Source organism: Lutjanus erythropterus, chromosome 2 (assembly GCF_056507025.1).
Source record: "Lutjanus erythropterus isolate fLutEry1 chromosome 2, fLutEry1.hap2, whole genome shotgun sequence".
NCBI lineage: Eukaryota > Metazoa > Chordata > Actinopteri > Lutjaniformes > Lutjanidae > Lutjanus > Lutjanus erythropterus.
Window position 1 is genome coordinate 42,859,019 of NC_139318.1, and position 72,089 is coordinate 42,931,107.

A 72,089-nucleotide genomic window follows, 5' to 3' on the forward strand; every position below is an offset into this window, starting at 1 on the left:
ATTAAAAGTTGAGACTTTTTGAGATGTCTTTGCTATGAAAACTTGACTTTAATTAAGCCAATAATGTCTTTGCTATGACAACTTGACATTAACTATAACAGCATAACCTGTCATTGTTTTTGTCTCAACAACTTGACATTATCAAAGTTTTGTTACACTGTTACATGTGGCTGGTTTTGACAGTGGTCATCATGAGACCTTCATACATGTGTCGTGTTTTCCATGACCTCGAGTGAAATGGTACATTTTGGACTTGTTATAAGGCTGACATAAAGTTTAAGTGCCCCTCCCTCTTTAATACCTCAACAGCAATGTCTCTCTCCAGAAATCGTGACCCGGTCACTCCAGATAATCCACAGGACTTGTTGTGAGCAGTTTCACATGGAAACTATTCTCCTACCAAACTACACCCAACCGTATCACCATGTTAGCTCGCCCAGTGGCACTAACGTTACAGCTCATACAGTTGGGTTACCACCCATCCTGTATGATATAGGATTGTCCCATTTTAAAAAATAAAAAGCTCTGTCCCTTACTGAATCAGTCCGGAATAAAATTTGCCCCATATTTTCATGCACACCCTACTCTCATGCATTCACTACATTTTCACGTTTGAATCAGAATTCATTTGAAGAGAATGACACCTAGCATTTTCCATTGACTGACTTTTTATTTCCTTTATACTCATATTAAGAGTAACAGGGAACTTTGAAAGTGATGCATAAAACACACAAATTGGTGCAGAAAAATTCATCATTGCATATGTTTGTTACAAGGCATATATGCTGCATACTATTCCTGCACATATACAGTACGTACTTTTGCACTTTTTTTCTATCATATTGCAGTATTGTTATTTATGTGTCGGGTGTCTTTCTTTTAAAGTGTTATTGTTATGTTTAATATTTTTTTAACTTGATGTTTGATGTTGCTGGAGGATTCGCAGAAAAAAAATTAACTGTATGACTGACTGTTTGAAATGAAGTTCCTGACACAAAATCTTGATTTGCATCCCCTGCTGCTGACAAGGTGTCCACACTGAGGGAGAAAGGGAGGGCAGGGAGAAAAAGGAACAGTGACAGAGAAAACACAAGACAACCTTTTTTATGTAAATGCATGTGTAATACGTTTTGCTCATTCAGTAATATTTTATGTTAGCATAACTCGGGAATGTTGATGATTTTAGTTTTCTCATAAGCAACCAAATCAGTGAGTTGGAGGCTTACATGTAACCTAGGTGTATGAATGTGTGTTAATCTTACATAGCCATAAATAATACCTTATCACTATGCATCCTTCAAACAGCTGTGGAAAAATAAATTAAAAGTAATTTAAAAGTAATTTGCATCTTTCTTTCCCTCGCTGCCAAATGCACGCATTAGCCAGATAAAGATCTTTACGACACCTGGGAATGGAAACACACCTGCCTTTGTCCACAGGGGCCACCAGAATCAACACAAAATTAAAGTTCCTTGGAGCTGCTTAAAAGAACCAAAAACGCGAAAGGCCCAACATAGAACCGGTGTTTGGTTTCTTTGTTCAGGGCTACTGCTGTGCCTCTATGGACGTGAATCCACACTGTCTGTAGATATAAATGGCAATGAAAGGGAACAATTCTTATTTTCAGGTGATTATACACAAATGAAAACATGCTATAATAATATTAACAATATTATATTCCATATCTGGAATATTCAGCCAATAAATCCCTGTAAATCCTACACACCGGACCTTTAATGTTCATTATGGGTGTGAAAATAGAGGCTCCAAATGATTCCAGGAAAAAGAAAGTGAAAAAAACTTCAGCGGCAACATGCTGTGTTTTTATTACTTTTAATGCACTGAGAAAAAATCACCTGTTGCTCTCCCCTTTGTCATAAAAATGTTACATTCTGTGTCAGCTTTGTATTAATTTCAGACAATGTTGCAAATTAATTCTGTGTAGGAGGTCACAGTACAGGATGCGAGCATGTGTGTGTGTGTACGTGTGTGTGTGTACTTGTGTGTGTGTGTGGGTGCATGTTGAAGGGCATTAAAATATTTCTATCTGTAAAGATGGCACTTTGTGGTGGATTTTTCCTTTAACAGCAGAAGAGTAAGCCGAGAGAAAGCAGGCGAGACAAATTAAAATGATGAAAAGAGGTAGTCGGGCTACCCACGCACGCACGCACGCACACACACACACACACACACACACACACACACACACACACACACACACACACACTCACCTACACACATTATGTATGCTTTCTTTCAATCCAGAAAATTAAAAACAGCAGGCAAGCTGGTAAAATACACAATCGCATTTAGATTCACACACAAGCACAAACACACACACACACATTACACGTTTAGATGTACATGCACATTCAGCACACATACACACAGTCTGGTAGGTTATTTTCACTTCAGTGCAAGACTAATTTCAGTATGTGCCTATAAGTGTGTGTGTGTGTGTGTGTGTGTATGTGTGTGTGTGTGTGTGTGTGTGTGTGTGTGTGTGTGTGTGTGTGTGTTGGGGTGTGTGTAATGGATTTAATGATGTCATTGTATGATCACACTAATCTGATTACAGTGTAACAGGTTTGATGCTTCTCAATTTCTTATCTGTCTGCTTGTCTGCCTGTCGTGCAAACAGGCAGCCCACTCTCCTTCAGTCTGTCTGTCTGTCTCTCTGTCTGTCTCCCTGCCTGTCTGTCCATCTCACGGTCGGGTTATTCTTGAAGAGAACTAGGTCGTGTGACGTGTCGTCCGACCACATCGGAAGGCAAAAGTGTTTATTGCTGTTTCCAGACAGCCGCACTTGCAGGCAGAATATAAAAGCCTGTTATCATCGAGAGAGGAGAGACACCATAATTGTTTAAATATGGGGATAAAGACGCACATTTTCAGACAGTCTCTGCTGGAAGACATTCATAGCGTTGTAGTCGTTTGTACACACAAAAAGAGACAGAAATACTTGTTTAAAGAATGACAAAACAGAGCCTAAAGAGAGACTTTTAAACCCTGCCTACTTTCTCATCTGAGCACACCTGTCCAATCAGTGTGTAATGTGGGTGTGAGTGTTGGATTGTGGGATTTGGGAGACTACAAAAATTACTAGATGCATTTATGTTAAAGCATGCTGGTCCCTTTACTGCCGATCCTTCTCATAATTTCTGCCCGCAGGTGTCTCGTGGGTCTCTCTCAGTAAACGATGTTTTTTTCTGTCTGACCTTCTGATGGGCTGAAATGTAAATTACCGTCTGTCTGCATTTAAATGTAAGGAAAGTAAATATAATTGAAGAATGCATTTAAAAATGCAAAGAGTTGGTGGGGGTGTGTTGTTTCAGTCCAGGAAGTTCAGTTAAAGAGTAATAAATCTATGAGTCTGAAGAGTTATCAGATGCAGAAACTCTGCACAGAGGTTTATAATGTGTCTGAAATAGCTGCCTTATTCACTTATTCACTGTTCCCTGTTAGTTTACTCCAGAGGTGGGACCAAGTCCCAAGTCAAGTCCCAATTCCTAAACATTGAGTTTTCTGCTCTAAACAAGTCAAAATGTGCTATTCACCAAATGTAAAGGCATTTTAAAGGTGCTATATGTGACATTTATGCTAGAGGTAGAGCACCAGCATCTCAGACCAAAACAAATGCAGTTTTTTTTTTCAATAAAGTTGGAGGGAAATAGTGTCTGAATGCTCACAAAACTCAGATCAAACTGTCAAACTAGGCAGTGCTGATCAAATACAGATCAAGATAATGTTACTACATCACCTATTTCTCGCTTAAAATGTTTTCAGAAATATATTTTAGTGGCTATTTAGTTGTAAAGACTGTAATCAGGCCGCCGTCATTCTGCAAGGAAACGCCAGACCCACAAAAGATCTCTCGAGGGCGATCATTCTAACCCAAACTATGATCTTTCCCTGACCATATCCGAGTGTTTTCTGTCTCTAAAACTACCCAGATATTTTAGTGCACTGTTTAGCTGTCACTCACCAGGTTGCCACGCTGAAAACAAATGCAGGGAAGACAGAGAGGGACTCAATACATAAGCATGCATGCGCACATGTTCGAGCGTGCGCACTTGGTCGTCCTGGCTAAACAGAGAAGACTCAAAAACAACAAAAACCACAGAGAGTGTGACGTCATTCTTTGCTAAGGAAGACAGTACTGCACTATATCTTTACATAGCAAATAGTTGTTTGCTGGCATCTTATGAGGATGAATGTTGTATTTGGCACCTTTAACAACAGAGCCTTGACACACTGTCCTTTGTGACGCTCTCTGTAATTTTTTGTCACATTTCGCATACTGCATTTCATATTTTGTTAGTCACTGTATGGTTTTTGTTTGCAAAGAAAATTATCTTTAGAATACTTTTTAGAATATTTTTTTCAAGACTGGTTCAAACCAGAGACTGTGAATAGAAATAGACGACATGAGATTTCCACAAAAGTGAAGCCAAAACATCTTTATCTCACCCCCTGTTGCCTGGCTGCAGTACAGGTCATAAAATCTGCCTCCCAAACTAAAACATCAAATAATTTTTTCCCAAAGACTCTATTAAAAAAGGGGGTTTCATGCCGTGATAGACAGCTGAGCTCTGCTGTGTGGGCAGGAACTCGAACGCACAGCTCCAAACACTGATCATCACTGCACAGACTCTGGCTCCAAATGACGTCTTCGATGTAAGATGGCAAGATGGATGTTTTGGCTTTATTTTTGTACAGTAGAAAGAAGTGGAGACACGCCATCCAGCTTCATTTATGTTGGTGTTATGTACGTACATAGGCAGCTAATATGTATAGCTAATATTTGCTAAATTTCTTTGGGTGGTAGTAAAAAGATTAATTTTTTTAAAGTATAATTTTTCAGACTTGGCTGCTGCTGCTGTGGACTGACAGCCTCAATGCACGGGGTGCACGTTCCACCAACTGAACAACAGGGGCGCCACAGGGTGGAGAGATTTCTTCAGAGTTTTGGTACAGAGGCAGATTTTTAATGTTAGCTAGCCAGGTTTCACTTATCATATCTTACCTTTCTTTATGCTTCCTTTCTAAGTGCTGATAAAAGTTTGACGTGGTCCCAGCTGTCTGTGTAAAATGCTGCGCTGCAGAATTTACACACTGCTGTGTGATTTTTCTTTTGGACGCTGTTTTGCAGATGAACTCTTTGTGGTTTCGGTAGTCAAATTTTATTGCAGAAGATTTGTCTGACATCTCCTCCCAGACAGCCGCAGCTTCTTCTCCCACACAACCAGCAACAGTGACAAAAATTTCAAATAAGAAAATGAGTCAAGTCATTGGTTGCACTTGACACAGGAAGTTTTACATCCATTGAATCGAAAGCGAGTACAAATACAATCGCTTCCAAGACAAGAACAAAGCCAATCTTGAATACTAGAACAATAAGCTGTTGAGTTGCAAAACGGCGATTTTTTAAAAAACTTGTTTTCTGTCCCATGGTGATTTTTTAGGGCATTATTTAGTACTTAAATCTGAGACTGTATTTTACAGCTTTGACAAAGGATTAGCATCATGTTTGGCAACTTTGCATCGCAGCAATCATCATATAAACAGTAGATACACAATGGTGAAATTGCAAAGGATTGTGTGTTTGCATGTCTTTGATTCGTCACTGCAGTGCATCAAGATGATGATGCATTGCATTACTGCAAAAGGAGAGGCCTCGTTGAAATGAATGAGGACTGCACAAAGATGATCTGACTGCAGCTTTATACCCCACAACAAAATGAATGCCTGCCTGTCTTACTTTTGGGTTGTCTGTTTTGTGGCTGCCTGTCTGTTTCTCTGATTAAATGACTGCATATTTCACAGTCTAACTGTGCTGCTGACTGTCTCACTGTCTTACTGTCTGTCTTATTTACATCATACTTCATGTCTAAACTCTCTGCTTGTCCCTCAAAAGCCAGTCTGCCTCACATCAACTGCTTCACTGCCTGACCATCTGTCTTACTTATATCATCCTTTTATGCTTTAGTAGCTGTTGTCTAACTTTCTTGCTTACTCATTTTCTGTCTTGCTGTCTGCTTGTTTTTTTTTTAAATAAAAGTTTGTCTGTCTTGCTGATTGTCTCACTGTCTGTCTTATTCACATCTCACTTTTCCCGGTTCAATTATGACTACAGACAAAATGAGAGCATACACACACACGCATACATGCGTAGGAAGGTTTCTTCAGAAGTCAATATTGTTTTAGCAGATAGAGAATATTCTTTCATCCTAAACAGAAAGGAAAAAAGTCCCAGTTTAAAGGCTGAAACTGCAGCACTGGATAAGCCTATTACAGCCTGTGTGTGTGTGTGAGAGAGAGAGAGAGAGAGAGAGAGAGTGTGTGTGTGCGTGTGTGTCTGTGTGTGTGTCTGGAAGGTTTTTTGGATTCGTTGATCAGTCATCACTGAGCTAAGACACACCACACCACACACACACACACACACACACACACACACACACACACACACACACATATATATGCACACAGCAAGTAAAGCCTGTGTGACTGATAGGGTTTCCTAACACAGCAGATCAGACTGTGTCTCTGTGTTCTGGCTCAGTGTTTAGTCTGTATGTGTGTGTGTGTGTGTGTGTGTGTGTGTGTGTGTGTGTGTTCGTCTGACATGTTGGTTCCTTTTCGTCCTTTCTGCTCAATCATTTGTTTGTTTTTTTCTTTTCCCATTTCTCTTTTCCTTTCTTTCTTTCTTCTCATCTTCCATCTCACTTTTTTCTGTCCTTTTAGTCCCTTCTTCTCTCCCTTCTTCTTTTTTCTTTCCTTTTTTTATCGCATTTCTGCCGTGTTTCCATGCACCCTTTTCTTTTCTCATCTCTAATCTCTTGCTCATTGCTTTTCCTCCCAGCTGTTTTTCCTCCTATCTGCATCTCCTTCTATTTTCTCCTCCTTCACTTTTTTCTGTCCTCTTATGTCTCCTTTCCTGTTCATTCATTCTTTCTTTCTCCTTCATCTTTCCTTCCATCACCTCCTTTTCTCTTCTTATTATTTTTCTTTCCTCCTCTTTTATTTCTTTTCATTTCATTTCATTTGTTTCCTTGATTCCTTTTCTTCTCTCATCCCTTGCTTATTGTTTTTCCTTTTGTAGTTTTTCTCCTATCTACCTCTCCTTCTTTCTGTTATCATCTCATTCACTTTTTTCCATCCTCTTCTGCCTCATTTCCCCTTCATTTGTTCTTGCTTTTTCTTCTTTTCTTCCATCCTCTTCCTCTCTCCTCTTATTCTTTTTATTTCCTTCGCTTGTAATTTGATTTCTGGTGTGTTTCCTTCCATCCTTTACTTCCACCCTCTCTACTCCATTGCTTATTGTGTTTCCTCCTCGTTTTCCTCCTATCTGCCTCTCCTTCTTCCACTTTACACCTCTCTCTTTCTGTCTGACACTCAACTCTCTTTCCTCCACACCGCATCCTCCTCCCTCCGTCTCTCTCCTCCTTCATGCTCCGTCTATCCCCCTCCCTCCCTTCCTCCCTCCCTCCCTCCCTCATTATTCGGTATAATCGGTTGTCTAGACAGAAACTCCCCACACAGATCACACCTGAGAGAGAGGGAGAGTGATGGAGGGAGCAAAGGGAAAGAAAGAGACAAAGAAGGAAATGAGACAGGAGAGAGGGAGGAAAGAGGTGATAAAATGATTTGGCTCTTTTTTTTCCTCCCCTTAAATCCTCCAAGTGTTTGAGAGGAAAAGCTGTCTGAGACATAAAACACACTGATTGAAGGAGAGAGGGAGGGAGGGAGAGAGGCAGGGAGGGTAGAAAGGAGCAATAAGAAAGACTAAAGGGTCTGGCAAACACACACACACACACACACACACACACAGGCCCTTGGAGAAACTGTAGCTTGACAATATAAAATACATTCATTAGGTTTGTTCACTACCGTCTAGACTGGTTGATTTTCTGATGAGTGTGTGTGTGTGTGTGTGTGTGTGTGTGTGTGTGTGTGTGTCTGCTTTTGTACTTCCAGCTTTGTGAGGACCCTTTTGCCAGACCTTCAAGTGAGGACATTTTTGGAAAGTCAGGACTTCTGACCACATTTAAGGGTTAGCCATGCTAGCGCTACTGCTTTCAAGCTAGCATATCTAAAGGAATAGTTCACCCAAAAATTGAAAATTCAGTCATTATCTACTCACCGTCATGCAGATTAAAGGTCAGGTTTAATTATTTTTAGTCCACAAAACAGTGTTGGAGTTTCACAGGAAAACAGCTTTGCAGAATCTCTCATTCAAAGAAAGTGAATGGTGTGACTGTGTGCAAACAGCATGTAAGGACTTTAGGAGACTTTGAAAACTGGTCACCACCGTTTGGGAGATTCTCCAACACTGTTTTCCTGTGAAACTCCGGCAGTGTTTTGTGGACTAACAAAATAAACCTGACCTTAAATCAGCACGAGGGTGAGTGGATAATGATTGAATTTTAATTTTTGGGTGAACTATCCCCTTAATGCCACGTGACCACTATAGTCAAAGTCATGACGCTGAGTCTTGGTAAGCCTTTGTTTTTTCTTTTTGAAAAATTAAGCATATTTACAGTATGGGATTTACTTTCAATATTCTAAGACAAATCAGCAGGCACTAGTCCAGCAGTTACTATTAACTCCGGAAGCCTTTGTGATTTTAAATGGTGGGTCCATTATTTATTTATCTTTTAGATTTTTATATCATTCTGTAGCTTCCCAGCAGTATTCATTATATATTCAGCGCTGTAACCTACGTCACTGCCTTTTGTGACGGCTGAGTCAGCATTTGCATTCGAAAAATCTGGAAAAGAATGACAATGGGGTTGCTCTTGTGAGCACAGAAAAAAAAAAACTTGAGCTCTTAAAAACTACGAGCGCTGCAGTGGATACTGATGTGATCTGGTAAGATGAAGAATGAAGAAGTGCAGCAGGCTCAGTAACAGTGTTAATGTGTTTTTCTCTTTGCTTTGGGCAATTTTACTCATTTTCAGAGGTAGGTGTGTTGAATTATTCTTCACTATTTCCTCTTTTCTTCAGTACTGTAAGTAGACAAGGTAGTAAACTGATTTAAAAAAAAAAAAATAGCCAACCAACACCTGTGCCCGTTGGCCACCTGACCCTTACTTTGCAGGTCATAGCGGTCCATCAAGAGTCTGCCCTAGCAGGTTATTAGCTTAGCTTAGCGTAAAGACTGAGTCTCCCTCAAAAACTTCCTCCCACTCAGAGGTGGGAGTAAGTCTCAAATGTGCAAGTCACAAGCAAGTGTCAAGTCTTAGTCTCAAGGAAGTCCCATGTCACTACGGTGAGAATCAAGCATTTCAAGTCGAGTCCCTGCCCTAAGTCAAGCAAGTCAGGTCAAGTCATTGCTCAGGTAAAGCAAGTCACAAGTCGAATCATTTGATATCATGACAATATTCCCCAATTTCTGCAGTTAAATCAGTTCAAAGACAGCAGTCATGAAAAGTCAAGTGTCATTTCCAACTGTTGCAGCCTGATTTCACCTTATTGATCTTACTGATATTTGACATTTTGTGGCTAAATGAACGACAGTGGAGGGTGGGGCTCTGACATCAGAGTAAAGCTCTGTATTTCTAAAGGGCTCTCAAGTGAAAACAGAAGCATGGCACAAAAACTGACATCACATTGTGAAGACTTCCCGTCAGGAGGATGACACCATCACTCCTTGACCAGTTAACCCATCTGTCTAACGTGCTTCTCATATGATAATGACACACTGCTGTCCTGTTCTTACTGCAACTTAATCCTTGAAGCCAAATTTTATTACTTTTGGATGTTAGCTCCCTCCGTGATAGATAGCGTGTGTGATGACGTGTGCTGGTCTGTCTAGAAAAATGCAAATATTTAATTTTTAAAAAGCCAAGTCCTTTGAAGTCGTGTGTCTCAAGTCTAAGTCAAGAATACCAAGTCATTTATCAATTTTAGCCAATCAAGTCCTCAAATTTGTGACTCAAGTCTGACTTAAGTCAAGTCATTTGATTCAGATCCCTCACCTCTGCCTACAAGCCACTCTAAAGTTCATTAATTGACATTTTGCATACTGTTTGTTTCATCAGAAAAAAAGAGGGTCACCTCTCTACTGAACTGCTGGTTCATCATTCATATATAGAAAAGTCTGAAAACAGTGCAGAACTGAAAACACTGAACAAGATACATATAAGAGCTGTCAGAGTGACCAGACTGTGTCTTTACATCCTTCTCTCTTCTACTTTCACTCACTTTTTCTGTTGACTTAACTCACTCATCTCTCTGTACATCTCCGCATCCAGCTGATGACTTTGATGACTTTAACTACATCTTGAGCCCCAGGTGGAGGTCTACATCAGTATCTATTGAAATACAGGCAACATGATGAAGAAACTACAGGTGCACAGTGCCCCCTAATGGTCTTTGGGTGTACTGTACAATTATTTTCTACTTATTTTGCAAGACTGATCATGCAGCTTCTCTATTTCTTACCAAATATGACCACTTACTGTTAAGAAAGCTATTGTTGCTGTTGTTACAACTACTGCTACTGCTAAAGGAGCTACAACTTTAGTTACTAATTCAGGTTTACCAGGACAGTGACCCAGGTTCTGAATTTAACTTTAAACTTTAAAAGCTTGCAAGATTCAACTGAGCATCTCAAACTTATCTTAAAGTAATTAAAGGAAATGTACTTACTGTTACTGTCCACTTTTTTGTCCTGACTGACTGCCTTAAAGGGTTGAATTCAGTGTGTTTGGAGAATGAAATGGAATGTTCTAAGATTCTATCTGATGTAATAAAGAGCAGAACTCACCACAGAGAACATGACTGAGAATCCCCTGGCAAGTTATATTGTTATGTTTTTATGGCTTATTTCTTTGTTTTTATTTGTTAAATATCTGAAATTGCATTGACTCACCTTTGTGAAAGAATGTAATTTTGTAAATCTTGCAAATGGCAAATAAAGTTTTATTGAAAAAAAAAAAAAAAAGAACATGACTGAGAAAAAGAACGTCCATGTTCAGTCTGAAAAAAGCAAATTCAGTTTTATTTTGTTTTGTTGTTTTTAACCTAATGGAAGTCAGTTTCTGCTTGCAATACTGAGGTTGGACCAGAAGGCGTCACTAAAGCGTTTTAAATGTGTTACCTCGGTGCCTCCCTTATATTTGTCCCCCCACCGAAGTCAACATCCTTGCTCCTCTGTAGTTCCACAACACGCATGTATCGCAGCGTTAGCTGTCTAAAAATTTCGGTGACATGAGCGCTGATAATAGTGTTGGAAATATATCTGTGCCTTTACGGAATCTACTGAACTCTGTCCAGTGTATCAGAGACCGAGTCAGAGGTAAATATAACACATCAGACATGACGCACCACTGACAGTTAGGTTAGCTAACGTTAGCCTCTAACCCAGCTGTACGCATGCTAGCTCACCTCAAGCTAAACGTGCTAACCCTAACCTTATCTTTAACTAAAGCTAAACGGTTAAAACCGTTATTTTTGTGTGTTCCGCTATGATTTTTGTTTTTAATTTTACAGAGCTAGTGTTTTCCGTTAACGAGTTTTATGTTGCAACGTCGCCTTCAGGTTTATTTACTAGCTAAACTGTTAGCAAGTTGTCAAGTTTCCCTCTAGTGAAGTAGTCTAAGTGAAACAGCTTCATAAATACTCAGTTGTCAGTGTAGTAACAACTTCTGTAGTAGTAATAACAGCTGCTTTATAAAGGTTTCATGTTCAGTTTGTGTAGAAAATATTTTAAAGAGGTGTGTATTCAAATTCATGGTCATTTTGGAGGCTGTAATATCTGTTTAAAGTGACGCTGAACTGTATTGCTAGGAGTTTTTTTTTTTATCATCAGCTACTTATTTATTCAGCCCTCTGGTCGAAATAGGCCTGCGAAACACTGAAAACACCCTGCATACATGAACTCAAATCAGCACCTCGATAAACTAGTTTTGCGATAAACCAGCTGAGGGTAAATTTAAAATTTGAGTATGTAATGCTGATAAATGCTACTGCCAGAATATTTGTTCTTTCTTTATTGTTCTATCAATTTATGTCATAAGCCACTAAGTTTTCTTAGTACATTATTTTTTATATTAAATTATATTCTATCTTATTATTTATTTCTGATTATATTATTTATTATACATTTTTTAATTCTTATTGTGACATTTATAGACTATGCCAAGGATTTTCTTATACTGTGTATTAATCTATTTTCATTTTGTTTGGGTTCATTTTTCTTCTTTTTTTCATATAAAAATTGGAAGCAAGGAGGATTATTTATTTTAAAGATTATTTAATTTAAGAATAATGTGTCAGGTGTTGTTTGTTTGTTTGTTTGTTTGTTTTTCTAATTGTTGTATCTGTAAGATGTCAAATGCAGGTAATTTCTCAGTTCTGAGCCCCAAATATATGCAGTTTACAAATGATTTAAAATGGAGAAAAACAGCAAATCCTCACATCAGAGAAGCTGGAACCAGAGATTGGTTGGCATTTGGGGGTGGCATTTTTACTTTGTTAAGGAACGGAAGATTTTAGTTATTTAACATAATTGTTGCAGATTTATTTATTTGTCGAATAGATAACTGATTATTTGAACTGTAAATCTGTCTTCATTTTCATACATTTTAGATATTACACATACATTTTACATGACAGAGGGAAGATTTGGCTAAACGAATGTTCATTTTTCCACTACAGATGGAGAGTCCAATGAGTCAGATGGAGCGTTCAACCTCTCCAACTTCTGGGACACTCTCAGTTGAGTATAATTTATTGTGGACATCCTCATGCTGGATTTATGTTGTATGTCAAACAGGTTGTCACTTTTTTTTAAATATCAAACACAACACACTATTTTCTGTGGCATCTCATTATTTATTTAGATAGGATGCAATTTCCAACAACTCAGGATTTTGTGACATATTTTATCATCAACATTAATTTAAAGATCAGTACCACCTCATCGTCATCCTGTTCCATCCAGAAACACATCAGTCCACCATGGAATTAAATTACCATCTCAAAGCCATTTAGCTGGACTTTTTAATATTTCTTTTCTGTTCTGTCCTCAGACCAGGCGGTTAAGGCAGTGTCCCAGGAAGCCACTAAACTCAGCCTGGCCTTCTCCAAACCCCCTCTGCCATCACAACAGGTCAGATTATTATAAGAATCTTTGCTGACCTTTTATTGTATTAGTTAGGATCCACAACAAGACACCTTGATAAAAGCAACATGTTGAAATCTCTTTTAAGTGTGATCAAGTTCAGGACACTTATTGGTTTAATATGGCTGCCATAAAAAGACCCATTGTCACATAAACATACTATTATATTTTTATAACATGTGTTTTCCCCTCCCTCCCTGCAGGATGGAGAAAAGTTAGCAGAGTCCATCATGAAGAGTGTCCTGACTCTGTCTACAGTGTATTACTGGCTACCTAAGAGCCAAGGTAACACCAGACTCTCCCAAAACAGTCCAGGAACCAGCTGGTTAGCTCTGCTTTAGTGACGTAGTCAGTTCAGAAGAACAACGTTTTCACCAGTTCTGCTTTTTTTTTTTTACTTAATTATATTATACATTATATTTAGTAAAGTATAGATTTATATCTTATATTTTTCAATACAACATATATCTAAAATATATATTTTTTCATTTAATTAGTGGAAAGATGTTTTAAATGTAAGTTTCCATTATATTACTTGAGTGCAGATTTGTATCTTGTGCTGCTTGCATTCATCCAGCAGATGGTGGTATTTGTTTTATTAGGCTAACACAGCACTGTGTAAGTCCAAAGGAGACGTACATAACCGCCGTGCTAATATTGAGACATCACTGAAGTGTTGTAAATGTGTCATCTCGTTTTTCCTCTGTTCTCATTTATGTAGTGTGTGCATGTGTATGTGTTTCATTTCGTCTGATTTCATGCAATGAAATGTGGTTTGATAGCTCAGTATTAATAACAGTATTATAATAAAATAGCAGTTTTTTTCTGTGCATACTAATAAGCAATCCTGCAGCTGTACATGTAGTCTGTCACAGTGAATCTCAGTGAAACTCAGAATAGACCTCCGACCAAACCTTTCTGTATCTGCTGAGTGAGATTTTGTCAGTAGGTATAAACTGGGCATATACATTCTATCTGTGACTTAAACTTCCTGTCTTTTCTCTTCTCTGTGTCTCAGGCGTCAGTCTGCGCAGACAGGTCAGAGACGCCACAGTCGATGTTCTGGAGGGAGTCGCACAGCTGCTGGAGGTCATACTGAGCTCACCGCTACAGAGGTACATGCACACACAAACATAGAAGTACACAAAATACGAACTGAACACAAAGGAAGCAGCTGTAGTTCATGTAGAACCTACAGTAAACTTTAAGACAGATTTGTTCTTTTTGGTCAGGAGTTTTGCATTTTTAAAGAAAAATAAGTATCCTGTACAGAATGTTCCATTTATGCTCCTGTCCCATCTTCTGCTCTGTTTTTCTTTAATCTAACTTTCTCCACCTCTCTTCCTCTACTTGTCTCTAGTCTGACGCAGGAACAGTTGACATCAACAGGAGGTGTGTGGTTGGCCTGTGACCACTTTGCCCGGTTGCCACAAGGTCAGTAGACTTGGCAGGATTAGTGGATTCATTACTGCAGTCAGATACAATTTGTTGTTGTTCCACTCCAAACTAACACCTTGCTCCTTTAAGTTAGTAGCAGATGTGTTACTGTAGCACTGTATCAGTGGCAGCAGTGGTTTTACCAGCAGCCTGCAGGTGGTGATGTTTGCCTGAAGTCAGACTACACACTTCTGTTTGTTTGTTTGTACCAGAGCTGAGTTTCATTGGACTTTATTTTACCACCTATTCAAAACATGCCTGCTGACTTGTATGATGTTGCAGATGACAGCTATCTGGAGAACTGATGAGATTTTAAGTCATAATGTTGAGATACTAAACTCATTATTTTGAGTTAGTATCACCCTGGCAGAAATCGGTTTCCACTGAGACCGACAGAGCATGGACGTGCATGAAAAACAGGTGTTTCATAGAGGCAAACAAAACATGAATCATCCTGTTTGTTACCGTTAACAGACTTCAGTCTGCAGCCACAGAATTGTTGAGTAACAGCAGACAAAGTTCATATCAACACCTCTGTCCACATTCACATGCAGCCTCTCTTGTGTTCGACCTGAGTGCTATCTCTCTCTCTCTCTCTCTCTCTCTCTCTCTCTCTCTCTCTGCTGGGAGTCATCACACAAAACAGCCGGGTGGTTTTCCAGCGGTTCACCAGGCTTGAAATCCAACCAACCTCTGGTTATGTGCGCAGTGTTTCGCTCGATGTTGCCCAGTCAGAATCTCAACAAAGATTCTGGTGTCTGAAAACGGTGTTGACAGGAAAAAGGCAGAAGGGAAAGTGGCGAAATCAGTTGGGGGCAGTGCGGGTGGAGCAGCAATGCCACTGTGGCTGGAGGAATAGGCTTTGTTTGTGGAGTATGAGGACAAACTGAACGGGCTCGGCCACCGTGAAATTCCTGCCCTGATAAGCCATGTCCGATGTGAAGAGCTTACAAAGAGCCACATTCTGTCTGAAACACGAAACTCTATCTAAAACAGTTTAAGCGATCGTGAGTGAGGTGTTTTACCTGCTGCTTGTTTTCCCGGTGAAGTGTGCTGCTGGCTGGGTGCAGCCGTGTGTGATAGCAATTTGCCGTTGTCGATGATGTCATTACGTTGATGAGTCCCATCTCTCTTACTGCTTCAGAACAGCCATTCACCAGTTTATTCGAAATTGATTCATATCGAACGTGTTGCGTGTCCAAATTGCACCACATTCGACACACACTGATCTTAACTGGGTCCCCGGTGCCACACTTGTCAAATTTGAAGTAGATCAGATGACTGTGTTGACATAAGTCTATAAGTGAAAGGTATGTATAGCCTTGAGCGTATAGTTTTGTCAGATTTAGTGCTTTATATAGTTTTTTAATTCTTTGATATTTATTTTTCTATTTTATCTCTATTCTATAAACATTTTATTGTCAGTCACTCCCTTCTCTATTCGTACTATTTGAGTTACTCTAATATGTGAATTTCCCCGGTGTGGAATCAGTAAAGTTTTTTCTCTTATCTCTTATCTTATATGTGAGAGACAGATCGACAGAAATTCTTTGCTTTTACAGAGAGATGAAAACCAGCAGTCAGACTGTCCATGTTTAAGGAGTCTGTGTGTGAATGAGAAAGTTTACTCTCTGCTCAAGTCCAAGTTGGGGATGAGTAAAGGCCATATTTGTGTGTGTATGTATGTATATTCAGTATGTGTGGACTGAGCTGCAGAATTATGCCCATCTGTACATGCCTGTGTATGTTTTGTGTACATTGCCAGTATCTTTATTTTAATTTATGATAACAATAACTTCAGAAGACGAAATATGTAACAACATTGAAATAAATGCGGTTCAACTGGAACGTGACACCTGTGCTGCGGGACAAATCGAGACAAAATATGCAGAGCTGCAGTTAGAGGTCTGGTTGTGCAGCTTATAAAATGAGAATGCCGACCTCACTCCAGACAGAAGTATGTTCAAACTAACGCTCAGTGTATCATTTGTATCTGTCGATCTTTTTACAAATCTACATCTCGACGTACATATGGCTTGAAACTGTCTGCTCCAACAAATCTCGTGGAGAACGAAACTCATTAATCAAGAAATCACACATTTCAGATTTTTAAAGATTCTGTCCTTGTCCTCTGTGACAAAGCATCACAGCATTTTGATCTTATTCACTGTATTTACATTTTGAAATAGCTATTATGAATTCTACGTAAGGAAAGCATGAACGTGAGTTTGTGGTAGATGCCCGAAACCACACAGAAATGCTTTTACTTTAATTTAATTAATTTTTTACACAATTGAATTTTTGATTCAAAAGAATAAGTACTGATGTCTAGGTGACATCCCCTTCCTATCTACCATCCCATCCTTGGTCAGTGTACATACATACACAATACAGTGCATAGGCACATACATAAATGTACATGTTAGTTTAGCAGGCAGTGCACTAGTTGCACTAGTTGCACAACAGTCATACCAGGAAACTCACAGGTGTGTTAATGACTGCCCCATTCCACTTACGGCAAGTCACTGTATTGTGCAGGCTGGTTCGCTGTCACCATTTCTGGGATACCCAATGGAACTGAGCCTTAATTACTGTTATTAATTCCACCTGTGTTTTTCCTGGTCTGACAAGTCAAAGTGTCTGCTGTGCAACCAGTCCATAGACCAAGACAATGGTAATTAAATATACTGTACATGTTGAGAAATCCATAAAGGCGAAACAGAAGATTTTCTATTTAATATTACATATTTAACAGCAAATAACAACTAAATAACAGTAGCATACTGTTGACCTCTCTGTCAGAGTCACTCTAAAATTATGGAGTGAATTAATTAAAACCTCAATTAATCACACATTTGTTCTTCAGTTATGGAAACTTCATTTCCTGTGTTGAAGCCCTGTAACCCAATCAACAGAAGATTGATAATGTTGACGTTCAGTTCATCATTTAAGTCAATCACAAAGTAAACATCCAAACATTAGCTTTTTCTAACTTCTCAAATGTAAAGGTTTGTTGCTTTTATCACGACTGTTATCTTTTTAAACTGTTGTGAAAGGCATTTTGCACTTTTTTCTGACATGTTAAAATCTAAGGGCTTATTTCTGTTCATTTGTGTGGGAAGTTTTGTAATATTTTCAATTACTCTTGATTTATTGATGGAAGACTTGTGTGTGTGTTCTACAGATAATAAGGCAGCGGTGCTGGTGGTTCTGTCCAGTCAGATTGGAGTTGTGAAAGACGCCATAGAGGAAATTGAACAGGTGCACACAGATACCCACATATCTTTTCATGAGATTTGTCGATGATAATAAAATATATAACATCAGCGGTCTTATACCTTTAATGGAGCTGCTGATTTATGTGGATGCCTGTTAAGTGTTCTTGCAAATATACTGAATATTATCCTTCCCCTCCCAGGCTTTATCGGAGGCCCATGACCCGTTCAGTGACGTCCTCGATGATGACCAGGCAGGGGACGAGCCGCGAGGTAACCAGGACACTTATTGGTCAGAGAAGGACAGACGCGTGATTGGTCCGTGCCAGGGGCTGATGAAAGCGTCAGCAGCGTGCCTGAGGAAGCTGACGTCGGCCGTGAAAGCCAATGGTGACGTCACGACGTCTCAGAACCTGGCTCAGCTCGACGACCTGGCTGACATCACCAAGGAAATCAGCCCAGGGTAGGAACATATATTTTCATTTTCACATTAAGCATGTCAAGACTGAAAAACATTAAATTACACAATTAAATTACTGTCATTAGTATAAAAGTCTAAAACTGTGTTCTTGGTTTTATTGGTGTCTGCCCATGAAACAGAATATAAACTTCAGCTTGTAAATGTGTCATAACCAAATTAGAAACCGGTCCAGCCACGTCACGATGCACTAAAATAGCTCAAATTTTTCTTCTGCACAGCGGTAACAAATAAAATACAACTGCAGACAGCATCCAGGAAGGTTGTTGTTCCTACAGATGTGCAACCTGAGACTTTTAGGCATGTTTTTATGCATTCATACAGGTTGTACCTGATCGTTTAAAGAATGCAGTTGGACCGTTGCATTACCGGTTCATTTGGTGACCGTCATCCTGCATCGTCGTGATCCACGTGGGGAAATCAAATTACGGAGACGGACAGAAGTTAATGTAGCACACTGATGCTTCTGATGTGTTTATTTATGTTGTCTGGTGTCACAAAGAGCTGATAAAGAATTATATATCAACTGTTAAGCAAATTGAAACATGTTATGAGTACTGCAATGAGTGAAAACAGGTAGAGACAGAAAGTCTTGACTAGTGGGTAATGATTCAAGTCTTATTACTGTGTGGTTGCTGACACAATTTTTAATGGACTTAAACTGACAAAGTACTCAGAGTAAGATACAAGCACAGTAGCCTCAACAGCTTTTGACCTGCTAATCAAGGAAAATACCTGTGCTGAAGTGCATGCATGTTGCCATGGTTACTAAAGCTTATACAGATCAGTTATAAAAACAGTTCCTGGACAGTTTTCACGTTCATCAGATGAAGTTATCAGTAGTTTATCTTTTGAAATTAAGCCATATTCACCTCACTGCTGTGTTTCGTTTGTTTGCTTTCACACCACAAGCGAACCACAACAGAGCTCAAACAAAACAAAAACAAATCTTTGCTTCTTGCTGTCTTTTCTCCTCAGTGTTGACGATCTGGCTCTCTGTCTCTACCCTCCTATGGACTACAGCGGAGTAGAGAGCAACGTAAGACGCCCAAACACTCGAACATACAAACACACACATTACCGTCATTAGTAATGAAACATAGTCAGAAGTTCAGAGTTTAAAAAAGTTTCCTGGATGGACCAGCTCTCAATGAAGCAACATGGAAATATTTTTTCATTTGCTTGAGTTTGATCAAATCTGCAAAGGTTCTTGTTTATTGTGATGTTTTTGGAGTCCAGAATTGTTGTGTCACAGGTTCGAGTAACAGTTTGAACTCATTTAAATGTCGTGCTGTTCTCAGGCCTGTATTGGCAAGTACAGCGACAGGTTTACAGAGGAGTTATACTTACGCAAACATCTGTAACATGTCAGTTGAGATCTGTATTGTCCTAGATGAGGAAATAGTTTTAGCAAGGAAGCATAAAATCTGGTACCCTTTAAAAGTTTTTGACCACTAGCAGTTGTTACATCAAAGGTATTGAGTGCTGATACACAGCCCCAACCATCAGCCACATAAACATTCACTCATTTATTAATCATTAAAATGCAATATTTAAACATGAACAAGGACAGAACGGCCCAAATAAGTTATGTATTTGAATCATTATCATCATCATCATATCAAAAAGGTGTGTCTTTACAAAAATGTAAAGATTAGACAGAATCATTTTGTTTTAGTTGATTAAAATTGATTAACATCTCCTGCAACAGCCTGAAATCTTTAGTTCTTCTGTGATCGTTTTAGCATGTCTTTGCGGTTCAGGCTAATTTGTGTGCGTTAGCGTTAACTGAAACTCCTCTTTGATAAAAATCTGGCGGATCAGGTTTGTAAGAGAAATTATTGCAGTGAAGCAAAAATTGTAGCAACCACAGTGAGCTGGTTAGAAGAAGAGCTTGAGGCGGCAGTTACCTTAAATTGGCGTGACCTTAAATTTCCAGCATGTCATTAAGGTAAGTAAACGCCTCCGGTTGTGGTGTTCCTTTCTTGTAGAGAACCAACCACTCCGTGCTCTTCTGGGGATGTGGTGCCAACTTTATCACACTGATGACTTAGCAGTTTTTTTGGAAGTTGTTGAAGCAAAATTGACAATTGTTCTCTGTTCTGTTCATGCAAAGATGCAATTCAGCTTCTCACTCTTGTCTAGTAGTATCTGGACATGCAGATAGATTTGTCATGGTTGAAAAACGACTTTTAAAATATGCAACAGCAGCTCTCTCTCTATTGTATAGGGATTATCTCTTCTGTAGAAAACGGTTCCAGTGAAGATTGTTGGCAGGTCCAGATATCTGTTGATTGGGTTCAGCCGCTCTCTGTGTCCTCTGTGACCTTATCAAACAGAGGCTCAACTGGCCAAACTTGTGTTATTAACAGAAAGCCAAATGTTGGGTGCAGTTACAACAGCTCCAGTCTCTGTTAAAATGACATTAAGTGATTGTGCCAACTGCACCTGGGAATAATTTAGTTTCATGTCTCAGCCTGTCAGTTACAACACAAACTGATGTACAATTTTCAAACGTAAAATGACTATTTTTAGTGCAGCTTAAAGTACTCTCCTCCACCCAATACCATTTCAAAACAGACCTGTTTCACTGTCGTACATATCACTTTTCTAAGTATATAATTGTATAAATGTGGATTTTTAAAATGATTTTTTCCCCTATAGGTGTCTAAATTGGCAGCTCTATTAAAGAAAGTTCTGGAGATCATCAGGTAAGAATCTCCCACAGTATTTATTTACTGTTTTTTTTCCTTTTCAATTCATAAAAACTTAGAGAAAGTTTTAAAAAGTTTTCAGTACATTCAGTTTCTAAATATTGGGCAACAACATCCAAAACCACAGGGATGGTATGTTCAAGTGTGACAAATTATGAAGCTGTCCCAGTCCTGAAGTTAACTTAAAGTGGATTGATGAAGAAAAAGATGAGTGGAGAGCCGCCCCTGAAAAATCAAATCAAGTCGAGTTGATTCACGTTTTGTCAGTTGAATCTCTGCACAAACTTTAACAAACCGATTGTCAGAATTAGGGCCAGTCTATACTGGATATTTTGCGGCTGATGCTGAAACTGATTTCAAGCAGTATTCAAGCTGATATTGATATTTTGGCTGATGTTCTTTGAACAAAATATAACATGATATATAAAATATATACATAAACAATTTTTTTGCAATGATCTGTCAAAAGTGGTTAACACTTGGGACAAAGATATGTGATTGAGGCAGGTTATTTTACAGTTTAACGCTAAACTTTATTGTTCAAAATGGCATCATAACACAAACTGAGCTAAATATTTACTCTTATTAAAACTGAATTAAGAAAAGGGGTCACAAACAACAACAAATAAAAATAATTTGCATTATGTTCTCTCTTTTTTTTTTAAAGTTTTTACACAAGCTAGACCAGATCTAGACCAGTATAGCTGTGTGAGTGATTGATTCTGGCAGGAAACACTTTAACTTTGTCTGATTGTGTGAAAATCTGATGTTTTTACAGATAACAAAGAATGACATTAAGACCTGAGGCTAATCGAGACTGAAGCATGAGACTCATGTAGGCTGATACAGGAGTTTAATGTTGAACTAACCAGATATTTTTATCGGACGACCAAATCTAATTTGTCTGAACAGCCCTAGACCAATCTGAGTAAAATTACCTGGAATCAGAGGAGTCGGTGGTGAAAGTCAGATGTCCTCAGAGAAGTTTGTTGGGTGTGCTAGGGGAGGTGTGATGTGAACTGTGTGGGTGGGGTTCCTTTGAACCTGAAATTCTTATCAGCAGATCTGATCACACAAAAAAACAAATCCTGACAGCTTGTTAGCTTCCTCTGAACCATCAGGAGTTACATTTTCTCTCTGAGACTCATCAGAAATTTGCTAATCAGTTTTAGTAAATAGAACAAAATTTCTATTACTTTTATGGTCTTCGTTTATCTTTTTCACAACCCTCCTCTCCTTTCCTCCCGTACAGGTCCAGTCATGTGTGTGGAGAATCACAGCTGACCTGGGTTCAGTTCTTAGAGGGAGTCGTTGATCACAACCTGCAAAAAGCCAAAGACCTTATTCAAGAGGACAGCTAGCATGCATGTGTTTCTGCAGAACTGGGAGTCTGTCTGTGAGGTTTTAACCACCTGTTCTATGGAATGAGTGACTACAGTGCTGTGTGTGTGTGTGTGTGTGTGTGTGTGTGTGTGTGTGTGTGTGTGTGTGTGTGTGTGTGTGTGTGTGTGTGTGTGTGTGTGTGTGTGTGTGTGTGTGTGTAGTACATATAGACCCTTTTACTGCTGATGTCAGCTGGATGCAAACACTGAGTAGTAGACCATATAACCAAGCTAAAGTTCCATCCTGCTTTTTTAAATGCCAGAATCGGAGTAGTAATGACTCAAAATGGATGTTTTACAGCATACAACCTGCCACTGCAGTCAAAGAAACAAAGACAGCTATGGGCAAACAAAAGCTTGGAGATGTGTGCAATCTGTACCAAACAAAAAATGTCAAAAAAGGAGATACTGTCACCTGTTCTTCTCATTAAACAGATAATACAACAGATGACGTTCTGCATTCACATTTCTCTCTTTAACTGAACTAAGATGAGCTTTAACCGCCTTTTTAACTCCGTAAAACACACTTCATTTAAACTTGACAGACAGAAACAAAATAAAACTCACCAAAACTGTCTTGGTAAGTGTTTCTGCTGTTATAACAATCACCAACTCTGGTTTGGTCGAAATAAATCAGTCAGAGGTGAAAACAGTCTGGCTCAACAGGCAGTTTCCTCCGGCCTGATGGGTGTGTACCGTGCTACTGAGTGCGTTGTGGAGTCTGTCACTCATGCAGACTGTTAGATTAGCAACAACAACAAAAAAAAAGCCTGGTGATCGAAACAGTGATCGACTAATTAGGTGATAGATGATGCATCCATTGAGTGAGCGAGTACAGGTCGGCCAGTCTGGTCCCACTGATTAATAAGAACTTCTTGAAGTAGCACTCGCGGTCCTGGAGAGTGAGCGACTGTACATATTTTGCTGCCGTCATGTATCGTTTCGCCTCCACCTAAGCCCCAACTGCAACAAAACATCATGTCTGTAAGAGATGAGCGTTTGTGGTTACAAACATGTATGTACAGCATATACAAATTAAAAGGAAGGGCTCCCATCCTTACATGAACTCTTCTGTGCAATTATGCAACTCTGCATACCTTTCCATGCCAGTGACCTTGTCTGACACAGTTAATCTACGTGTCTGTTTGCCAAATAGGGCTCACAACCTGTTCTACAGACAGTTGTGTTATAGTTTCCCAAATGGTTTTAGTAAAAATAACAAGCAGATCCCTTTAATCGTCTTAAATTTTGTCTTCAATCAATTGGTCCTTGAAGACAAACTGTGTACACAGTACAGTGTAGTTGTATAACTCTGTTTACACTGCCTGAAGATTTCCCACAAAGAGAAGCTCAGATACACTCAACAGCTCATCCCAAAATCAAAAATTTGCCATTTAATTGTCATATTTGTATATGTGTTGAAGTGGTAATTTTGTTGGGAGATGAACATTTTATACCAGCTGACTTTTCCGTCAAATGTTCACATTTTGTTTTGAACTGTTGGTGATCAAATAAAATCTCAAACTGAAAGCTCTACTAAAATACACTAAATATTTCTTTCAGGCTTGCTTGAAGTAATTTTAGGTTGTTGTAATGAAGTGTTTCTCAAACTTTTTACACTTTGTACCACATCTGAAAATATCAGGGGTGGAAATAACTAATTACAAATACTCAAATTACTGTAATTAAGCATTCATTCAGGGTGCTTGTACTTTTATGAGTAGATTTTCAAATCTGTACTTTTACTCATACTTAAGCATGCATTACACCATGTAATCCATTTAGTGACTTTTAAAATCATAATGAGTACTGAGAACAATTTGGATTAATATCCAAACCTTTCATCTGCATTTTAGTAGCCAATAATGTCATCTGATCAACCAAAACAAAATGCTGCAGCAGCACATGTTTGAAGTAAGGATTTCCAACATGGCTGCTTGAAATATTGTCCCCATGATGTGCACTTCTCTTCGTAATAATTCCCATTTGTAGGCACAGTTGCGGTGTTTGTGAAGCATTTTTGTTCTTTTCATTTTCCCTCCACTTCCTGCCTTGCCAACACAGTTTAGTTTGTTAGTTTTGATTATGAAGTTAATGTTACTTTTATAAGGTTGTATTTAGATAAGAGGATCTGAAGTACAGGTCGAAAAAGGAGTGAGTGACACATAGAATATAAATAAAATAAAACAGAATTAAATGAGATACATTCCAACTTTCCCAGAGTGAGAAACAGATAAATGCATAAATTTTGTGAAACTTGACGTTATGTCAAACAGCAATGTTTGACTAGCTTGGCTGAATAATTGAGTGTCCACAAGATCAAATAACATAATCATGATCCCAGAAACATCCAGGAATTAAATGAAACTATGCAAGTAAACCGAGGGGAGGGGGACGCACCTTTTTCCTTCCTTGTCTGTGGGGAGCCCCTTTGTCTCACCCCTGTATTAGAGTGTATAGGTGTACCTAATGAAGTGGCCACTGAGTGTAGCCTGCCTCCATATAGACAGATATAATACAACACATACAAGAACATCAAATGCACATAAAATGATGACACATAACATCAGATCAGGTTTCAGATGTCAGCGGTCGTGGTTTAGAAACTTCGGTGCAGACATACAAACATTCATCTTGTACTGTATGTTGTATTGACACTATGTTTAGCTGTCAGACTTTTATTCCAAAATAGATTGATGTCAGGCGAGCTGCCTCTGTTCTTTAAAGGGTGTGTTGTTGATAAAGAGCCAGGACTTCTCTGTCCACCCACCTTTGATAAATGAAAGATTAAGTGTGTCTTTGTCCTGCCTCACTTCAAACTGAGAGATATCCAGTGATCCTCTGTCTGTTGACAGTGAACAGACTCATTGTCCTGGAATTCCCACAGTGTTGAAACAGTCTGCTTATGAAAAATAAGTGTCTTTATAGTTGCCAGCAATCTGCCAACCTTTTTACCGCATTATTGCCTCCTTGTGGTCCGGCTGCACAACAACAAGCCTAATTTCTTTTCTCTTAAATTTGTTTATTGGATTTTTTTTTTTTTAACAACAACAATTGAATTATGTCAGAGGAGCCCCCCTCCAGCTAATCTGAGTTAAGTTTTTATTAGAAATTCATTATTAACCAGAAGTAATTAGTTTTTTGATGTGCAATTATGGTTGTAGTACCTTAAAACATTAATGCATCTATTTTAAATGCATTATTATAAATAATAACAGTAAAGAAGAATTGGGAGGAAAACTGAGTGCTCATGCTGAACTGTTCATATTTGGAGAGGATCTTCTAAATTTTGGCTGGACTGTGGAGAAAATCATGCCTCTCTTTGTCCTTTGGTTCAGCCCATGTAGATAGAAACTCTTCCAGGAAGAAATGGAGCACATTTTGCAATTATTGTGTCACCATAATGTTTTATTTGTCCAAACTGTGTCCAGAGTGACTCGTTCTCGTCTCGGCCTCTCCCTGTCATTCCCTGAATTTCCTTTTGAGTTCAGGGTGAACCAGTTTTCTTTTCGACTGGTTATGTAACAGTCTCAATTTAATTCTGACGCCTCAGTATGACTGATGGTCTATGACATCCTAACTGGACTGAATTTTCCAAAAATGTTCACATTCCCAACTAGAAGAGTGCCCTCAGTAGAGTTCCCCACCAGGAAACACATGGTGAAGCACCTACTGCAATGCCACCAGAACCGCCAGCTGAGATTTGTTCTACCAACATTAACATGAGCTCCACATACGTTGTCCTGAGCCGAAACAAGCTGGTTAAAGAGAGTGAGAAGTCAGCTGTCAGTGGTCGCATAAAACAGAGCAGTCAAAAATAGAATTACTGTCTAACAATTGTTTGTCTCCACCAACCAGTCAAGTTACAGTTTACATTCTGTCCAGACTCATATAATGTCTGTAGTGAAGACTTTATTTGATATGAAACTTATTATATTGACCTGAACAAAAAAGGTATTAATTTTTTTTTTTTTTTGTTTACAATAGAAACTCTCTCTAGGTAGAAACATGCTGTCTTCACTCAGATTCTTTGTACAGAAGAGTACAGAGGACAGATTGAGAGTTGAACATTATGATGTCACAGTGATGTCACCGCCTCATCATTCTATCCTGTTAGATATTTGTGTGTAATTTTGTCATAACTGGTGCATTTCGGGAGGTCACCGTTACCGTCGACCTTTGACTTTGGACTACCAAAATCTAATCAGTTCAGCCTCGAGTCTAAGTGAACGTTTGTGTCAAGTTTGAAGAAATTTCCTCAAAGCGTTCTTGAGATATCACGTTCGCAGGAATGGGACGGACATGAGGGAACGGCGACCTCGGCCTTCGACCTTTGACCACCAGAATTTAATCTGTTCATTAGGAAATTCTCTCAAAAGTGTTACCATAAAAACCTATTCATAAAAAAGGTCTTTCAGCATACAGTCATGAATGTGCACATAAACAATTTGGCTGATCAGTTCAGTTGTATTCAGGATTAACTCCGACAAGATCTACTGTCTGCACGCATGGACGTCCCCCCCATCTTATGCCTGGCAGGGTCATTAAAATGAATGAACCTGTTGACCTAGATCATGTTTTTACAGAACAGCAAATGTAAATTAAATCTAGTCTTCATGTCACAAAGTGCAGTTGATATTGCTCTGTTTGCACAATGTAATATTTTACTTTTAAAGTCCTAGAATGTAAAAAACTGTCAAACAGATATTGATGCCAACTAGTCAGCAACTCCTGAAATTTCTCACTTGCAAAACCTCCTGAGTCACACCATGTTTTTGGAAGTCATAAAAATCCCCGCCCATACCATCATCCCACACACACACACACACACACCTGTGCATATATTCAATGCTAGAAACTGTCTGTTTAAAATGAGATGACGACAGTTTCACACCAACTGCTGAATAAGATTACATCACATCACAGCATCAGCTGCTCTTGTTGAGTAATAAGTGATCGCAAAGTTCAAGCTCACGGTGATCTAACCACACAAAATGCCATTTTATATGAAGCAAAATATGTTATTTATCCATTTTTAAATGTTGCTATTATTACACTTCCTGCTAGCTGTTAAGTTAAAGGTATTTTACGTATCTCATTTGGTCATAATCACCGTCAAGAAAAGGTCACTTCTTCTAAAGGAAATGTACATGTGCATGTCGTTGCCCAATTTGTTGACTTGCTAAAACATGTCAGCTCGGTTGCTATTGTGTTCAAGGCTTTGTCTGTTTAGATTCCCATCAGCTGTTGCAACAAAAAACATTTACACACATCTAACATCCGTGCTGCATCCAATATCCAGACTGGACAATTGCGACAAACACAGAGACAAACGGGACATGGTGACTTAATGTCTCTCTTACTAGAACCCAAAGATATGGAAGGATATTTTACAGTTTAAAAATAAAGTAATTGGTTGGAGGTAATTGTTGATGTGGCGACTGACTGACTGACTGACTGACTGACAGACAGAAAGCCGTAGGGTTTTTTGTATTTTAATGTTTTATTTGTCCTCCTTTTGTTTTGTTGTTTTGTCATCTCAGCCACTCCCTGCCATTACTGTGAGTTTCCTCATCAGTTCAGGATGAACAAGTCCAGTTAAAGTCATTACAAAGTGTTTTTATCTGGTCATGAAAGGGTCTGCTAAAGTAAAAATACTCAGTAACTTTACTTTTACTGTAGATTTACTTTTACTGTTTTTACGCTTCCAGACCCTCAGGGGACAGGAGACCGGTTTACCAACATGCCACCTTTTTCTCCTCTTATGAGTTTGCAGGTCTGTGTTTAGTAATCAAAAAATACCAATAAGAATACCATTAAAGTACAACAACAGCAATAAAAATGTTGATTTTCAAAAATGGAAACAATAACATGCAAGATTTTTAAATTGCAATTAGGTATTTTTACATTGTGGTATTAGTGCTTTTACTTAAGTAAAGAATCTGAGTATTTTTCCATCACAGCAGGTCAGTGATCAGTGTTTCAGTGACTCTATGGTTCAGTGAGTAGTGTTTTATTTATGGCGGCCCACCACATTAAAAAACATCAACACCACGACATGATTTTCTATTTTTTGAGCTGCGCACCTTTTTTAGTCGTGTCTAGAAGGTAGGAGAAGGATGAAGAAGAAGGATGAACTGTCCCTTTAACTACTTTGCTTGATTTGCCTCATTCATCTTCATCCTAATATAAGTTGAGTGAAGGAGGCTCCTGCACACATTGTATAAAGATCAGAAACCTGTATTATTCATTCATTCATTCATTCAACCTTTATTTATACTCGGGAATACATTGAGGTAGAGACCTCATTTACAATGTAGCCGAGTAAAACCATAGAAAATAAAAGCACATAGACATAGAAAGCCAAAGAGAAACTTATGTAACAGTGGCAACCAGAATTAAAAAAACACACAATACAACTGCAATTAAAAATGTTTAAAAAATAAAAATATTAATGAATTAAAGCATCAATAATGAATAAAATAGTTAAAATGTAAAACACATTAATCAGGTAAAACAGGAAGACCTAGAGGTAAAATGTGAAACAGTTAAGGATTTAAATTGCCCTATGGATAAAAAAGATGAAAACTTTAAATGGTTCTGCATGTTGTTCCACGTTGCAGGTGCACAATATGAGAAACTAGATTTTCCAAGTTAGATTAGATGTTTACATGCCACAGCACGTCGGAGTACTCCAGGTAGCATACAAAAAACAGGTGAAAACACATTCATAATACTATATAATGGACATCTGTAACAAACTAGAAACAGTTCATGGTGTGACGAATCTTCGCAGCACGTGAACTCCCAGGAAACGGTTAAACAAGCCAGGTTGCAAGACGTGTTGCATGTTAATTTGAGACGGGGCAGGGCTTGGCAGCTCTTTAAAAATCAATCAACAGTGAGTTTTTTTATCACTGTGCTCTCGACTTCCTGCCAGTGCACATTTGACTGCTCTTCATCTTCTCCTGTAGGACAGAAACGTCTGGAAAGATGACAGAGGAAACTAAAGAATCTTGTAAGTACACCAGCGCTTTTTTTTAACAATAACTTTATTGTTGTATCTTGTCCTGTTTGAGTCTGCATCCAGAGGAAACATCCAAACCTGTTTGCATGCATTGTATGTATATGACTCAAATGTTTTGACAAAAGCATACACTAGTTGTATGATAGTCATTTTGGGGGATGATGCACAATTCAACGTGGATTTTAAACGCTGTATTAGAAGAGTGCAGATCTCTGCCTGGATGGTCACTCAGGTGGCTTATGGGTAACAGGAAGTGCAGGGGTTGTCCATTAGAGTTGTGGAGTGATGATGAGACGATATGTGGGTCACATTATTAAGGTGTAACCCGAGCAGAAAGGCTACATGGAGACAAGCCTTGGACAATAACAAAACACCAGCAATGTAAAATGTCAGTTTCAAAGTGAAATCTGCCAATACTAACATGACGGTCATGTATGTTATCCCAAGTGCAAACAAGATTTCAAAATGAAGCAGCTGTTAATAACAAAAATTGTGATTACAAAATGCTTCAGCATCAACTTAATAACAAGTAGATCATTAAAAAAAATCTCCAAGCAAATGCATAAAGCTTGCAAAAGGGACAGTCAATAAAAATCCAAGCAAATAAAACAGATCAACAAAAAGAAGGCTGAGTAAAAATCAAAGCAATTACAACAAATAAAATCGCCAAAGGACAGTCAGTAAAAGTCAAAGCAAATAAAACCCAGTAAAGGGCAATCAATGAAAATTAAGTAAAATCAGGAAAGGCTCTGCAATTAAATGGATGTTGTTGATCACTTGTGGTCCCTATCAAAAGGTTAAGAGGAGTGAGCAGTCAATTCAATTCAGTAGACTTCATCGGCATGACATTTGACCTGTTTTCCCAAAACACAATTATGATAAAGTCAGACATCAGTGGTGGTATAAAGCAGTGCAGTCAATCGTATCCTCTTCAACATTTCTGTGAAATTTTGTCACAATTAGTGTATAAATTCTTGTGTATTTTTTTAGATCACAGGAAGCTTGACCTTTGACCACTGACCACTAAATTCTAATCAGTTCATCCTTGAGTCCTAGTCACATAGTCACATTTTTCTCGACGTTTTACCACCAAAATTTAACCAGTTCATCCTTGAGTCCAAGTGGACATTTGTGCCAAGTTTGAAGAAATTTCCTCAAGGTGTTCTTGAGGCATTGTGTTTACAAGAATGTAAACCCAAAAACATAACGCCTCCTGCCACGACGGCATAAAAGAGATTCAGAAACTGTGAATCACCACAAGCACAAGAAATCCTTGAGCATACAGTCATAAATGTGCACAAAAAATATTATGGGTCCAGTAGTGTGGGTGATTAGCTTCTGACAGATACACACAGCAAAAACACATGTTCTCTGCTCACACCTGGCAGACATCAAAATGCTGTTAGGTCAGATCTGTCAAATACCTTTTTGAAAGTAAAACCTGACTGAAATATCTGGCTCTTGAACTGCTCCACCATGTTCACCAGCTAGTCCCTGAGGGTCTCTGCTGTTTGGTGCCGAGCAGGCAGTGTACAGTGGAGTTGCCTGCTGTAAACAAAAACAACACCGTGAGAGGAGTGAGAGTAAACTAGCTGCTAAGTTTGTGTGTTGTTTGGTGCCAAACAGGAAAGTAACAGCAGGTTTATCAAAGCTTGTTCGCTGGAAACAGCTGCCTGCTGCTGCTGGAAACTAAGCTGGTGACTGATGAGACTGAAAGACAAAAAGAAATGTGCATTAAAATGTCTAAACATGACTGGGCCTATTTTGTTGAGTTGTGTACTTAGACTATAACAGATGTTTCCGACAATGTTCAAACCCACAGAAATCCATAATTTACCCCTCTAAAAGTTGTGGGTGGTGTTGTACAGTGGTGTGGGATCATGGGAACTGCACAAGAAAATCTGACATGACTCGGGCAGAAATCATGTTAATAGACGAAGTAATGTATTGAAGTTTTATTCATTTTAGGTTCAGTCCCGTGCCCCAATTTACTTCCTCAGTTCCTCTGATGTATCATGTTATAGCAACTAGCAACTAGCTAGCTTATGGATTTCTCTGCAAACGTGTTTGAACATTGTTGGGAACATTTGGGATAACGTAAGTACACAACTCAACAAAACATATTACATATGTCAAGCATTTCTAGATGTTTTAATGCGGAAATATTATAGCTTTAACACAAAACAACAACTCCCATGATCCCAGGTTGCTTCACAAAAGTCTTGTGTTACACTGCTGCAGGCTGGAAATAGCAGCGTTTAGTTTTTCCTATCCGTGCAAGAACACAAGGCAATGACAACAAACTAAAACTCGATCTAGGTCACCTGAGGTAAACGTATCTCCTCGTGATATTTGAGACTTCCTGCTCCTGCCACCACATCAGATGCACAGCTTGTATTTGCATTTTCAGACTGTGAGACGGGTGGATGTTTGATTAAGTTCGCCTCTTGCAGCTCAGGCTGTTTTTATCAGAATCAGGATTGTGTTTGCGTGTTACTGTGACATTCCCGCTGTCAGGATGTTGTCCAGAGAGCTTAATGTGGAACTCAAGCCATTTCTTCTTCTCTCATCCTGTCCTGTTCTGTCTTGCCCCATTCACACACACACATTTCTTCACCACATAATGTAACTCCACATCAGAGGCATTTTACAATCCGCTGACTCTGTTTACATATTTTAACCATGAACACCCCACCCTGCCCTAGTTTCTGCCACTATTCGTAGGCACTGAAGTAACTTTTAACATGCTAAGCCAGTTTGCTGAGTTGAATCCAGGTGAAGTAAAAACCCAGTTGGCTCAACACCATTTTATATTAAAGTGATCTGTGACCTGATAGAAACTCTTCATGTAGCCTAATAACATGATGCATAATGAACCTAGTAAGCATTTTTTTTTAAACATGTACATGCAGGAACATTGCTGTCACACACAACAAGAATCCTGTGCAAATTGTAATTTTTTTTTTAAATCTAATAAAAAACTCTTCATGTAATAAGCTTTAGTTTGCTACATTTTTGTAAAGATTATTATACTGTATACACAGGCAAACCATTTATCATTTATTGTATTTTATTGTATTTTATCCTTACTTTACAAATGTGACTGTTTCCATTTTCATGAAATCCTTGAATATTAATTGAAAGGAAGGTGTAGAGTTATATGTAAGCCATTTTAGCAAGGTATTTGAACTTAAAATAGCATATCAGGCTAATTTATTATTTCATGCAGAGCATTTTATATTGTTTAAAACATGACTGGAGGTGAATTTTTTGATTGATGCAAGTTAATTTAATGATCCCTGTTACTGTTCTTATGCACAGGTGAATGAGACCTTTGCTTTTTATAGAAGACAACAGGAGTCATACTTTTCTTTTCATATTTTTCTTTTTATGCCATTTAATCAAGATCACAAGTTTGTGGTTTTGTTAACTCAGGATAACAAAGCTTGTTTTATTGTGATAACAGGTTAATTTATCTCTCAGTGGGGAGCCTCCATTGACTGAAAGCACCCCACTTACTGTTACTCCGCTATATCCTGTCCTCATGCAGTTACTGAGGCTTATTACTATAAATCTGGCTGTGTGAGATCTGATATGAATCTGTTGCTACTGTCATGGCAGTCCTGATCTCTAACAAAGCAACAAACCCATCATCACAAGAAAAATAAGCTTTGTTATCTCAAGATGACAAAAAAAATGAACTTGTGATCTCAAGATAATCACATTAAAAAGTATTTGCATGTCCATTTGTTATTGGCTTCCATCCACTCCTGGTCTCTGAAAAACACTACGTATAAGAGGAAACAATCTTTTGTTTTCTTGTGATAACAGGTTGATTATCTCAAGATTACAACGATTGTTTTCTCAAGTTTACAAGATAAATTAACCTGTCAACACAAGAAAACAAGAAAATGAGCTTTACTGTATATATCAATATACAGTAATTCAATAATCAACCCATTAACATGTGAAAAACAAGTGTTATTATCTTGAGATAACTAAATAATAAAATTGTGATCTTGTGATAGCAGCACATATTTGCAAGTACTGCCATTATCTGCTTCCATACACTCCTGATCTCTGCTAAAGAATATGTGTAAGAACAACAATTGTTTTCTCAATTTAATGAGATAGATTTACCTGTTATCACAAGAAAAACAAGCTTTCTTATCTCGAGATGATGAAATAGGCCTATATAACACCCCCACTGCAGGACATGCTGCGGGTCTGCAGGTTCACAGTTTGACAGCCACAACAACACGATGATAAAAAGATTAAAGGCACACTCTTAAGGTCCATTTTGCCGCACGTCGGTTGCTTCTACAGTCATCCTTCATTGTCACACTTAAACGTCACTTGCTGGCTGACTTCAGACCGTCGCAGTAGACTGGGCCGGCATCACTCTTCAGCCTTCTGGAAGCCAGAGTTGGCCTTAGGGCTGCGGCATGTAGGGCAGACCTTGGCTTGCAGACTGGAGAATGAAAGTGACGTAAATACCCCAGAGAGTGATGCACCTCAGTCACACCTGCCCTCAGTCAGTACCTGCCTTACAGCCATCGGTTCTCAGCAAAGTGCAGTCCCTCCAAGGCACACACAGACAACACCACTCCCAACCAATGCCAACAGAATGTAGGTCACATACAGTGAAGGTGCTGATACAGGTTTACATCTAATTAACTCGCAATCTCAAAGTAACGCAATCACAAAAAATATTTGCAAGTACAGCAATCATCGGCTTCCATGTTCTTGGCCTCTGTATGTTTCTGACATAAAATAAACCTATTTTTTAAAAAAGAGTTGGTGAACTTCATCTATTTCAGTAAAGTGATGTACAGATTCTATTAACTTGTTCATGTTTGTGTGTTCTTAATTTCTCTCAGTCCTTAAGGGAGTGGACCTCCACTGCAAGACCAACAATCCCGAGCATCACACCAGTGAAATCTCACTGGACAAGCTGATAGTGAGGAGAGGCCAGCCCTTCATGCTGACTGTTAGCCTGACTGAGGCTTTCAACCCCGTCCTTCACCCGCTCCACATGGTGATAAAGACAGGTTGGTCTTTCATTAAATTATCTGTTTTTAGTTATTGTGGCTGTGCTGCCCTACAAAGCCAAAATGCAGTGGCTAAATGTAATAAAGCTAAATGTAATAAATGTAAATGTAATAAAAATGTAAAGGCCTAATTCAGTAAGATCAAGTGAAAGCTAGCTTGAAGGTAGCCACAGCTAGCCTTACATATTGTTTTTCTGACATCTTGTTAAGTCAGTTTGTTAGTCTACATAACTAAATCAGGCATCAAACCCCACTAAACTCCAGCTAAAGACAGCTAACATGAACATAACATAGCAGAGTACCAGTGACTGCTATCTCAGCTTTTTACTTTAGTGGAAATTCATGTGATCTGTGGGGTTAGACTGGAGATATACGTGGTTTTAAGTATGCATTCACATATGCATCCCTACACATCATTGCTGCCTCACGTATCCTGCGTCCGTTTGAAGGGATGGTTGTGCACATCCTCAGAAATTAAGGCTACATGTAAACGCAAACGTGGTTAAAAAGCAAGTGTATCTCTGACCTCAAGCAACCTTTAAATCAAATTCGGTAATAAATTAATTGTTAATTTCATAATACTGTAAATATTAGGAATAGACACCTTTGTAGCTAAACAAAGACACATTAATCCATATGAAGTACGGACAAATGTCCAAAATAAAAAAGGTTTAAATGCCCGAGTATGGTGAATTATACAAACATATTTTATTTGTTTGTTTCTCCACACTGACAACATTTGCTTTATCACTGAAATACATTTTAAACACACACTGAGAACGGGCAAACCAAGCACTGGTTCTTGATACAGCCTGGGGGAGTATATATAGGTATAGCTTCAGTTAGTTACTATAAGCAAAACACTAGCTAAGTAGTGGGTTAATCTACCTCAATTGTTTGCAACTAACTGATAGCTTATATTAGCAAAATGCAAGCTAAGTAGCTAGCAAATTGACATCAACTGTTAGCTAGCTGATTAGCTTGCATTTTGCTCACATTAGCTAATCTAAAGGACTAGTGTGTGAGAATTAGTGGCATCTAGTGATGAAGTTGCCAATTGCAAACACTTGGCCTTATCAAGCATGTATACAAGAATGTAGAAATGTGGTATTACACACTGGTTTATTCAGGAAAAACTGATGGATGGATGTATAAAAAGTATTATTTCAGCAGTAAATGAATGTCTGAGTCGTCTCTACAGGAGATCATTCATCTGAGGAACTGGGGACGATGTCATACCTCAGTGTCCCCGCCGGTGTGGAACGCTCTCCATCAGCAAAAGCGGCGTGGAAGGTAGAGTTTCAGACGGGCAGCTCCCTACTAACTGGCGTCTTGGATCTGAAAATTACCCCCCCTGCTGATGCCCCTGTGGGGGAGTACATCCTGTGTGCAACATACAAGGAAGAGAAAATGTTGCTGGCAATGCTTGTGGTGCTCTTCAACCCCTGGTGTCCTGGTATCTATCCATCTATCTATACAATATTTTGAATGCAGGACTTTTACTTGAGTAAATTATCTGAACACATCTAATCTGTCTCTCTGTAGATGACTTGGTGTATATGGTCAAAGAGGAGGAGAAACAGGAGTATGTGATGAATGAACAAGGAATCATCTACAAAGGAAGTGGAAACTACATCTCCCCTATCCACTGGGACTTTGGACAGGTACTGAGGCTTAGTGACGTTCAATCTGATGCACAGTCTGCACAGTTTTGGTAATATCATGGCCAGAGGCGCTCAGAGCGCTTGGATCCTATAAGAAACCATTATTGTACCCCAAGTTTATCATATAGATTATAGAGCTTGAGGTCGTAACAGTCACAGCCAATCAGATTTGCTGCATTCATTCCCTACAGGTCTCTCCCCATCATGATGTACTGACAGTTTGGTAATCATGGGAAGAGTTTTATGAAAACAAACAATGTCAGTGGAGATGTTAATCTTTTAAGTGATTGAATACTGAATTGTAAAATTTAAATACTACTGAAAAATTTTTAATTTTCTTTCTGAATGTGTGAATTTCCTGTTTCCTGTACTTAGATATGCTATGTGCTAGGCTCGCCTATGTTGAAACGAAAACCAAGTTTTGAAAATGGTTAAACAGTGTCGCAACAATGCAAGCAAAACACTAGCTAACTAGCAGGCTAATCTATATAAATCGTTAGCTAGCTGTGGCAAAATGCTCGGTCACTGGCCACTAAACTACATCAGCAGCTAACTAGTTTGATCTGATAGCTAACATTAGCAATATGCAAGCCAAGTAGCTAGCTAATCTACATCAATTGTTAGCTAGCTTGTTAGCTAGTGTTTTGCACCTGCACATACACACCATCTGAACTGAGTTTGTGTGGTATGACGGTGTGCAAACGGCATGTCAGGGGTTTAGAAGACTCAGATTATGCCAGACCAGCAGTATGAAGACATTTTATGTTTTTGTTCCGTTGTGTTTTTCTGCTTTTGAAAACTGGTCGCCATTCATTCGCACTGTTTGGGAGATTCTGCAAAGCTGTTTTCCTGTCAAACTCCAGCAGTGTTTTGGGTGAACTCTACCTTTAACAGAAAGGAACAGTGGGTAGGAATTAGTGGCATCTAGCAGTGACGATGCAGATTGTAAACACCTGACCTTACCAAGTGTGTGTAAGAGAACGAATGTTGGCCACAAAAGTCATTCTGGGCTAGTGCAGAAATATAGCTGTAATCACTTCGATCACGACTATGCTGCCACAGGTCCCCCAGCAACATCCACTAACCATCAAATTTGCAATGTTTAAAAACAGGAAACAGGAAAACTGACCAACGCTATTAGCACCTGGTGTCAGTAGCCAATATTATTTGCTAATAATAACATTGCCAGTGTGGCTATTTAGTAATATTTTTTTTTTCTAAACCTAGGAAAAGTGCACATGTACTGGAAATGATCATTTAAAACAAATGCCTTACAAGGGACTCAAACGTCAGTGAAAGTCCTGTGTTTGACCCATGAATCTACCACAACCTCCCCAGTATGTGGACTGTAGTCTTCATAATAGCTGTCATGTGACTAGTCTCACCTGAGTGCAGATAGACACTCTAAACACTCTGTTAAAGGCATAGTTTAATTTAAAATTCAAATCTCTGTGTTTGTTATTTGCTTCAGATGAGGTTTAACTTCCTGTAGTCCAGGACATGCAGTCAATTGCATACAAGAGCACATGATGTCTCTTTAGTTGCCATGATTCAAATAATTTTTTTCTTCTCTCTTGTCTAGTTTGAGGACGCCATGGTCGAGGTTTGTGTGAAGCTTCTGGACCTCAACATCAAAAACCTTGAAGACGCAGCCACAGATGTTTCTGCACGCAGCGACCCCATCTATGTCAGCCGCGTGGTCAGCGCCATGGTAGGAAAATGTTAGCATGCTAACACAACAGACATGGTGAACATAATGAACATTATACCTGCTTTACATTTGTGTTTTGTAAATGTTTGCAATGTGCTATTAAAGAGATGATGAAGACAGCAGATGTAGATGGTATAGTTTTCAAAATCTAAAAAAGGCTGATGGACGTCTGTTTTTTCCAGATCAACAGTGAAGATGACAACGGTGTGCTGGAGGGTCGGTGGGGAGGGCCTTATTATGACGGGGTCAAACCCTCTCACTGGAATGGCAGTCACAGCATCCTTAAGCAGTGGCTCAACAACGGATGTGAGCCGGTCAAGTACGGGCAGTGCTGGGTGTTTGCCGGTGTGATGTGCTCAGGTAACAACATCTGTAAAGATAAATATTAGTTTTGAGACAATTGCTTAAATAATCATTTTGTCGGCCACCCCAGTGGCTCACCTGGTAGAGTCTTTACACAGCGGCACGGGTTCAACTCCAGCCGTCACCCTTTGCTGCACGTCATCCTTTCTCTCTCTCCAGCCTTTCCTGTCTCTCTCTAGTGTCTCTGTCTAAAAAAGCAGAAACGCCCCCCAAAAAATCTTAAAATAAAATAAATAATTTGGCAGTCATCACAAACTTAAATGGATCGTTTGGATTATTTAAAGTGGGGTTGGCGAAATCAACATAAATGCACACTATACGTCACCTTGTCATCTCTTTAATTTAACCCTTTTTATGATACTCGATTAATTGTTTAACAAAGCCATTTGTTAACGAAAAATTCCACTCCCGGCTACTGAAATAAGAGGCTTTGCCACGTTTGTCTGTTTTAAATATAATTGAACCCTTGGGGGCAACACAACTCATTTGAAGAGGTCATTGGAGTACAATGGACATTTTTATTCTCTAGCTCACGTTTTTTATACTAAATAAAAGATAATAAAAATTCTTTGTGGTTGCAGCCCTAATAAAAATAAGTTGCTCCTCAAGTGATTCCTCCAACTGTCTTAAAACCTTAATTTGAAATAAATCTATGTAACTGAAATTAGTAAAATAAATGAGAAAGATGCTAATTTATCTTGTGTCCTTGGTTGCAAGTTAAGTTTCCCACTTAAGGTCATAATAAAATGTTTGAACTGAACTTTAGTTATTAATATCACATTATGAGACGACTAATAATAGAGCACTGCAGCACAAATTAAATTTTTACATCCAATTAAAACATGTCTCATCATGACTCATCATGTTGACACTGATCACATGACTTTATTGGAGGATTTCTGAAATAACTTTAGTCTGTTAATACCAGCCGCCTCCCTTGTGTCTCTGCCAACTCTACAGTTTCCCTCACAAGCTTTTGTTAGCACTGAAACAACTGTTGTCCCACAAGAAATGCTGTTGAATCTTAGCTTCAGTTTACGTTTACATGAGCTTATATGTGTTATGGGCAAAGGAACTTATATTGTGTTGATTTTGGAGAGTGATACGGAGCTCGGCAGAAACTGGCAATCCTAGGACCATGGTTTAGAAAATCTAGTGCCAAAATATATGGCTGTCTGGCGGTAGTACAAATCAAAATTTAGTAACCATCATTTACTTGAGGTAATGCACTGACAGTGCATCAGTTCCTTGTACAACCCCTCTTGAAAATGGTAAGAAACCAACACATACAGTAGGCCTTTTCCACTAACAGGGAACCACTTCTGTTCCATTTTTACAGAACTAATTGTGAACTGTTCAGAGCATTTGGACCAAAACTAAATTGGTTCAAAACCCGAAAAGTTGGCTCTTATCTGAAACCACAAAATAGCAAGTTTTTCTTTGTCTTGAAGTGAGAACCAAAGTCTACAGGTTGTTGGTCACAGGTTAGTTCTTGATCACAATGTTTCTACTCAAAACTGGTGGAAATGTGGGCTGGTTCGTTAGATAGCACCAAGGTTCAGAGAATCTTGAATGGGTCCAATTCAAGAACCGGAGCTAAAACGCTGTGGTTTAAACTTATTTGAATGACTCAGATCTTTGTGTTTGGTTCCAGTGATGCGCCTGCTCGGTATCCCCTGCCGCGTGGTCACCAACTTCGAGTCAGCTCACGACTGCAACAGGAATCTGATCATTGATGTGTACCACGCCAACTATGGAGTCAAAGAGAAAGAAAGCCCCGACAGTGTTTGGTGAGAGGCTACAATTTCTTACTTTGCACATGCAGCGACCAGCAGACCAGTGTGAGCTTCAATGGAAGTCCATCGAAATTAAAATGTCACATAACTCTTCGCCAGCACCATGCTTAATTCACCAAACATTTTTGGCTGTCTTACCTTCACCAGGGTGTTTGGGTCAGAAAAAACTGATCTGTCATGTGACTGATACGTAAGCGATAGCGAGGTATTATTATGAAATAAATCCTGACGCAGGACTTGAGTCACCCTGAATATATTTCACAACCCTTCATTGCTGTTCTCTGCTCTTCTTTCTATGAAGTAATACTCTCCAGTTCTGATATAACGGATGTTATCGCAGTATGTATGCTAACCTCGTCAGGAGCCGCCATTGTTTTTACGAAACAAGGCGCTTCTCGCTGTTGTCACACCTAAAACCACACCCGTAGTAGCAGTCGCTCCTAGCCGCACCACTTTTGGCGCGTACACAGATGGATAACTTGAAGCCCGGCCAGGTGGATTCTTGTGTGATCTTCTGATCTCACGAATCCAACTGCCTCGCAAGGTGAGTAAATTCCCGTCCAGACCGGTGTCGCTCGTCTAAATAAACCAGAGCAATGTGCCAGTTTCCCTCAGGGAAATGTGATAGCAACTTTTAGAGATCAGAGGCGTGATGAGAAACTTTCTCAGGCCAAAAATCATGTATGCACACCATGTACTGCTAACTGTTTATTTTTAATTGTGGTTTTCCAAACGACTTAATATTCAACTTTATAGTTTTATTGTTTGGGTGTGGTGATTCGCTTTAAGCCGTCACACCCAAGAGCTCTTGATCTTCTGATGAAGTCATTATTGTCCATTAATTCTTTTTGCGCAACACTTTGCTATATGACAAGTAAGTTACGCTAATTTGTAAAATGCAGTTCCAGACTTTTACTTTTTTTTTTTTTCAAAATACTGAAGTGATATTTTAAAGTATGCATTCGCATTTGAGTGTTTTATGTTGTGGTTGTCTGCTATTTTGGGAGAATTTTATATTTATCCCTTATTTCTGTGTATTTGGCTTTGTCCTCCAAAATGTTTAATGGGTAAATGCTAGCCATCTATACAATCAATACATTGAATATTGCAATATCATAATAATACAAAAAAAATATCTCAGCACGTAATAGGCTAGAGGAAAATATACATTTTTGATTTGGGGGTGAACTGACCTTTTAATGCCCCACAGTTTTCACCAACTCATTGCTTAAATTGTCTGTCTCCTCTCTGCTGTGGCCAGAAATGATGCTTTGAGAACGGTGAGAGTGAAGAAGACATTACCTGAGTGGCACTAAAACCTGGGATGGTCCCTACAAGTGACCACATAAAAACAGGGCTGTCCCCAACTAAGATTTTATTGTATTTTCTGCCACACCACACCTCCTGTATGAGCCTATGTTCTACCAGACAGACTTAGATTGTAATGGCTTTCTACATGATCTGTGATGTGAAAGTATATAAGATATTATATATTCAAATGTTTAGAGAAATTCTTGCGTCCTCATGTAGTTATACAGTTATAAAATCAGTGGATCTGCGGAGCTTCTCCTCCAAGGCTGCAGCTGCTACAGGCTCCAAGCTCCTTAATGCGGTAAATTAAGGATTTATTTCAACCAAACCAGAGTTTGGGAACAGTGAAAAGATGAACCAAGATGATTTTGGTGAGATTTATTTAGTTTCCGTAAAGTTTGAATAAACCTGCCGTTGATACAAAAGCGATCTGGTGAGCAAACAGGCAAGCGTCACCTGCTTGTGTGTGCTTCATGGATGTGCCTCGATGGGGTGGCTGATGCGTCACGCTGTTCTGCATTTTGAACACTCTTCCCCCTTTCCATCACGTTTGCAGTTTTGTTTGTGGTGATTTAGAGACTCTGTTTGCAAAGTTTACATTTTTTATACACGTTTTATCTGTGTGCAATGACAGATAATAAAAAAAATAAAAAGTATATATAGGATTCCTCATTGGAAGATTTTCCCTGCACATTTGTCAGCTTCTATCTGTTTTATCCTTTTACTGTAATGCACACTGACGTGACGAAGGAAAAACAAAAAGAATTCTCGACTGGAAGAATCTTAGTCGACTATGGGGGCTCCGACTAATGACACCGACTTCAAATCATCGACTAAAATTAGTAAAGTGATCCATTCTTAATATAAAATATTGATAAGAGTTTAAAGTCATGCAAAGAATGGATAGACTTTGTGAACTGACTTTGCCAACAAATAATCAGGTCAGCCATGACAAGGCTTGAACTAGTTCAGTTTGGCACGCGGTGTGGTAAATTCCTGTGGGTGTGTAATGTACTGCCAGACCGGTGCCACTCCTCAGAGTTAAGTAAGTAATTGTGATCAGACATTAACAAAGCAAAATTAATTTCCCCAAGGGAAATGTGTTGCCAGCTTTTATAGGTCAGAGCTGTGATGAGGCGCATTTTCAGGTCAAAGTTGGCTAACCGCAGTTATGTAATTGGTCTGAAAACGCCAAAAGTTTATTGTCCATTGTGGTTTTCAAAATATGCAGATTTATATTATTGTTTAGGTGTGGTAATATGCTTTAAGCCATCACACCCAAGCGCTCTTGATCCCCCAATAAATAGTCATTATTGTCGATTAATTTTGTTGCACAACTTTGTGTTATACAATGACAAATAAATTACCTGATACCTTGGTACCACGATTTGTAAAATGCAGTTTCAGACTTTTAAAATGTTTTCAAAATACTGAATATAATATTTTGTATTAAAGCTGTTAATTCAGCTTTACACGTTCTCCAAAATGTTTAATGTGTAAATGCTGGGGATCTAATAATATTTCAGATATTGCAATTAAAGAAAAAACATGTCTCAGTACCATAAAAAATCTTTTATTATTTTTATTTTATTTTATTTTACATTATAAAAGGGCTGCTACTGACTACCGCATTGTTTTTGTTTTGCAATTGCACACAGGCTACATAATTCAAGCATTCATTGCCAAAGACAATTTATGCCTACATGCTCAAGTCATGGCTGGTTACTTTAATTTTATTTTATTAAAGCTGTTAAAGCAAAAGCACTTCAAGTTAAAAGGAAAAACAAATTTTATGTGAAAAAATCTCATGTACACATCAGATTTAATTTTTTTTTCAAGTCATCATTATTTTTTTGTTTTTTAATATCAAGATAAAGATCATATTGTGGAATTCCATGTCGAGTCATATCATGAGTTTTTGGTATTGTTACATCCCTAGTAAATGACATTTTAAAGCAGCTATAATCAATATTTTACTAATAATGAGTGTCAGTGTGAAAACAGTGTGAAAGGGGTCACTCACAGTGATGAACTTAAAATTACCACCTGAATCTGCAGCTCTGCTTTACTGAGCTTTATAGTGAGTTTCAGTTCATTGTTTAGCAGTCTGTGCTGCAACTTTGCTATTCTGGCTCACTCTCCCCGCTCTCGTGACATTGTTTTCGGCTGCAGCAGTCAACTGTTTGCTCAGCAAAAAAAGCTCTAAAATTCCTCTGTACACCACCTACTCAGCACCAAACAGCAGGCAGGTACAGTTGGAGACCAGCTGGTGAACACAGTGAAGCACATCGCAGCTGAAGAACCGGATATTTCCCTCAGGAGTTGGTGGAGACCAAAACAGAGCTAAAAGTTAGTGACTTACATTCATCAGGTGGTCAGAAACGCAACCCTGAATGAATGTAACTGCTGGGTGTGTAAAGAACTGTTCACCATATCACCTTTAAAGGTGAAAAGATGTGTCAGTGTTGTGTTCACAGCTTGCTTCTGCTGCCCCCAAGTGGACAAAAAAAATCTGTTTTAGCAGGTTTAAGTTCCTTAAAGTCCCCTGCCACTCCAAAATGTTGTTTTCTTATTGTTTCCTCACTTGGATTTTTTTCTCTGCCATCAGCAGTCTTCAAGATATGATGGTTTTCGATGAATGCTGTGGTAGCAATGTGTGGTGTCTAATGTTCTGGTCCTTCTAAATCAGTTCCGCAGTTTTGTGTTTCAGTCTGCTGCAGAACCTGAATGTTGCATTGGGTGTTTCAGGAACTTCCACGTGTGGACAGAGGGGTGGATGAAGAGGCCGGACCTGGGCGAAGATGGCAAATATGACGGCTGGCAAGTCCTGGATCCAACACCACAGGAGATTAGCGACGGTACAGATTTAATATTAACTTAGAAATTTTAACGGTCCATCTCTGGTAAGAAATCAGAATGAAAACCATTTTTCTTGAGTTTAATTGTTTCTCCGCCTGCAGGGCTTTACTGTTGTGGTCCAGCCCCGGTCAAAGCCATCCTGGAGGGACAGACGGACCTCAAATATGACATCCCATTTGTCTTTGCTGAGGTCAATGCTGACTGCATTGACTGGCTGGTCAGTGAGCAGAGCTTGAGCCCAAACTACTAAGTTTCAAAAAGCTAATTTTATTCCTGCTTTTGTTGATGTTTTTTGTTTGTTTCTGTTGTCTGTGTTTGTTTGTCCTGGCAGGTCAACGAGGACAGTTCAATGGTGAAAATTTGGTCTGACTCTCAGAGGGTCGGTCAGAATATCTCGACCAAGTCTGTCGGCTCCAATAAGAGGCTGAACATCACCGATACCTACAAACACAGAGAGGGTGGGTTCACCTGACAAACACACCACACACACAAGCTTCAGCTGTTTATGTTGTACAACAATGACTCTGGAAATGAACTGAATTACTACCCTTACAGGAACAGAAAAGGAGAGGACTGTCTTTAAATATGCCTGCACCAGAGACTACTCCAGAGCTGATGACAATGAAGAGATGGAGGACGATAACGAGGAAGATGAGATAGAGGAGGATAACGAGAATGAAGCAATGGAGGAGAATGCTGAGAATGCTAATACAGAGGAGGCAGTCGATAATGCAGAAACAGAGAGTAATCATCCTATTAATGTGGTCCTTACGGTTGACGAGACCCCAAGCAGCACTCCTCCACCTCCTCCTCCACCGATCACCATAGAATTTAAAGAGGTACATCACAGAAACAGTCCCCGAACTTTCCCCTCTGCTGTCTCTTTTTTAATGAAAGCACAGATGTAACTTTGGAAAATGTCATCTTGGTTGGTTCGTTCCAAGATCAAAACACAAAACTTTAATGAACATAAGGCTGCCAAAGTATCAAGACTTCAATACATTTTTCAACACCTGTTTAAAACAATGCAATGCTAATGTAACTGAATCCATAAAACTAAAATTATCCAAGTGCTCATTCAAGATCTCACACACGGTTTAGTCTTTCGTCCCTTTCCTGAAATTTGGCTTGAAGTGAAACTAGGCAGGGACCTTTTGTGTACCAGCACCAGGATTTGACATTAACCGTTGCCCGATGGCCCCCAGCCGTAAAAGTTACTCCGTGGCTACCATATACATTGCATGTAGGTGGCCCCGTACAGCCACCAAGCTTTATCCCCATACTTCGCCTACGCTAACACAACATCACAGTTCCACAAACATCCAGATTCCTTTGTGGCTTTTAGTTCAGTGGTCTATGAAAACAGTGTCACCTGCTGGCCACATATTTCAGGGCTACTGCAGTCTGGGTTTATTAAGCCGACTGCAACTGTAAACGTTGATTCCACTAAGCACAACACATTTGCACCACGGTTTTGATCCATCCTCCAAATGGCTGCAGCCCCCACCAGCAGCGTTTAATTTGGCCCTTTTGCCTTGCTTTTTGTGTTTCTACCATGAATATGTAGGCTGTGTAAATTAAATAGTTACTCTTCTATTTGTCTTTATGATCGCGAGTCTACACAGGGACTTTTATTTTGAAAATTGACTGGATTCTCTCTGCTTTTTTTTGTGTCTGACTTCCTGCCCATTCAATCTGCTCTGTGCTAACTGAAGCAGCATCTGCCAAAAATAGACTCGGTGCCTATTTGAAGTGAAGAATGGATGTAATTACTCTCCAGCATTGTTAGCATCGTGTTAAATGTTGTCACAATTAGCAAATGAAAGCTTAAGTTATGGCTAAAAACATGTTTTGTGAGGCCACAGTGACCTCTGACCTTTGACCACTAACATCTATGTTGTTCAGCCTTGGTTCCAAGCAGACGTTTGTACCAAATTGGAGGAAGCCCAAGGTCAGTGAGCAGAGCTTGAGCCCAAACTACTAAGTTTCAAAAAGCTAATTTTATTCCTGCTTTTGTTGATGTTTTTTGTTTGTTTCTGTTGTCTGTGTTTGTTTGTCCTGGCAGGTCAACGAGGACAGTTCAATGGTGAAAATTTGGTCTGACTCTCAGAGGGTCGGTCAGAATATCTCGACCAAGTCTGTCGGCTCCAATAAGAGGCTGAACATCACCGATACCTACAAACACAGAGAGGGTGGGTTCACCTGACAAACACACCACACACACAAGCTTCAGCTGTTTATGTTGTACAACAATGACTCTGGAAATGAACTGAATTACTACCCTTACAGGAACAGAAAAGGAGAGGACTGTCTTTAAATATGCCTGCACCAGAGACTACTCCAGAGCTGATGACAATGAAGAGATGGAGGACGATAACGAGGAAGATGAGATAGAGGAGGATAACGAGAATGAAGCAATGGAGGAGAATGCTGAGAATGCTAATACAGAGGAGGCAGTCGATAATGCAGAAACAGAGAGTAATCATCCTATTAATGTGGTCCTTACGGTTGACGAGACCCCAAGCAGCACTCCTCCACCTCCTCCTCCACCGATCACCATAGAATTTAAAGAGGTACATCACAGAAACAGTCCCCGAACTTTCCCCTCTGCTGTCTCTTTTTTAATGAAAGCACAGACGTAACTTTGGAAAATGTCATCTTGGTTGGTTCGTTCCAAGATCAAAACACAAAACTTTAATGAACATAAGGCTGCCAAAGTATCAAGACTTCAATACATTTTTCAACACCTGTTTAAAACAATGCAATGCTAATGTAACTGAATCCATAAAACTAAAATTATCCAAGTGCTCATTCAAGATCTCACACACGGTTTAGTCTTTCGTCCCTTTCCTGAAATTTGGCTTGAAGTGAAACTAGGCAGGGACCTTTTGTGTACCAGCACCAGGATTTGACATTAACCGTTGCCCGATGGCCCCCAGCCGTAAAAGTTACTCCGTGGCTACCATATACATTGCATGTAGGTGGCCCCGTACAGCCACCAAGCTTTATCCCCATACTTTGCCTACGCTAACACAACATCACAGTTCCACAAACATCCAGATTCCTTCGTGGCTTTTAGTTCAGTGGTCTATGAAAACAGTGTCACCTGCTGGCCACATATTTCAGGGCTACTGCAGTCTGGGTTTATTAAGCCGACTGCAACTGTAAACGTTGATTCCACTAAGCACAACACATTTGCACCACGGTTTTGATCCATCCTCCAAATGGCTGCAGCCCCCACCAGCAGCGTTTAATTTGGCCCTTTTGCCTTGCTTTTTGTGTTTCTACCATGAATATGTAGGCTGTGTAAATTAAATAGTTACTCTTCTATTTGTCTTTATGATCGCGAGTCTACACAGGGACTTTTATTTTGAAAATTGACTGGATTCTCTCTGCTTTTTTTTGTGTCTGACTTCCTGCCCATTCAATCTGCTCTGTGCTAACTGAAGCAGCATCTGCCAAAAATAGACTCGGTGCCTATTTGAAGTGAAGAATGGATGTAATTACTCTCCAGCATTGTTAGCATCGTGTTAAATGTTGTCACAATTAGCAAATGAAAGCTTAAGTTATGGCTAAAAACATGTTTTGTGAGGCCACAGTGACCTCTGACCTTTGACCACTAACATCTATGTTGTTCACCCTTGGTTCCAAGCAGACGTTTGTACCAAATTGGAGGAAATTCCTTCCAACCTCCATCTCATGATAATGGGACAAATATGAGGTCACAGTGACCTTTAACCACCAGACTTTAATCAGTTCATCCTTGAGTCCAACTGGACGTTTCTGCCAAGTTTAAAGGAATTCTCTCAAGGCGTTCTCGCATTCACATAAAAGGGATTAAAAACATAATGCATCTGGCCACAGCTATCGGTGAGGTAGAGGCATAAAAAGAGGTTTTTCCATTAAACTGTCAATTACAGAGGCCCGTCAGCAAACAGTCATGAATGTGCACAGAAAAATGAAGCTGAAGGTAGAGTAGTATGTGAGATTAGCTGCTGACAAGCTGCAAGTGAGTTCATCATACACACACACACACACACACACACACACACACACACACACACACACGCTATTGCATCATCCCCTCCGGGCTTACGCCTGGCGAAGAGTAATAAAACCCCGACAGATTATACATAAAAAAGCCCACACACATTCCATTCCATGCTTCCATTCACCTTCAAGTTCTTTCAAAAAGTGAAAGGAAGAAGTTAAATAACAATAACACTCAAAAAAAAATGAAGGAGAAACAACTTGAGATGTTAGATTGTAAGAAGGCAGATGTGTTTGCATTAAACGTGCTTTACATAAGGCAAAATAGAAAATTACAACAACTAAAATAGAATAAGACAGACTAAACAGTAGAATCAAAAATGCAGTCCTGTGTTAAGTTTTGACTCTGGGGACTATGAGCAGACCTGTCATGTGTTAACCTTCCTTTGCACTGCAAACACATTTGGAACTATACAAGAGTCTTCCCTATAATTATGTGTGTGGTTGTTCTTGTTTGTGGGTGCAAAGCACACCCAGATAAGGAATGCTTTTCTGAGTGTTTTCAAACCATACTGCAACTGCGGCGTCGTGGCTCTAGGCGTAAACAAGTCCACTATCTCACGGTGAGCTTGAGGTTTTTTGCATTTTGTCTCAAACTTGACTGTTATTTGGCTGTCAATAATTTTTATTTTTTAACATATTTGGATTCCTAAATGACTAACAGGTACAAAAATGTTACAAAGGCTGCAACATAATCTTCGGGGGCAAATGCACATGTCTAAGTGTGTGTGTGTGTATGTCTCATTTTTCTCATTGTGTGGTGCTGCAGGTGTCCAAACCGGTGAACGGTAAGGATGTGAGACTGAAGCTGGTGCTGCACAGTAAGAGCAGCGCCGCCAGGAAGCTGTCCGTCAACATCGGCGTCCAGGCGATGACATACAACGGCTTGCCAGCTGTGAACATCCAGTCTGAGGTGAAGGAGATGACACTGCAGCCTGGGAAAGGTAACTCTTCTTCTGTGTCAAATTTTGGTTGCAGAAAACACAATGACAGATAATTCAAAGCGTGGACAAATTAAACCATAACAATCTCCATGTCTATATACCATGAGTTTCTCTCTCTTCTCCTCCATTGTCTCTTGAAGATCTGTCCATCCCAATCGTGGTCCCGTTCTTGGCCTACCATAAACCCATGGTGGACTGTGACAGCATGAAGATTTCAGCCGTGGTCAAGGACAAACAGCACACGTACCTGGCTGAGGACGACGTTGTGCTGCTTGATCCTCCCATCTCTGTCACCGTCAGTAGAAAAACTTCTGTCTCTCTGCTTTTAAAATCACCTATCATCTGTTCAGCTGCGTGTCACAGCTGCTGGTGTCTCTTCTCAAACAAAAAGACTGGAGTTTTTCACAAGAAAACACAATCTAACCATAATAACAGCATATATAACATAACAAAGAGTCTGTAGGTAGGCCCCATGCTAACTTCATGCTCACAATGACAACGCTAGCACACTGATACAGAGCAGGTACAATGTTTGCCATGTTCACCATCTTAGTTTGGTGTTAGCATGTGAACATTTCCTAATTAGCGCCAAAAACAAAGTACATCTGAGACTGATGGGTATATCTTTGGGTTTGCATGTATTGTACATGTTAAAATTTTAATTCTGACCTGATACTGGTGCTAGGTAAAAAACTTCAAAAAAAAAAAGAACATCACCAAAGTGATTACAGTTCATCCTGAGGGAAACATGAATTTATGCACTATATTTCATGGCAACTCATCCAATAGTTGAGATATTTCCCTTAAAACCATAAATGTCAACCTAGTGGTGGTGGAAAAGTCACCAAAATTACGAGGATTCATCCACTGGAAAACATGAACGCCTGTCTTAGGCGCCATTCTCCTCCCTTTCCACTATCTGCATGTTCCTGTTTTCAGCTAGTTGAAAATAGCGAGTTACCCTAACCTGGTCACTGACGGTACAAATGTAAACAAGCTAGCAGCTGTTACCTTTTCTTTTGCAGGGATTTATCCATTTTAATGCCAGAACGAAACTCCCCACTCATCATTATGTGAGAGGAACGTGTTCGGTCCTGCGAGAGCTGAAACTGTGTGTTCTGCTGCAGGCTTCGCTCACACACACAAACAATGAAATATTTACCCGGCAGAAATCCCTGCCGTTTAGCTCCTGATGTTCAGGTGCAAGAAACATTCCATGTAGGTCAGGATTATGAGCCTTTTTATTGTTTCTTTTGTGTGTTGAAAGATTTATTGTTAAGATGAAGGCGGGTCATAGTCCAAAAAAAAAGTATATAACATGATAACAGCTCACATACTGGTGATATAAAAGTTTGACATACAGTAATATAACGACTCCGATTCTAAAAAAAAGTTGAGACATTATGTAAAAAGTAAAGAAAAACAGAACTTAATGATTTGCAAATATTTTATGTCTTGTATTCAGTTCCAAAGACAAGTTCTTTAAATCTTCAAATTGATAAACTTTATAGATTTTTATGAATATAAACAACTTCTGAATTTGACGCTGGCAAGTTGGGACAGGTGCAGCAAAAGATTGGAAAAGTTGTGGAATGCTTAAAAAAAAACAAAAACAAAAAAAAAACTGTCTAGTCCACAAGTCCACATTTCAGACTGTTTTCAGAAAGCAAGGATGACGCGTTCTTCGGGCTAAAGAGGAAAAGGACCATCCCGATGGTTACCATCGCTAACTTCAAAGGCTAGCATCTGTGGTGGTATGAGGATGTGTTGGTACTCATGGCATCATGGGTAACTGTCACATCTGTGAAGGCCCCATTAATGCTGAAAGGTGCATACAGGTTTTGGAGTGACATCACTGCCATCCAGATGACGTCTTTTTCAGAGACGTCCCTGCTTATTTCAGCGAGATGATGCCAAGACACATTCTGCAAGTTTAACAACAGTGTAGCTTCGTAATAAAATAGTTTGGGTACCAGACTGACCTGCTTGCAGTTCACTTTCAAAACTTCAACAATTAGTTCCCTCAGCTCTAAAATGCTTACCGAGTGTTGTTAAAAGAGAGGGCGATGTATCACGGCGGTAAACATGCCCCTGTCCCAACTTTTTTCAAACCTGTTGCAGGTATCAAATTAAGAATGAGCGTATATTTACAATAAACAATAAAGTTGATCATTTTGAACATTAAATATCTTGTCTTCATACTGTATTCAACTGAATATAGGTCGGAAAGTTTTTTGTAAATCATGGCATTTTGTTTTTATTCATATTTTACACAATGTTGCACCTTATTTTTTAATTGTGGTTATATATTCCAAGCCTTAACGACAAAAACATGAAGCTTCCTATCATAGAGGAACAGTGCACTTTCTTGATGCATAAAGGGTTTTGCTCTTTGGTTGCCTACTAAAATGTGTGTGTGTGTGTGTGTGTGTGTGTGTGTGTGTGTGTGTGTGTGTGTGTGTGTGTGTGTGTGTTCCAGGTGAACGGTGAGCCCAGACTGTACCAGGAATCCAGTGGGGAGGTGGTTTTCGATAACCCGGCCAATGAGATGCTGACGAACTGCACTCTGACTCTCTCTGGAAGTGGCTTATGGAGAGATGATCGTGAATACAAGTGAGTGCTTGTGTGTGTGTGTGTGTGTGTGTGTGTGTGTGTGTGTGTGTGTGTGTGTGTGTGTCTAATGTGACCTCAACTGCTTTTCAAGGTTTTAGGCTGGTTGCAGTAAAGGTGCAAAATACAAATGCTGAACTGTTTCATCAGTAGTTTAACTGTGGCAAGTAATATATTAATGCTGTAGTCTATAAAATGTCACTAATAACAAATATAACAGTATAGAAAATATAAAAAGTATTCTTGATGATAAAAAAAAACACACAAGCATGTAGGACTGTAGTCAACCAAAGAAAATCTTGGTTGGCTGAAATTTGACCTCTTTAACCAATCGATTGGTCAACAGGGGGGAAAAAATACACGTTACCTCAATTTTAAGTAAATTAGCCACAGTGAACCAAGTGCACTCTGCCTGGTAGACTACATGGTGCTAATCAAAGTTACACAACATTGCCAAGCGCACTGCTTTCTTTTCGTTACCCTCAGGGCACGACTATCAAGTAAATTAGCATTACATGCAGTAGCAACACAAACAATGACGAGGATGAAGGAAAACTTCCACCAAAAGCAACATTTAAATGAGGTTTAACTACAGCACGGCCTCTCCTGACTGTCCCACAATATGACAACATTAAGTTCAACATCAACCCAGCTTCCGAGTGTAGCCACATTAGCAACATGCTAGCACCAGATTCAGCAGAGAGATTTATGCTGTTTCTCTGACGTGATGTCAATACGTTTGGAGCCAGTAAATGTTCAGTAAATAGCCTGTCACTCAAAAATAAAATCAGCATACCCACGACAATAACAGATTAAGAAGCGTCTCTTCTTATTAAAGTAACATCAGTGAGCGTCCAGCCAATGAGAATTTGGTAGCATAACAACCAACTAACCAACCGAGCAAGCACAAGGTGTCAGCCTTGCTATTGTGCTGATCTGTATCACACTGCCTATCAACGTTAATGGTTCGCTTTATAAATGTGGGGTGGGCATGAAAAAGTTTTTTGTGAACCTCTGGTCTAAAATTAGCAGAATTTTGACCTAAATTGGTGCATTTTTTGACACTTGGTGCTATGAACAACAACAATTGTATTTTGTGGTTTGATACTCACTCCTGGTTGGAATTTTGGGATGTTTTCTGCACAACACTGCATAAATTCCCGACCTAGATAGCAAATTTTTCTTATTGCTCTTTGTGTTAACCCACAGGCTTCAAGATATGAAGCCAAGCACCCGAATACGTATCAAGTTCTTCTTTGTTCCCTACAAGACCGGAGAGAAGACGCTCGTGGTCGACTTCGACTGCAACACCTTCAGGGACATCAAGGGCAGCTGCACCATCAAGGTCACTGCATAAGAGTCACATATGTTCACTCAGACATAATTTCTCTTTAGGGTGCAGAAATCTGACAATTTTTACTCATTTTTTGTTCTTTATGTATGAAGAAATATTTACTGGTTTAATCATATAGACTTTGGTGCTCAGTACTTTCGGTCTATTACAGGAATCATTGACTTACTGTTATTACTTCTGCATCTGCACTTATGGTCCTCTTACTTACTTTTTACTGTGACTTCCTTTTGTGATTTTCAGAAGAGAAAATATAAGCATGCAAGCAAAACAAATGTTGGGTTCGGGTGTTTAAAGACAGCCAGCAACACAACTAACAGCTGTGAATTTTACTCAACAACAAAACAAAAAAAAATGTTTTCTTACCACTTTGCATTGTGGTCGATTTTTCTACTACTGCTTCTCCTGATACTCTTTGTGTGGTGTTAAATATTTGAGTAAAATTTGAGTTGTAGAAAGAGCGCAATTGTGCCTTTAGAGCAGGAGTCTCAAACTCAAATTGGCTTGGGGCCGCTGATGGTATTGTCATCTCATAGTGGGGCCACATAAGTGTTCAAGTACTGAGATAACACACAATATTTCTGAAAATGCACTTTTTTGTTTCCATTGCTGACATCCTACTTAACAAAACAAAGGCAAACAGCAGTTTCTATACCTTTTTATATACATCAGTTAGTTATGCATCGGACACAAACTCAGCAGCTCTTCAGTCACTTTGAATTAATGATGAAAACCCCAAAGAGTCTGCAGTGAAAACTCTAGATTTGTACTTTAACTGATCATGCCTGTGAATATTCTCATTCATCCAGGTCATAGTTATCTTAGGGCATTAAATCGATCGTCTGACTAGAGCTGTCCTATCTAGTCTGATGAGCATGAACTGATGAAGCCTGCTCGGATGAGAGGCGAAACGTCTTCCAAGACAATTTTACCAAGTCGATTTAACTTTAGCTTTAACTGATCATAAATATCACTTGATAACTTGCTTATCCACTCTGCCTCTGTGTTTGCCAATAAAGAAATATTGCTAAAGGTAGAATCAGTTGGATTTGTCCAAGCTGAAAACATTGATTGCAGAGTCACTACACTACTACACTTTTAGTTTATATTGTTTATAAGAGTCTATACATTGCTATTTAGGGATATTGTGCGTATTAAGCCTTTAAACAAACTACTCCTCTCAAGACATGGAATATCAGTGAATTGCAGCAAGCAAACCCTCAGAAATACATACAATACATTTTTTAAATAGAATTGTGTTAATATTTTAATTCAAATGAAGGGTAGTTTAAATTGGTATGAAATAACTAGAAAAACTAGAAAAATAATTGACTAAATTACATTTTAAGCTAGGAATGACTCCCAGGCCAGCAGTTTGAAACCCCTGCTTTTAAGTCCTGAGTTGGACCCTTACTTAAAATATCATTCAAAATGAAAAAAAGTGATGGAAAAGCACTAGGCTGAGCAGTTTCATGCAGGAACTACTTTCTTTCTACTTGAAAGAAAGTAGTTCTGATAGATTCCAATGCAGAGAGAAAGTAGTTTGTGCATGAAACTGCTCACAACAAGGTCTGTGAATTATCTTGAGTAACCGGGTCATGATTTTTGGAAAGTGACACTGGTTTTGAACTTTTCAAAAGTATTTTTTTCTTTTGTGCTTTGAGCACCACAAGCCAAATGCCATTTAGTTCCTTTGTACTGCAGAGAGGGCAGACATCACCTCGGCTCAAATCTCCAAAAGTCTGCAACTCACACCAAAATATTCTAGGAAAATCTGTATGAATAACAGTACAGACCAAGGGAAAACTAAGTATTTTTCATTTGGGTGAACTGTCTGTTTAAGACAGATGTTTTTTTATATCTTTAATGTAGTCTGAGGTCATGTCAAACAGCAATATTAGGCATTGTCGTAAGATGTCCAGGAATTCTGCAAAAATTAAGCATGTAAAGGTGGCGCCTTTTTCCAAACTTTGTCAGAGTCCAAAAACCCCGGCAATGGAATAAATGTAATTTGTAAGAAATGACCAGACTTATCAGCAGTGCCCAGTAGAAACAAAACCAACAATGTGTCAAATAGGCAGAAGTAGTGCACTAGCTGGGGACTATTTTCAGTGGCGGATTAATACACATTTGGTGCTCTAGTCAGGGTAATCAGGGCTCGAAATTTACTTTTTCCCCAGTGACACAAATTCTACGTTATCTGTCCTAGACTTAAATATTGAGCCAGATTTGACCTCGCTGTGAACATGATTTCTGCCTGTGTCATGTCAGATACATTTTCATCTGCAATGGTGGTTGTTTAACAATGAAGACAACAACTCCCATGATCCCACACCACTTTCAGTGTCATCTAACTACATCTTTTGTTGTTATTTTAATGTGAGAGAGACCCCTAGTGGAACAAAGTACATATCGTATGTTTAAGCATAAGACAATTGATGATATTTGCTTAAATAAAGAAGATTGTGAGGCACAGGTCAGATCTTATTGTGACTGTTAATCTGTGTGGCTGTTTATTTAAAGTCTGACTGACGCTGACTGGTCAACAGACATTATACTGCAAACTGCTGTGATTTACCGATGACTGTGGAATCTGCTGGAGAAAAATAGGTGACAAACCAGTATTATAATCAGTACTGTACATTTAAACTGGTGGAGACACTTCAGGAACAAGCTCTTATCAGGGAATCATGTTGAATGTAAAGTTTACATATCAGAAGAATGCAGCTGAACCTGTTTTCTCAACTTGTGAGGGACACTCAGGGTCCAGTCTAACCTCAGGTCTTATAAATTCTTAGCTTTAACTGCACACACACACACACACACACACACACACACACACACACACACACACACACACACACACACACACACACACACACACACAAATAAGACCAAATACTGTGTAAGCTGGACTGTATCATTATTTTTGCATGGTTTTACTGAATAAAGAAAATGTTAATCAGAAGCCTGTTGTGTCCTTTGTGTGTTTAACAGTGATGCTACAAAACTTCAATCACAATAATTAGAAGGAATGTGTTTATATCAGTGGTTCCCAATGCCAACATAAATCTGAGGGGTCACTGGATGATAAAAAGGAGAAGGAAGAAAAATATTCCTGTAACACAATATTATTTTCCTCTGTGTTTGCATTTGTTATGTGAAATGCTAGATATTTTTACCTCCTTTTTTTACCACCACATGAAACAATCCAAGAAGGGAAAACAACTGCTCACAACTCACATCCACATTAAAACCTGCGATGATGCCTGACATAAATGATTTACAGACACAGGAGACACAGTGTGTTGAAGTTCAGGGAAACATACATGTATTGGCACTTTAATAGAATATCATGAAAACTAATCAGGCCACATAAGAGATCAGCGCGAGACAAACTGATTTTTATGGCTCATTTTAAAGACAAAGGTAAGTCAAACTGTGTTAGACAAGCATTTTAAGCACAATAAAGGGGGAAAAACATGAATTAATAATTAAATAAATACAGCAAAATAAGCAAGAGTTATAGACTACAACTGCACTACTATATATAAGTCACTACAGACTAGCAGGGGTGGAAATAACTAATTACCAATACTCAAATTACTGTAAATAAGCAGTTTTTTGTATTTAATTTCATTGTAGCTACTATTGTGCTCTGACAATAAAATAAATTCTATTCAGTTCTATAATATTCTATTCTATTGTTCAGTCAGAAGTTGTTTCAAATTACATCACATACATTAGACATAAAAGAACAGAATATAATTTTCCCTTTAGTTTGGATAGAACAAACTGTAACAACGCGAGACTTGTTTTTCAAACGTTCGTCGCCCCTCCCCTTTTTAAAATAGATACTGAACAACTGCTGTGCTCTGTCTCACGATGCGTTCAAGGCTGTCGGACAAAAAAGGCCAACCCTTAACCAAACTAACCACCGTATAAAGGCTCATCTCAGTGTTCAACTAGTAAAACAAGTGAAGTCATGCAAAAATAGTGTGTTTATTTTCTCCATTTTGCGGGAGGAACTACACTATGTCAAGACTTAGCTGACTGTATTTGACTCTTTGTGGGAAACTATTTATATTTTATGCTTCTTTAAAATACAGTGAAATATAGTGCAGCAGATAAACTCTACCACATATCTACAAGATATAAATAGACTCACAGGTAAAGATAAGCACAGTAAAGGTAGTTAAACATAAACATAGAGCTACTATATACATATAAACATATATAAAAATAACAATTACCAACAACATAAATGTCTTCTTACAAGAGTTTCTGTACATAGTAAACAAATATAAATAGTGCAAATGAATTAGATATGAAAAATGATCAATGTTACAGGTTACTTCATATACATAAAGAAGGTGAACATGTACATTATATGCATGTATACATGTCTATAAACAGTATATACAGAGTGCAGGATTTATATTTGACAGTGTTGGGCCTTAAAGCAGAGTGTGAATTCTAAACTGTAAATTATATCATTAATCATTTGTGGGTAAGTGAATGTTTAATGGTAGAAGGAGGTAATTTACACAGTTTGACTGATGAACTAATCATCAGAGTGATGGCCTGTGGAAAGAAACTTTTTGTCTCTGGGTCTTTTGCTGTACAGTGCTCTGTAGCGCCCACCGGAGGGGAGACGGTGATACAGTCCAGGGTGTGATCAGTCTGCAGTGATATTTTAGTCTGTTCCTGTCCTATTTGGTGGCCAATCCAAACCAGACTGTGATGGATGAACAGAGAACAAACTGGATGATTGCAGAGTAGAACCGGATCAGCAGATCCTGAGGATGAACTTCCTGAACCAGTGCGAGGAGCACAACCTTTGCTGGACCTCCTCAATGATTGTGTTGAGGGTGGACACCCACTGTAGGTCCTGGGAGTTTGTAGATCCCAGAAAGTCCACTGTCCAATAAATCAAAACAGAAAAAACAACAGAGAGCTGAGGCTGCCACCTAGAAAAAAAGATAAATTTACAACACATGATGCATGGCTGTATGTTAAACTGTGAAATAGTACATAAAATCATCATGCAACAAAAATGCTGCTTAAATCATAATGCATGATTTTTGCAATAATTCAACAGTTTAATACTCTGTACAAATAATAATAATTCAGTAGTGCTATACACTGGTTACACTGGCATCGTTACTGCATTTTTTATTCATATAAACCATCCTAAACTCTTACTTATAATATTTGCATGATAACAGACTTACCTCCGTCCCCCATGTTCAGCATTATTGTTGTTTTTACACTATTTTGTGTACCACTATTGTATATATTGTTGTATATTTTATTGTTTACACCTCTTATTTCTATTTTTTCTATGTTATTGTATATGGTAGTTTAATGCTATTTTTCTTTTTTTACATAGTTATGATTTCTGTTTCCATTCTTATATTTTCTTAATCCTTAAATATACTTTTATTTTTGAACAGGAGAAACTGTGATGTGATTTTCCCCCTGGGATCAATCTCATATTTCTGATTCTGATTAAAATCTACTAAGCGATGTTTTTAACATTGTGTTGCTGTAAACTGAAATGAAACTAAAAAACTAGGTGTGAAAAAACAACATTTTATTTAACTGAAATAAAATTTAAAAAAGTAACAACAGTTTGAGTACTTAAAAACCTAAACTAAAGTAAAAATAAAAAATATACAAGGAAATGTCTTTAGGGTTTGTCAATTTGGACAAATTTGTCAGCACAACAAACATAAAGAGTCACTGGTGCAAAATGTTTATAGAGATTGGGATAACTACATGTCTGAGTCTGTGTTTCCGCTGACAACCACCTCCATGTAATAATAATAATAATAATAATGAAACTAAGGCTAATACTGAAACTAAAAACAAAACTTAAACTAAACATTTTTAAACAACAAAAAACAAACTGAACAACAAATCCATTCCCGAAAATAAAAATTAACAACAACTACAACAAAAGAGAGCAAAGTACAAAATTATAATTATTCTGGATGTGAACAGATCCTTCACCACTGATTCTTTGTGTATTCTCTCAAGAAATTTGTTATTCAATTTGACCACCAGAGAGAGCACTATGCTTATCAAAAGTTCTCTGATTTCCGAGGGAACTTGAACGCAGCGTGAAAAGAAGCGAAACCGATACAGTACAGTAGCCTCAAGAAGCAAACTGAGAAGTTACCAGAGCCAGCCGGCATGTTCCCTACCTCCTTATAACCCCCCGCACATGGCAGAGGAGCCCCCTGCGGTCTGAACCACCAGGAGAAAATAAAGTACACAGAGTAATGACAGTATTAACAACAAACTCAACGGGTACAGATACTTTTGGGAGCCGGTAGTCGTTATCTGTGTTGTGAAGAGGAGGACTGTCCTGCTGCGCTGCTATCAGCCGGTAAGAAGTGTGAGCTACCTAACATTAGCATTAGCACAGCTAGAACTGGTTAGCTTGCTAACTTAGCGGTTGAGCAACAAAAGAGTGTGGTAGCAACGTTAACAGTTAGCTAGTTAAAACAAAGGACAACTTGGGAACACAGTCTACGTGTGCCTCCCGTTATAATAAACTTCAGATGTTGGTTTCAACTGTGAAACATATTATGTGGTTTAGCAACTATTAGCAGCTAGCTACCAGGATACTATACAACTAGTCAGTTAAGCTAACATTTGTTTTGACAAGCTAACGTGCGGGTTAAACTGATGCGAGATAAATGGTGGTAAATAATCTGAGTGATATAACGTTAGCTGAAAACCTATCACGATAGTGAAATTTTCATACCTTTTGATATCAATAATTATTGATCATATAGGTTGTCTGACAACATGTGTACTCCAAAGTGGCCAAGGTGATAAAATAAGTTTGCTGTACTTTTGCTGGGAGATGTAAACAAAATCACATATCACAATCATTTTTACCACATAAAATGACATAATGATATAAATATTATAAAAATATTGAAGACATGATCACTGGTGCTTTCACTAAATATTAACACTAGGGTTTCAAATTTTGTGCATTTTCCTTAACAGATCGTTGAAAATAGTAACAGTCAATTAATCATTAGTAGCACGTTTCTATTTGTTTTCCTTCACTTAGTATAAGTTTAAGATTCCTTATTCAGCAAATACCTTTGCCAGACAAAACGGTGTCAGCAGCAATATATTAAATTCTACTTTTATTACTTCCGATACTAAAAGTAGAATTTAAATAGTTGACACTTTTTTAAGGATGTGTTTGTTCAATCACTTTATATTATGGGCTGTATTATTAGAAACAAGTCTCTGTAAGACAATACAGTTGAAGTGTAGCACAAACTACAGCATTCAAAATAGCCTTTACATCAAAATTAAAATTTCTACAAAACAGTACCAGATAAACTGACAGAAAGCTTCAAAGGCTAACTGTTTAGTTGTCAACTATTAATTAATCACTGGCCATTTTGATAACTGATTAATAGATAGATCTTTTTCAAGAAAAAAAATAAGTTAAAATTCTTTCAGCTTCTTAAATGTGAATATGTCCTGCTTTCTCTCTGTGACAGTAAACTGAAACTGAAAACAAGAGGATGTCATCTTGGGCTTTAGGAAACCACCATTTTCTGACATTTTATAGATCAAACAGTTAACACATTTATCGAAACAGTAAGCAATAGATTAATCAAGAGTGAAAATAAATCTTGCAGCCCTAATAACAGGGATGGGCGACATGAACAAAAGCAAATATCACTATATTTTTGACCAAATACCCAATATTTAAAAAAAAAATTTGATATTACAACAATATTGTAGAGATGTCTGTTGATGCTTACACAATATATTAGCTCAAAGAGGTTTTTGATAAATAATCAGCAGTTATATAGATATAATGAATAAGTGGATAAATATAAACAATGGCCTGAGCAGACTGCTAAGTTTAGAAAATCACTTCACTGTAAGATAGCTTTTAAAACCATGACAAGACAACACTTATGCATTATCATGATATAACAATACCCAAAATCTGAGACTATATCGTTATTGTAATACGAGAATAGATATAATGTCCATATATTGCCAGCAGGGTCAGTGTGTAGCTCAAGAACACACATGCGTGGCACATGATGCACACAACATTCTTGTCAGTACAAAACCTATGGCCTATTATTAGTAACATGACAGCCAATGTACCTTGCCACCTCATGAAGCAGCACATCCAGTTTTAACCTCCTCAGATCAGTTAGTGCTCACAGGTTTTGATGCACTCATTCACTGTAGGTGTTAACTTTTGTTTGTATGTTTTCTGCAACAAATCTCTCCACCTCAGTCATTTTAAATTTGTTGTGGAGACAGTGAGCACAAACAATGGCACAGTAAATATTTATACATGTTGTTCAGCAGTGATGGATGGTACAAAAAAATAATAAGCAGTCCCTTCATGTTGATGCCGCATGTCTCTTTAGTTTAGTTTATATTAAATGTTACGTTCGGGTATAGATGGTAACCAGTGTTTCATCTTTTCAGATTAAAGTTAAAAAGAAGAGATGCCTCAGAAACAGAAGTCTAAGTCCTGGGCGGAGCTGAAACAAGCTGGAAATGAATGTTTCAAGACGGGCCAGTATGGAGAGGCCACCAGTCTTTACAGCCAGGCGATCAAAGAGCTGGAGAAGCCCAGTAAGTGTACAGTGCACAACCATGGACACAACCGTGTTTGTTTGCAATCAAAGCAGCACACAAATCCCATCATACAGTTCATCAAGTTTCTGTAATTTTATTATCCATGATGCAGTTTGCAGAGGAAGAGCATTGCCACAATAAGTGCACAGTAGCTGCAAAGCTGTTAAGCTACGATTAAGCAACATGTGTGTGCTGATTTTAAATTTGAGACAATGGGCATCACGCATGAATCATTTGAAAGATAGAAGAAATGGATTTGTTCTTAAGTTCTGTGTACAATTTAAGAACTTTTGTGGCATTCATCAATGCTTTTGTATTTCATTTACGAATGCTCTACACCTCACGTCAGCCAGTACGCACAAAAGCCAACTCCTGTTTTGTGCTGTTAAATTTTAATGAGAAAATTGATCCGGCTGCACCTGCTGCACATACCTGACAGAAAAAAACTCTAATGATGCTCCGATCCTCCAATTTTCTCTTTTCTTTTCTTCCTTTTTTTGAGTTTCTCCCAGAAAACAACTGTCACCCTCTACTTGCCGTAGAGTACCAGAATAATAATAAATATTTTATCATTCTGAACATGTCGCATTGAAAATGTATTGAAGTATTGATAACTTAAACAACTTTACCTTGCAGCTGTATCAAGCAACAGCGGTGTTGTCTTTCCAAACCTTGCTGTCAACAGCTTCAACAGTTTCTGTACCTCTGAAAGAAAATACTTCTTAATCTTATCCCAGTCTTAATCTTCTAATCAATGTTTTGTCTTCTTCAGAAGCTCTTTCTTTCATTATAATGACTCTCCTTTTCAGATGGCCTGGACTCTCTCTCTTTATGTGTTTTCTAATTGGACATAGCTGAATGACTTTTTGACAGAGAGAAGCAGGGTGATGAATTGCTCCTCTTAAAGAGTTTTATTTTCTCTTCAGGTAAAAAGAACCCAGAGGATTTGGCCATTTTGTATTCAAACCGAGCAGCAGGCTACCTGAAAGACGGCAACTGTTCAGAATGTATAAAAGACTGCAACGCGTAAGTGTTTTTATTTATAAGTCAAGAAGTCTTTTTTTGTTGGTTTGGAGTTCGAATATAACGTTCGGTTATTACATTTTCATCCTTCAGGCATTTTGTTCTTTACACTTGGCTCTTATCATCTAAAGTAGCTCAGATTTCCCCCAAAAACTTAATATATGAACCTTTAGAAAGAGAGCTCAGATTGAGACACATGCACACACTTGAGCTCTATTTTAATCAATAAAATGTCAATTAATCAATCAAGCAGAAACGTCCTCATGCCAGCAATCACTGTGTTGTGGTGAGGTTGTTTTTTAGGTGTTGGTGGTCATTTGCAGCGTTGACCTTGTTACACTAAACCCGTTCTTCCTTCTTTTCTCTCAGGTCTCTGGAGTTGGTCCCGTTCAACGTCAAGTCTCTGCTGCGCCGCGCTGCAGCCTACGAGGCAATGGAGCGTTACAGGCATGCTTACGTAGACTACAAGACTGCTCTGCAGATCGACAGCAACATCGCAGCTGCTCACGACGGCACCAACAGGTACCTGGGCTCAAGCCTGTCTGAGTGGAGGCTGCAAGTTCATGTCAAATATCAGAAGACGCACAGTGACCCAGAGTTTTCAGATTTATTCACTAGTATTTCAAAAAAGCGACTGGGATATATTGTGTTGGACTCGTGCTCATCTTTTCTTAATTCATCTGATTCGTCCATTTTTTCATGTAGCTTGATTGACTGAAGTTTCTTTTTTATTTCACATCTTTAACTGTGAAAGTTTGAGTCGTATTCTCTCCCAGGCGTCTTGGAATTAACGTGACCTGACTGGAAATAACTGTGACTACAGCAATGGATGAACTGATCATCCTTCAAACTGTAGTTTGTGTGGATGAAAGCACACAGGATGTTTTATCTTGGCAACTATACAAATGAGAAATACAAAACTTCATTCCAAAATGTTGTTAAAACAGAGGAATAAAACAACACCTTCCTCCAAACCCCCATCGTTCCTAAACTCTCAGAAAACCAGACTAGAAAACAAAGATGACTAAGTAAAATACATAAAACACACCCAGAAAAAGTAAATAAAGTAGGGAGGGAAGTTCATTACAAAGCATGTTAAAGGTGCTTACATAAAAGAATGGATGCATCGACAACCAGTTGGAGTTCAGAGAGTTAAGAGTATTTACATATGAGATAATAGCTGATGAACATCATAAAGAATGTCAAATTGGAGACACACAGGTGACCCTGACTTGTGCCTCTTCCCACCGTTCCTCTGTGTTGCTTCCCTTTTTTACGCTGTGTTTGTTGTTATTTCTCAGGATGACGAAGGCGCTCACAGAAGCAGATGGATTGTCATGGAGAGAAAAGCTTCCGCCCATCCCCACCGTTCCTCTGTCTGTTAGAGAGAAACTAGCCCAGACAGCGACAGCCAACGCTGCACAACAGAAACCTACACCACAACAGAACGGCACCACACAAACAAACAAACCTGGTAAGAAGATTTTTTTTTCTGTCATGTTTTCTACTCAGACTCCGGCATAGAGAAATCAGATTTGTCTTCTTTTTTTTAGGTAAAAAAGACATCATTTGTTTTAATAACTGGTGTGAAAATGACATCTCTTTATGTATTAAAGTATTATGTTTTTGGCCTTATTTACTTTGAATTGGCATTAAATGAGAACATTTAATATAAGACTTACAAACTGACTTGATATTTAAACCTGGAGATGGCCAGCTAGATGTAAACACATTCTTCTCTTCTCTCTGCTTCTCCTCTCGTCAGCTCCCAGCGATAAAGACATAAAAAAAGCCCAAACGCTGAAAGAAGAAGGCAACGCGCTGGTGAAGAAAGGAGAGCACAAGAAGGCCATAGAGAAGTACAGCCAGAGCCTCAAACACAACCCCACCGAGGTCACAACCTACACCAACAGGTGGGTCAGATTCTCCATTCACACTTTTACTCCTTTTAAAGGCCTCAGGAGTGATGGCTGAGCTGCTGACTGGAACTATGTTTAGTGTGTCCTTTTTTCAATATTCAAGTAAAGTTTATTTTTTTAGTTCACAAAACACTGCTGGAGTTTCACCGGAAAAAAGTGTCACAGAATCTCCCAAACAATGGAAGTGAATGGTGACCAGTTTTCAAATGGAAAAACCAACCCAGAAAATCCCATAATGTACCTCCATACTGTTCGTCTTTGTGCAGTCCAAGTCTCCTAAAGCCCCAACAGCTGTTTGCACACGTCACCACACACACACACACCCAGTTCGGACAGTGTGCATGTGCACGTGAACATAGCTCCAAGCTAAGGATCTGCTGTGAAGATTCAGGCTAAAAACAAGATGTAAATGACGCCTTTCAAGTCAGCTTGGCCTGTTGGGTCTTTGGGAGACTTGGATTATACCAGGCGAGCAGTATGGACGCATTTTATGTTTTTTTTATGTTCATATTTTTTTGTGTAGAAATTCCTTCATGTAGGCTTCTGTTGTTTAATTGTGGTTTTCTGTGTGTGTCATCAGGGCGCTGTGTTACCTGTCAGTGAAGCAGTACAGAGACGCTGTCAGAGACTGTGACGAGGCTCTGATGATTGACAGCAGCAACGTGAAGGCTCTCTACAGGAGGGCTCAGGCTCACAAAGAGCTGAAGGTGAGAGCATGAATCTTCCTCACTTTTGTCATTCCCACACTCGGCAATCAGACGTTACGTTCCAGTCGTGTCTGTCTGGAGGTTTTCAGGGCGGGTAACAAAATAAAAGCGTTTCCTGCCTTGATAATTGTCGATGTTTGGCCTGGCAGCGTCTCCTCATCAGTATTCCACACACAGAGGGGACATGGTTAGCTTGGCACTCGTTGCTCCGTACGGCACAACAAGTTGTGTGAAAAATGTCAAGAAAGTAGAGAAAAACTTAGTGTACTAAGTCCTGAAAGTTTGGAAAATGCTTTATTTTAACAGTTTTGTTTTCAAGGTATAAGAATTACAGCATACTCCTTGAAAAATGTTTGATTTTCAACATAATTTGGTGTTTCATCGACACAGTCACTCCTGCAAATCTACAATCTGTTAATATTAGAAATAATCGACCCCTTTGTCATACTTGTTCGTCGTCAAAATTTGGAAATATTAAAAATCATGACCAAAAAAAGCACAGTTAAAGTAAATGAACATATGAAATATGAATTATGGCAACCATATGAGTCCTTGCTTAATGTAATGTAACGACAGCCTCCTGCCATGTTAGTGTGAGATCCTGCATCTTGACTTTGTCTAGTGTGTGCGTTCTACAGATTAGAATATTAAAAATTGATTAAATCTGGACATTTAAGATTTAAAAATCCTTGTGTGCACTAGAGACGGCTCAATACCACTTTATCAGGTCTGATCTTAATCCAAAACTTTCTTTTCCCTTCTCTGAAACACTAAAGCTCTTAATAATATGTCTGTATGAATGCACTTTTGCTCAACTTGATCATCTAAAAAACACCACGCTCAAACTGTGAAACAAATAGTCGACTCCCATGAAGGAAGAAATACACAGTCCACAGCATGACTCAGTTACACAACACTGTTGCTTCTTTTCATGTAAACTTTTTCACTCAGAGAACTTAGAACAGCATCAGCAGCACCTATGATTTCTCCCTCCGCAATAGGTGTCTAAATTATTTATATCTAAGCCTTGTTTCTGTATAGTTGGAGGAGAGATTATTTACTTGTACTCTCAACAGTTCCCCCTCCTTTTTTTTGTTAGTTTGTTTTTTTGTTGACTGCTGACTGGAAATGGAAATGTTGAGGACGTCAATGTCTTTTTTTGACAGCTGAAAAATGGTGAGGACATCTTAAGTGGAAAAAACTTCCAGTTAGGTGGCAGCATTGTTTTTATTCACTCCAAACAGCCAGAATACATTAGCCGTAAGCTAGCAAGCAACAACAGGCACCGGTATTTGTCTCTCTACTTCGTCCCGTCTCCTCTCTGTATGTTCATGAAGCAAAATACATTTCCATCAACCCCATAATTTAAAATGAAATTAAAATAAATTACTTAAACTCCATGCAGTTGATATGATGACAGTGCTGCTGACAGTTTGCAAATGTTTATGGTAGCTACTGTTAATGTGACACGCCGCTCATCTTTGTGATGCATCTCTTTACAGCATGCTGCTCAAAGTGGAGTTACACATTTACGGGATAGTTTGTATTTGGATTGATGGATTGTATTGGATTATATTTTTCTTTCTTTCATGATCCGATCAGTATTGGACCGATAACAAGTATTGGATTGGCACATCCCTTTTGTGCACCAGGCATTATATTGAAGATTTGATTTAATTTTTAACAAACAAAATATTTCTTAATAAAAGTCATCATCAAGGATGAGTCAGTTGAAATTTATTGAAGTACACACGGTACAAACCTGTGGAGGAACCTGTAATTCCCAGATTAGCCTCTTGATCTGCAGTTCGCTCAACCTTGTTTAGTATTTAAAGGTAGAATCAGGAGGATTTATCCAAACTATTTGTAAATTCACTAGAAAGATGGTTGATTGTTGAGTCTCATTCCCAGGATGTGCAATACAGATGTTTGAGGTTGGTAAAACATCCTGAGCGCAGCAGAATAATGAGAAAATAAAGAAATAGAAGTAGAGGGCAGGGTCTCCCTACCACACACTTCTAGCGGGTTATCAGTAATGACTGATGGGGATTATGTTTATCTAAGTATGTGCGTTGTTTTATAGGACAATGCTGAATATTATAACTTTAACTCGCTCGTCATCATTCCTGCAGGACGTCAAAGCCTGTGTGGACGACCTGAACAACCTGCTCAAAGTGGAACCAAAGAACACGGCTGCCCTGAAGCTGCTGCAGGAGGTTCAGAAGAAGAAGTGAGGACACATCAGGGACCCCGGAGACAGCGGTAAGGATCTGTCACTGCACTGCGTACTGACAGGAGAGGAGGACGAAACACTGAGGGGGGAAAAAAAAAAACAGCTGCAGTGACACGATTCAGCCGCTTTGGTTCGAAGACTGGGCCTGTGTTTCCCAGAAGCTCCTTCACACCGAATGCACGTTTGATCTGTTTACTCACACCGGAGCAAACATGAGTTGGTCTGAAGATGCTTCTGGAAAACGCAGCTCTGGTTGGTGAGAACTGAGGGTGCATCAGGAAGAATGTTTGTATTTCACCAGTTTTAGTGTCACTGAGTATTTATATTTAAAAGAGCTGAAACGATTGACGCAAACATCATAATTCTAACTGAGAATAAGCCTTTACCATCACCATTTGTTAGAAGTGAGGCTCCTGCTGGATCTTAATGCAGGGTAGCTTTGACTGAGTCATCACCCACATCTCACCATCTTCATGATGGAAGTTTGAGATGTGACATTAGAAAGGTTCTCTTTAACTGACACAAGGATGCAGGGAGGTCCGGCTGTTGAGGAGTGGGTGATAAAACCATCATAGTGTAATATGTTTTAATTTTATATCTATCAATATATGTTGTGATGCAGTAAGATTTCTGGAAAATGAGTCAATGGTGGCCTAATGGTGTGTTCACATAGAAAGCAAATTCTCTGTCCCTCCACCCCGTCCTCCCCTCAACAGCACACCTGCAACATGCAAAGTTTTTCACTAGCATTCAATACCTTGAGCTTGTGCAAATCACATATATTTTCTTTGCATTTACTTTGTACAAGCTGTGTGGGAAAAAAAATGCAATTTACTGGAAAACCGTTACCCATCATAGAAAGCTTAAGGTAACATTTGCAAATTGCTATCTTTTATGACAGATGGTCCAAAGCCCTGGAGACATGAAGTTTATTATCATATAGGAGCTAAAACTTAAATAGTTTTACTAATAGTTGCTGCTCCAACCCCACAGGATTAAAGTCAGGGAACTTACCTGGTGATTGTACTTAAACACTGGTGATTGTAAAGGCTTATTCTATGTTTTAATTACAAGTTAACAGCCATTTTTCACATAATGTTCTTCACTCAGGTAGTTTATTTATCCTATATTTGGTTTCTGAGGCTTTGATTAAGTGTTTGTTAGTGGAGTGACATTTCTGATGTTCAGTGTTCACCTCATATGGGATGGATGGAAGAGATTACCACGAGAGTTTCCAATCTTTAAGGTTAGAAATGCTGGGTCTCAGGAGCATATTGACTTTAGGTTTAATCACCTGAAACAAAAGATCCTCCTTTTCATGAACCCTATTTTGTCAAAGCAGTCGTTAAAATACCTCCTATATGACGTGAACACAGCATCAGTCATGACTATTGACTATTTTGTATGTCAGTTCTTACGCTTTGTCCACTAAACATGTATTATTGCTGAGGTTTGGTCACAAATCCAGAGCCTGTTAAATACAACATCACGTGTTCTTGCCTTCTGTCCTGCCATGTTTCAGAAATACGTGTCACTCCACTGAGTTATATTGGTTTGTTTACCATGTTAGGATCAGTTTGCTTCCTTTACAGTTTCAAGAAATATGTGAACCAAGTGACGTAATCCTCAGACGGGTCATCAAAGTACTGTCTTTAATTTTCCATTTTGTTGTATAATTGTGAAACAAGTATTGGTGATCTGTAGCTTGGCAAACTCCATCTTGCCTGAAGTGCCTGTCTTCATCATCGTCCGTTCTGCTGCTCTGGATTAGTTTGCGCTGAACAGCTATAATATAAAAGAATATTTTCCGGTTTAAGACAAACACATTCTCACCTGCAGTCCAGTTTATAATGCAAGAAAAGTTTGTAAAATACAGCAACACGTACTCATGTTTGCACCGTCGAGCCAAGAAGCTGCACAGGGCAACCACAGCCTGACACTTGGAAGCTGATCCTTTGTTTTATCACATTTCTGCTGTTTTTGTCAACCTGCTTGTTTTAACTGCAAATAAACTTAATAAAACAGATCTAAATTAACAATTTCATTTGAGTTTTTCCCCCGTGTTTGTATTAAAACTGTCTGTAAATCCACATTTTAAAGCTGATATTTTAACCGCCGGTGACTCTGCATCCCTGAGCTAACTTATCTTAGCATAAGACTGGAGCCACGGGGAAGCAGCTAACCTGATTCTGTCCAAAGGGAACTACACCCGATGACCAGCAGACTCATTAGCCTGTTAAAGGAATAGTTCTGATTTTTTTTTTTTTTTGAAGTGAGGCTGTATGAGGTACTTGGTGATAGTCAGTGTATTACCTGTACTACAGTAGATGGGTGTCAGCATGCCTCCAGTTTGAGTAGAGAGGACCAGCATGGAAACTAAGCAAGGTCAGCAACAAAACTTTTTAGCCACCTAAACAACAAAACTAAATCAATAGCAGTTTAAGTACATGCTATATTTGAAATATTTTCACAGCTTTACCCTGCTGTCAGGCAGCATTTTCCGTACTTAAAGTGGTATCAGTTAATACATTTTTAATCAGTTACCTTTCTTAACAGTGACTAAACTGTTGATTAATCATTAACATCCGGAGTGTCCACCTCCATCTATTGCAGCTAATATACTGTCCATAAATTAGTACCTCATACAACCCCACTTCAAATTACGTGAACTCTCTTTAAAATGTGAAAATAAGTTTTATGGGGTAACATGTTTCAGACCATTTCTTGGCTCTGAGCAGTTGCCAGGCAACAAGAGACAACTCTTGAAAGTTACTGGCCTGGCCAAGAAATAGTCTAGAACATATCCACCTGTTAAACAAATTAAACAAGACATAGCATGCCCTGATGCTTGAGGTTCCATACGTCAGCCCAACATTTTATATAACAATAAAAGTTGCTGTTGCAACTTCTATACCTGAAAAGGAAGTTGTTTGGGTATAAAAGCAGCACAATGGCATAGACAGAGTTTTGTTTAAGGGCAATTCTGCTCTCATGGAGGCCTGAATCCTCCCACTGTTCCTTTGGACCTGGATTTTAGGAGCATTTTTTGGGAAGGTTGTCTTGTTTTCTTACTGATACAATAAGATTTTACTAGAAAACCCTCCACTGTGTGTTTTCTGCACACTAGTTTGTTTAAATATTTGGTGTAACCCTCTAAGCTGAACGTGCAGACAACCTCATGTCAAAAGTGCAGCTACCAAACTAAGATAAGTGATGTTTGTTTTGGCGGCACACTCAGACATGACTCTTTTCTCAGATCTGGTCCAATTCAAACAAAGGAGGGAAGCACTTGCAAAGCAGAACAGGGTACAGTTAAGTCTGTTAAAAAACCTGGTTAATTTTGCTTCACACTGTACAGTCCAAACTCATTTTTTCAGGTCCGAATCTGATTCAGCTGAACTGCTAACAAAACTCGTCATGAGCCTGAAGCTAATGTTTCATGGTCCAGGTTCTCCCACCTTCTGTCCTCACACAGAGATGCACAAATTTGTAACAGACTGGTCACGGTAGCTCACAATCACACACAAATCTCAGCCTCTCCCTGCTGACTATGCACGCCACACAACAATCAGAATCGACCTGAGAGTGACAAGAAGTCAAAGTTAAAATGGCCAAATCCACAAAGGACTAAAACCCCCAGAATCTTTAGTGAAACTGAAGTTTTGCGCACAAATTACTGCAGAGAATGTAAACGCTCTCAGCCCCGAGACAAACCTCGAAATCTTTTACTGTAGTCAAAGTAACCCGAAACAAGAGTTGAGAGTTAAGTGGACAGAGGCATATAAACACAAGACGTAGCCAAAGGTGTAGATTTGAGTCACAAATTTGATGACCTCAGTCAAACAACGAAACCATGGACTTTAACACCAATGACTCATGACTTCACTTGGACTCGAGCCTTTTGACTCGAAAGTACTTTATACCTTTCCCCTAGTCCAAAGATTAAAAAGTCTGTTACTTAAAAAGTGTGGCATGACTAAGTTAATTTGTTCAAGCAATTAACGTTAGCGCTATTTATTCCCAGGAAGTCGACACTTCAGTTCCACAGATCCACTTAGTTTGAACTAATCCGATAACAGAGAATCATGAAGAACCAATGTCTCGTCACTAACCACCAGCTGGAAAAAAATTATTTCAGTAAGCAAAATGTGCTTTGTTCGACATTTTAAGATGCACAAAGCTGTTGTTAATGTGGCATTACATTTGTAGGAGAGCACATTGGGACTTCTTGAGTAAAGCTGAAGGACTTAAGTGCAAAGACTTACTTGCAAAACAGTGACTTCTGTAGTTTTGAAGAACTCAACATCTGCTATGAGCATCACCTCACCAGGCCACATAGTGCAGAAGAAGTTTGAGACGTCAAAGTCACAAGTTTCACACACATCAGGTCTGGTTTCGTCAAGTCCCCACTGCCCAAACCCCTCGCATACTGAAACCTTTAAGCTTTAAGGAGGAAGACTCATTAA

The 72,089-nt window shown here is 38.9% G+C and overlaps 3 protein-coding genes across 4 annotated transcripts; all 3 read left to right on the forward strand.

The window, feature by feature from the left end:
- The first annotated feature begins 11,129 nt into the window (after nucleotides 1-11,129).
- ccndbp1 (cyclin D-type binding-protein 1) lies at nucleotides 11,130-22,548 on the forward strand. Of its 2 annotated transcripts, XR_014772166.1 has the most exons (12): nucleotides 11,130-11,302; nucleotides 12,664-12,723; nucleotides 13,038-13,117; nucleotides 13,333-13,414; nucleotides 14,148-14,244; nucleotides 14,490-14,563; nucleotides 17,751-17,827; nucleotides 17,985-18,244; nucleotides 19,238-19,298; nucleotides 20,924-20,970; nucleotides 22,226-22,481; nucleotides 22,518-22,548. XR_014772166.1 is itself a non-coding variant. In XM_084740689.1 (11 exons), the coding sequence occupies exons 1-11, from the start codon at nucleotides 11,215-11,217 to the stop codon at nucleotides 22,332-22,334; spliced, it is 1,035 nt and encodes a 344-aa protein (XP_084596815.1). In that variant the 5' UTR covers nucleotides 11,130-11,214; the 3' UTR covers nucleotides 22,335-22,509. The 2 variants fall into 2 exon arrangements, 1 of the variants encoding a protein (XP_084596815.1); XM_084740689.1 differs by lacking the exon at nucleotides 22,518-22,548 and having other exon boundaries at nucleotides 22,226-22,509.
- Nucleotides 22,549-29,249: 6,701 nt separating this feature from the next.
- Nucleotides 29,250-53,110, forward strand: tgm8 (transglutaminase 8). The gene is made up of 15 exons (XM_084740702.1): nucleotides 29,250-29,373; nucleotides 34,263-34,433; nucleotides 35,635-35,889; nucleotides 35,979-36,097; nucleotides 37,680-37,808; nucleotides 37,991-38,168; nucleotides 39,826-39,961; nucleotides 44,027-44,136; nucleotides 44,239-44,354; nucleotides 44,469-44,595; nucleotides 44,693-44,976; nucleotides 48,957-49,131; nucleotides 49,272-49,426; nucleotides 51,611-51,744; nucleotides 52,951-53,110. Exons 1-15 carry the CDS (start codon nucleotides 29,349-29,351, stop codon nucleotides 53,096-53,098), a joined length of 2,262 nt encoding a protein of 753 aa, XP_084596828.1. The 5' UTR covers nucleotides 29,250-29,348; the 3' UTR covers nucleotides 53,099-53,110.
- A 6,112-nt stretch (nucleotides 53,111-59,222) lies between these two features.
- On the forward strand, nucleotides 59,223-68,179 carry tomm34 (translocase of outer mitochondrial membrane 34). The gene is made up of 8 exons (XM_084740716.1): nucleotides 59,223-59,486; nucleotides 61,589-61,738; nucleotides 62,668-62,767; nucleotides 63,134-63,286; nucleotides 64,066-64,238; nucleotides 64,530-64,677; nucleotides 65,264-65,390; nucleotides 67,523-68,179. Exons 2-8 carry the CDS (start codon nucleotides 61,609-61,611, stop codon nucleotides 67,622-67,624), a joined length of 933 nt encoding a protein of 310 aa, XP_084596842.1. The 5' UTR covers nucleotides 59,223-59,486; nucleotides 61,589-61,608; the 3' UTR covers nucleotides 67,625-68,179.
- The last annotated feature ends 3,910 nt before the right edge of the window (nucleotides 68,180-72,089 follow it).

Coding starts and splice junctions, on each gene's coding strand:
- tomm34 (XM_084740716.1), top strand. CDS start 61,609: ATGCCTCAGAAACAGAAGTCTAAGTCCTGGGCGGAGCTGAAACAAGCT. Junction 63,287..64,065: donor GCTCACGACGGCACCAACAG/GTACCTGGGCTC, acceptor GTTATTTCTCAG/GATGACGAAGGCGCTCACAG. Junction 65,391..67,522: donor AGGCTCACAAAGAGCTGAAG/GTGAGAGCATGA, acceptor TCATTCCTGCAG/GACGTCAAAGCCTGTGTGGA.
- tgm8 (XM_084740702.1), top strand. CDS start 29,349: ATGACAGAGGAAACTAAAGAATCTT. Junction 44,596..44,692: donor TACCTACAAACACAGAGAGG/GTGGGTTCACCT, acceptor CTACCCTTACAG/GAACAGAAAAGGAGAGGACT. Junction 51,745..52,950: donor AGAGATGATCGTGAATACAA/GTGAGTGCTTGT, acceptor GTTAACCCACAG/GCTTCAAGATATGAAGCCAA.
- ccndbp1 (XM_084740689.1), top strand. CDS start 11,215: ATGAGCGCTGATAATAGTGTTGGAAATATATCTGTGCCTTTACGGAAT. Junction 13,118..13,332: donor CCCCTCTGCCATCACAACAG/GTCAGATTATTA, acceptor CCCTCCCTGCAG/GATGGAGAAAAGTTAGCAGA. Junction 19,299..20,923: donor ACAGCGGAGTAGAGAGCAAC/GTAAGACGCCCA, acceptor TTTCCCCTATAG/GTGTCTAAATTGGCAGCTCT.